Source organism: Cannabis sativa, chromosome 2, assembly GCF_029168945.1.
Source record: "Cannabis sativa cultivar Pink pepper isolate KNU-18-1 chromosome 2, ASM2916894v1, whole genome shotgun sequence".
NCBI lineage: Eukaryota > Viridiplantae > Streptophyta > Magnoliopsida > Rosales > Cannabaceae > Cannabis > Cannabis sativa.
In genome coordinates this window covers 32,869,842-32,941,930 of record NC_083602.1, presented here as the reverse complement: position 1 = coordinate 32,941,930, position 72,089 = coordinate 32,869,842, and the positions used below count along the sequence as shown (strand labels likewise).

Below are 72,089 nucleotides of genomic sequence, written 5' to 3'. Positions count from 1 at the left end.
TATGTTTACAATATAAATTTTTCATCATTGTTTTATGTATTTAACTATAATCATGCAAAACTTACAGGGAATGGACTTCACCACGGATAAGCTGAGGTCGCTTGTGCGCAAGTGGCAAACACTAATTGAGGCTCATGTGGATGTCAAGACCACTGACAACTACACCCTCAGGATGTTCTGCATTGCTTTCACAAAGAGACGTGCCAACCAGGTCAAGAGGACCTGCTATGCCCAGTCCAGCCAAATCCGTCAGGTTTGATTCAATTGATTGAACCTTTAAAAGCTCCATTCTTTCATCTAGTAGGCTATGATGACATTTAGAAATGGGTATGAACAATCTTTGTTTGCTGTTTGAAATTCCTCTTTGTCAGATTAGGAGAAAGATGAGGGAAATTATGATCAACCAGGCCACATCCTGTGATCTTAAGGATTTGGTCAACAAGTTTATTCCTGAAATGATTGGTAGAGAGATTGAGAAGGCAACATCTAGCATCTACCCACTCCAGAATGTTTTCATTCGCAAAGTGAAGATCCTTAAAGCTCCCAAATTCGATCTTGGCAAGCTGATGGAGGTATACATTGGATTCCATTCTTAACCCCTTCTAATTTAATCCTCATTGCTACCATACAGGACATGCTCATTTTTTGGGGGGTTTAGATTTTGATTTGTTAAATTTCTGGTGTAGGTTCATGGTGATTACTCAGAGGATGTTGGAGTGAAGGTTGACAGACCAGCTGATGAAGCAGTGGTCGAGGGTGAGGTCACCGAGGTCGTTGGAGCATAATGAAATTCAAAATTTCTCTTTTCGATTAAATTAGGAACATTTAAGCCAGTTTGTTCAATTTTGCGGGATTGTGTTTGACAAGTAGTAGAATTTGTATTGATGGAAATTTTGCTCTTGTAAGACTTAACAGGCATGGTCGTGTATTATCTTTTGCTTTTTCTTTTCATATTTATAGATTCCTTTACATGTTTTATGCCTGAGTATTTTGTGTTGAGAAAGTTATGCTTATGATTTATTTAATAATTAAGTAATTAATTGCATTAATTAGGGAAATTATCCCATATACTATTTTTTTAATTTTTTTTTTTTCAAATTTATGGTTTGAGTTTTTAAAGTGGTTCCAGCCCTAGTTGCAATAGGGGTTTCTGTACGATTTTTTGTTGCAATTTAAGTTACAGCGCTAGTTGCAATAGAGGTTTCTATACAGAATTTCGTAAAAATACGAAAGAAACTGTTTTGAAGTGTAAAAATAAAAAAAATCCCTTTCTTTTATTTTCCTTCGATATATTAAAGTTGCTGGGTCATATTTGAAAATGGAACGAAAAGTGGTCTTCACGTATTGGTTTTCAAACCAAACCAGTATAACAGTACCAACTAAATTATCAAATTAAATATCAAAACAAATTAAATTAATTCATGGATTAATTTGGTTCAAAATTATGGTTTGTATGTTGTACTTTTAATTTTTTTTTACAATAATTATTTATTCTTTAATAATTTTATTTACTTTTAACGAGTTTGTTGTACATAAAAAATTATTATCATAACAATATTAAGTCAATATTAATATTTTACTTAAAATTATTACTAAATATTAATATTTCGTTCACAAAAATTTTAAAATTGTGATCGAGTATTTTAAACAAGTTGCAATAAGGATTTCTATGTAGAATTTCGTAAAAATACAAAAGAAACTGTTTGAAGATTAAAAATAAAAAAAATCTCTTTCTTTTATTATCCTTCGATATATTAAAGTTGCTGGGTCATATTTGAAAATAGAACAAAAAGTAGTGTTCACTTATTGGTTTTCAAACCAAACCAGTATAACAGTACTAACTAAATTATCAAATTAAATATCAAAACAAACTAAATTAATTCATGGATTAATTTGGTTCAAAATTATGGTTTGTATGTTGTACTTTTAATTTTTTTTTTACAATAATTGTTTATTTTTTAATAATTTTATTTACTTTTAACAAGTTTGTTGTACATAAAAAATTATTATCATAACAATATTAAGTCAATATTAATATTTTACTTAAAATTGTTACTAAATATTAATATTTAGTTCACAAAAATTTTAAAATTGTGATCGAATATTTTAAACAGTTTGGATTAACCAAATCATTGAGGTCGAATTCATTTAGTCTGATTCGGTTCAAATTGATTGGAATTTGAAACTATACATTACAAATTATATGAACATCCTAATAAAAAATTGATAATTACTAATTTATATATTATATAATTTTTACTCAAACTTCTTAAAGATATTGTCTTATGGTTAAATGTGTCATTACATAAGTGGTGATTACACAATTAGGTGTAATTGAAGGTTTTTACAATTTTGTCTGTTTGTAAATTAGTTGTGTAATTATAAGTAACTAAGAAGTTAAGTCAATATAATTACTAAGTTTTTTTAATTTTAAATATTAAGTAATAAAATTTATTATTTTTTTTATTATAATTAATTACTAATTATTTTATCAATTCTCATAGGACTATAAGAATTAAAAAGCGTAATTAGAGCCCTCAATTACCTCTAATTATATAATTACTATGTAGCGGTTTTGAAGAGGCTGTACTATGAGGCCCCATCATCGATCATGGATCATGCTACAAGCATGTTTGCTAATTGCACTTTCATAAACAGTGGGTTGTTGTGAGGGTAATGGACTTGTGTAGAATCAACATCACTGAATGATACAACCGTGTCGTCCAGACATGGCTGGTAAGCCTCTTCGCACTCATTAGTTAATTCAATTTTTTTTCTTCCACGAAGGATGTTAAAAATCGAAATGCATTTGTCAGTTTCTTTGGACACAAACTTGCTAAGTGCTGCAATTATTTCGGTTAAAATTTGGACGTCGTTATGTTTTCTTAGGGAAGGCATGTCTAGAAGATTATCTATCTTCTCCGGATATGCTTAAATTCCGTGGAAATTGACGATGAAACCTAAGAATTTCCCTAAAAACTCAAAAGGTATATTTCTTCAAGTTTAGTTTCATTTCGTATTTCCCAATTATCAAGAAGCCCTCCTCTAAATCACTTCCATGCTCCCCCAAAAGTCTTTTACTTCACCAGTATATCGTCGACATACAATTCCATGTTTTTTTCCCAAGGCATCCTTAAACATCTTCCTCACTAAGCGTTGATAGGTCACTCTACCATTCTTGAGCCCGAAGGGCATCACAAGGTAGCAGTATATTACTTTTTCTGTTTGAAAACTAGTGTGCTCTTGGTCTGCTACATACATTTTGATCTGATTATAGCCAAAGTATGCATACATGAAGCATAGAAGTTTGTATTTGGGCATCGCATCCACCATCTGGTCTATCTAGGGGAGCGAGAAACAATCTTTTGGATAGACTTTGAATAGGTCCGCAAAGTCAATACACATCCTCCAGGTTCCATTTAGCTTTCAGACAAAAAAATGAGTTAGCAAGCCACACCAGGTATAGAGCTTCACTGAGGAACTCTATGGATGTCAACTTCTCTACCTCCACCTTCACGGCTTTTGAACATACCGGATCTAACGATCTCCGCTTCTATTGGATTGGATCTGCGTTCGAATCTATGTTTAGGTTATGGAAAATTACATGGGGACTGATCCTCGTCGTATATGCATGGCTCCACACTAGGAAACCAAGTTGGCTTTGATTTTTGTCACTATTTTTCTTTGACTACTAGAGGCAGGTTCCGTCCCACATTGATGACTTTGGTGGGATCCGTCTCGCTGATGAAAATTCTTCCACATCCTCTAGTGGTTCAATCATTCTTTCCACTCCCACTGAGAGATCTAACTCATCTTTTTCCCATACTACCCCCAGTATTAGATGGACATGTATCTCAAGATTTTTTTCTCCAGTTTCTTCTCTCATCATGAAAACGTTTTTGGCGGAGACACTATACCACTTGAATGTACTCTTTTGGTCACCCCTCACCGTTCCAGCACTTCTGTTGTCACACAGAAACTTCATAAACAGATGCTAGATGGAAGTCATCGCTTTGATTTCAACTAGGATAGGTCGTCCTAAAATAGTGTTGTAGGCGGTAGGGCAGTCCACTACATCGAATGTGATGCCCTAACCCGTAAGGCGTCACGTGTGTGCTTTATAAATTAGTTTATAATAATAAACTAATGTTTTAAGAAAGAGTTGATTAATTAGAACTTTGGAAAATTAATTAAAGTATAACATAGATTCCTTGTTAAATATATTACTAGATTGGGGGATTCCCTTAGTTATAAAATTTTACTAAAATACCACCATAATAGTTTATTACAAAAAATTATTATATACTCAAAACATTACAAAAGACGGATCCTGTCAACTAAGTCACAAAGCACCCGTGAGTCACAAAGACTCAAAAAGAAAAGTAGGTAACACAAACATCATGTATAACATAAAGTACTAAATAACAATGAACATGCATTGAAACATATAATTTAAGAAACTATTCACATTGTAATCAACTATTTGTCTAATAAGACAAGCTAATCCTAATACTTTATAAAGCATACTTAACCCTCATTACCAATGAGTTTCTAATGTCACTATCGTGGCCTAATGAAGCAACCGATAAGTAAGAAACTTAATAGCGGTTCAAATGAGAGGAATAACTCTTTCTAAATAACGGTAATTACCGTATCTTACTTTTGACATGCTATGCGGTACAATCGACTTTTCTTACCTTAGTCCAAAGTCAGGTGTGCGGGCTGACCTGAGTGGAATGGTGCTCGACGATCTCGGGCCCTATGTCATGACAATGGCAACTTGATAAATAACTTAATCAAACCCGTAATAGGTCCTAAACTTAAAACGAGATAAACCCCTATCAATAATATCTTGGAAAAATAACTTAAATATCAATAAAATACGAAAACCTAGGTACTGCAAGAACACCACAAACAACTCATCGTTTTCAGAAAATGGGGTTTCCCACTAGGTCAAAAGGTTAACCGTTTTCATAGTACCTGTAGAAACAGTTAACCGTTTCCCACTGCAGAAACAAACAAACCCTGATTTTTGTGTTAAAACTAACACAAAACTCTTCCAAACCTAATCAAATTTTCTAGATTAATATAATATCATATATACAACATATCTCAATACTAAAAACCAACATTTAACTTAAAATTACAAAAACACCATGGTTGAGTGAGTTTTTCAGTTCTTGAACTCAACTCACCCAACCAAAGCATAACAACCCCTTATCTCATGTAATTAAAGCTTTAAACAACCTTGAATTAAGCCTAAGAACATGCTCTGAACTCAACACAATCTATTGACCCAAAATCATGCAAAATTCTTAAAATTCTCAACCCTAAACCCTAGAAATCATTAATAACAAGTGAAGAAATTTACCTCAAGCTTTTGGACAGCTCCTAGTGTTGATTTTCAGCAAGAAATGGACTAAAATTAGGGATGAAAAGCTGGGTTTTCCTCTGGTTTTTCTTGAACCAAAGGAGAGAGAGTGAGAAAAAGGTGAGTATTTTGTGTGTGATACAATTTGATCCTATCTCTTAATTAACTAATCCAATAAATTAAATCAAATAAAATAAATCTTATTCAGCTAGGACTAACTAGAATTTCAAGTAAAACAAAAGGTAAAACCTAGAAAATTATTATTTTACCTTTATTTCAACACTCAACTGATGACTTAGGGGTATTTTGTTCAAAGCCAAACCATCAAGTTTTTACGCTCATCGAACTCGAAAATATTTTATTTTCAAATGATATATATAATACCCACATGTTATAATAAAATCTATGTAATTAATAAATTACGCTCATTTAATCATTTTCTCAAAAGTCACTAATTATCTCATAATTGGCTTTAGTAAGATTATAATCTTACCCTAATATTCTCATAGCTACATATTTAATAAAATATGTCCAATTAAATATAATCACACTTTTTGGGATATTACAACAAATGTCTAGTATTTTAATGCGTATGAAGTGTTACTTCTAGCTATACCCCCATTCAATGTAACTGGGAGTTGCATCTTCCCCATAGGCAACAGTGAGTCTTCATTAAAGCCCTAAATTTGGATTGGGCAAGGTGTAAGGTTTTTTTAAGTAACCCGATCCCCTGGAATGCGACTTTAAATAGGATATTGATTGAACTCCTATTGTCCACCAAAATTTGAGACATTCTCTTATTGGCAATCTGAGTCTTAATCACCAACGAGTTGTTATGGGGAAAATGTACATGTCTAGCATCCTCTTTCGTGAAAGTAATGGGTAGGCTCATCATACGCAACCTTTGTGTAGGCATTTGTACTAAGGTGCACATCTCCCCTTCTTGTTCACGTTCATTGAGATACCTCTTATGGGCATTCCTTGTACTACCAATAATAAGAGGTCCTCCAGAAATGGTTGCTACATGTCCGTCAACAGGTGGTAGAGCTATACCCGGAGGGTATGGGTTTCCACTTTTGGGAGCTTGCATGTTTCTAGGTGCCTAGACATTTGGGGCCCCCTGAAAGGCCTTTATTCTTGAAGCTTATTGGTAAACTATCCCTCGAGGAGGATTTTTCGCTCCATGTTGTCTAAGAATTATCACCTATCCTTGGCCTACCTTTTGTCCCAAAAAGATAATAAGGATTAACACACACTCATGGAGATATCTATTTTTTTATCAGGTTATCCATCTCGTCCCTCAAGTAATCACATTCTTTGGTGGTGTGCCCCACATCACCATGATATTGACATTTCTTGTTCAGATTTTCTCTTGTGCTTACCTCCCTTGTACAGTGGAGGTGGCTTCTGGTAGTGAACAGTGTTACAAATTTCCCGATACGTGTTCTCATGGGAATCTATCAAATTGATATCTTTTGGGTACTGGGCTTCATATCCCATCCTTCCTTTTTTAGAGGCTCGCTCAAGCTTTGAGTTTTTTCTTTAGTTTTGGGACTGCTTATTCCCGATTTTGAAGCATCCGTTTGTTGACTTGCTTGTGCCTGTCTGGGAGCAACACTGCATCCGGTCTATGCTGCTTTGAACCCAAGAAAAGTAGCCTATGTAGGTGCATACCTTGAGGCAGCGAGTCTGTAGATTGTACGGTCGGTAAATTGGATTCCAGAAGGTGTAATTAATAGAGTCGAGAACTGTCCAGTGTATCTTGATACACTTGCTGCTTTCGACAGTGCTGGAGCTACTCCAAAGGCTTGGGTGTAAGCCACCTCTATATTAAAAAATCCTTGGGCTTTCTGTTAGGTTATATTTAGCCTATGTTTTGGGTCTAAAAAGTAAGCATTTTCTCGTCTATTGGTGTCTTTTGGAGCGATTTTACGCTTGATTTTCATTGTTTCAGGTTCCCGGGGTGTCAAAGTTCAAATTCAGTCAAATGGTGAAAAGACGGGACAAACTGGCAAAAAAATGGAAAAATCTGCTCGAGAGGCATCAGTAGTCACGACCACCAATGAGCCAGGTCACGACCCTTTTCTGTGGTCGCGACTCTGGTTGCGACTTCGACATTTTGGCAGAACCTTGGATTTTTGAGGTTTTCCTATAGTCGCGACCAGCTTAAAGTCTAGTCGCGACTAGGTACGGACATCGTGGTTTTGACCTAATTTTGATTTTTCTCTCAATTGGAGGCACACCTTTCATCCCTATATAAGGAATATGACTCAGAAGGTCAAACTAAGCAGAAATAGACCTAAATAGTGGATGAAGGTGGAGAGGAAGCTATCTTGAAGACCCGGAGCGATATCACCTTCTAGTTTCTTTCTTTTACCCTTATTTCTTTCTTTTATGTTTAGTTTTGTTCAGATTTAATCATGGATGTTATTATTATTTTTATGAGCTAAATTTCCCATTAAGGGAGGATGATGAATGCTGTTTAAGTTTATGCCTAGTTAATAAATAATTGACATTCCTTCATCTTCATTGTGAATACTATCTATATTTGTGTTTAATTCCATGTGCAAGATTGATCACCTTTTACATGTTTAATGATCTCAATTTGAAATCTGAAAAGTGAGAATTAAGAATGCTAAAATTGGATAGTCTAGGTTTTGATGTGAAACGAAAGTATTTACATAGCCTTAGTGACAATAAGATTATTGCTTAATGCTGATTTCATGTTGATTTAATTAAGAAGTTAATTAGAGAACATGAGATTTAGAACCTTAAAGATCTGAAAAGAGTTAGGTTAATTCATAATCTGTCATTCACATTGAGAAAAGGATAGCAATTAGGTATTAACATTGGTAACTTAACAACAGGATTCACCTCCCTAATCTCTCATCTTAATTAATCTTCATTTATTCTTTTTAATTTTCTGAATTGTTTTATTTTATTCACAAAAAGTATTATTTTACCAGATAGAATCATAAGTATAATTTAGTAGTACTTAGTCCAATTCCCTGTGGTTCGACCTCACTTGCGTGAGATACTACTTGATTGCGTATACTTGCGTATTAACCATAATTTTCGTAACAAGTTTTTGGCGCCGTTGCCGAGGAATTGTTTAAAGATTAATATTACACAAAATTGTACTAACTTCTACTTTGGTATATTTTCTCTTGCTGAATTTCTAACCTTTCTCTTGCAAAACTGTTCTTATCTATTTCAGGTATTTTGAGTGCATGCGCCACAAAGGGCAAGCAGTTATATTGCCCGTTGATTCTGAAATTTAGAAAACTTGTAGGAGAAACCGAAGGAACAAGAGGCAATTAAGAGTTTCAGCAACTGCTGAAACATCAGAAATCATGGCTGCTAATGTGAATGCTAATGCTGCAAATAACGGTAATAATGGTGGTGCCGTCGAAGATCAAGCTAATGGCCGTAGCTTGAGAGATTACATTCTTTCTACTCTTACGGGAGTGCAGCCATGTATCAAGCCACCGACAGTGGATGCTAATAACTTTGAGATCAAACCTGCCATACTTCAAATGGTGCAGTCCTCAGTTCAGTTTGGTGACCTCCCTTCTGAAGATCCTAATCTGCATCTCTCAAACTTCATGGAACTTTGTGAGACTTCTAAAGTTAATGGAGTTAGTGATGATGCCATTCGTCTGAGGCTGTTCCCATTCTCGCTCAGAGAACGAGCCAAGAGCTGGTTGAATTCCCTGCCACCCAACTCTATTGCCACCTGGAATGATTTGGCAACGAAATTTTTGTCAAAGTTCTTTCCTCCAGCAAAGTCTGCCAAGTTGCGAGGAGAAATCAACAACTTCTGTCAACAAGATAATGAATCTCTCCATGAGTCTTGGGAGAGGTTTAAGGATCTAATCAGAAAGTGCCCTCATCATGGTATAGAGAAGTGGATGTTGGTTCACAACTTTTACAATGGGTTGGTTGGTAACACTAGAACTCTTATAGATGCAGCAGCTGGTGGAGCTTTTATGAGAAAGAGTGCAAATGAGGCTTATGATCTGTTGGAGGAGATGGCTCTAAACAATCAGCAGTGGCCAACTGAAAGGAGTCAAACTAAGAAGGTAGCTGGTGTGCTAGAGGTGGATGCCATTACAAAGCTGACAGCTCAGGTTGAGGCCCTAACAAAGCTGATCGCAGGGCAAGCCAAACAAGCTCAAGTGGTTTGTGAGATATGTGGAGGTCCCCATCACTTTTCTGAGAGTCAAGCAGATGTGGGTGATTTGCCAATGGATGAAGCAAAAGACATTGGGAATTATTCTCAGAACAACAACAACTATGGGTTCAACCAAGGAGGTAACCGAAGAAACAGTGGGTTCTATCAGCAACGAAATCAGAACCAGACACAGAACCAACAGTATACTCAGCAACAAGCCTCTGGTGGAAATTCTAGTTTGCAAACAGATTTATTGCTACAATTCATGACTGAAACTAGATCTTCCATTAAAGACTTGCAGACTCAAATGGGCCAACTAGCAACTCAGGTAGCAACCCGTCCTCAAGGAAATTTGCCTAGCACAACTAAAGTCAATCCCAAAGAAAACTGCAAGACAATTACCCTGAGGAGCGGTAAGAAATATGATGGGCCTGAATTGACACAACTAGTAGATGAGGAGATTAAAGTTCAACCAGTGCCAACCCCAACATCAACAGTAGAGAAGGCTACTGATAGCCCAGCACCACCACAAACGTCTCCACCAATCAGTATTGATCATCATGTGAAAATACCCTATCCTCAGAGACTCCGAAAGACCAATCTAGACAAGCAGTTCACCAAATATCTAGAGGTTTTCAAAAGACTACACATTAACATTCTCTTTGCTGAAGCTTTAGAACAAATGCTGAGTTATGTGAAGTTCATGAAGGAGATTCTGTCAAAGAAGAGAAAAATGGAGGACTATGAGACAGTGGCTCTAACTGAAGAGTGCAGCGCCATTCTGCAGAAGAAACTCCCTCCCAAACTTAGAGATCCAGGGAGTTTCACTATTCCTTGTACCATTAGGAGAATTGAAGGAATAAGTGCACTATGTGACTTGGGAGCCAGCATTAATTTGATGTTGGAAATTATTTTACCAGGATCTTAGATTTACTCACAAGTATGTTGATTAACACCCTAAATATGAACTTTCTAAAACGATGAAATAAACACGTATAAAGTTTAAGAAACCTTACATTGGGTGCAGCGGAATTAAATGACTCCTTCCGTTCAGATCTCTAACCCTTGTATCCTTTCTGTCGCAGAGTATTATCAAGATCTGAACCTGGATCTCTTTCTCTAAATCTTTGATGCTGAAACTCCTTTGCTGATGATCTTTCTTCACGATCTTCCTCACTATGATTGAGGTATTGCTTGCTATGTGTGGGCACTACTCTAATCACTAAGGGGTTTCGAAATTATCAAGGAAGAAGAGAGAGAGAGGGTGGCGGCCAAGGTAGAGAGAGAAGCTCAGGTTTTCTGAATCAGAAGTGTAATTTTCCTGAAGCCTTCACTACCTATTTATAGCATTCCACTAGGGTTAGGTTTGAATTATTTGGCATTAATAAAATGAAAATATCAGAGGTAAAATTCCTATAAAAGCCATGGCTTATTGGGTTTGGGCCTCACTTTTTGCAATTTTGCAGTTTTAACACTTTTGTATCTGATTTTCTCAAAAATGCCAATTTTCTAATATAACCATTTAAATGCCAATTCTAACTATTTAATAACTATAAATAATTATTAAATAATATTTTCATTTATCATATTTATTAATTGAACCATACAAAGTATCATAATTAACAAATATGCCCCTAACAACTCTTTCTTTACAATTTCGCCCTTACTTAGTGAAAATTTCACAAATAGACATAGTCTAATTTGAGAATTATAATTGATTAATCAAAACCAATTACATAGTCTTACAAACAATATTATCTCAACTAGTGCGGGGACCATGGGTCTATATAACCGAGCTTCCAATAAGTAGATCAAGAATTTATTACTAAAATTCACTAACTTATTAATTCTTCGTTGAATCCACGCATAGAACTTAGAATTGCACTCTCAGTATATAGAATGCTCTATATGTTCCACCATATAGACACATCATTAGTTATCCATTGTTATAATCCTAATGTGATCAATGATCCTCTATATGAATGATCTACACTGTAAAGGGATTAGATTACCGTAACACCCCACTATGTATTTTATCCTTAAAACACTTGACCCCGTATAAATGATATTTCAGCTTATGTGAAATGAGTACTCCACCATTTATGTTCGTTTGGTCAAGCTCGAAGGAGATCATCCTTTACTTACTATTCGCCAGATAGAAGCTATAGATTCCATGTTTATGTTAGCGCTCCCACTCAATTGCACTACCGTGTTCCCAAAATGTACGTATCACCCTGACCTAAAAGTAGGCTTAACTAACAAATTAAAGAACACGAATAGCCTTTCATGATTGAGCCTAATCATAACAGGATTAAGAACATTTGATCTAGGATCAACTTGGCGATATTGACTTGAATAAATTTTACGGTAAGTTTAATTAAATCTAAGTCAAAGTTCAATATCGGTCCCTTCCGATGCATACTCCATGCATCCAACCTGAGCTTTACTTTAACCAATGTTCTGGAAAGAACATATCATTTCTCCAAATGCAAGTAAACTCTTGTTGTAGATTATCATATCAGTAAAACCCTGTGTCTGATAAATCTAGGAAACTTTATTCACATAGTCATGTTTACTTTCCAATGTGATGACAACACAATAAACAGGATCAAGTATGTGAAAAGGGTTTATGATGAATTTATAAATCAAATAGACAAGCAATTGATAAAGTGAACCAAAACATACACAAATGAATGAAAAATACTTCTGTTTCTTTATTGATGTTGAATAAAATAGATTACATTGAAATGGAGTTTTATTTAGGGCATAAAACCCAACACTTGATGCCTCTGTCAGTGTTTAAAAGATTGCAGTTGGGAGAAGCAAAGCCAACCACGGTAACTCTACAATTGGCGGATCGATCACTAGCTCATCCTAGAGGAGTCATTGAGGATGTGTTAGTCAAGGTTGACAAGTTCATCTTCCCAGCTGACTTTATTGTTCTGGATATGGAAGAAGATAGCAATGTCCCAATCATTCTTGGGAGACCATTCTTGGCAACTGGCCAAGCCTTGATCGATGTCCAGAAGGGTGAATTAAAGCTGAGAGTCCAAGGAGAAGAAGTGGTCTTTAATGTGTTAAAGGCAATGACATACCCAAAGGCAAGTGATAACTGTCTCTTCATTGATTTGATTGATACAATTGTGAGTGAGAAAAAGCTGCTAGATGATCCTCTCGAACTGAGCCTAACTAAAGATGAATTGATGGAGCAAGAGGGAAAAGATGTAATGGGTTATGTGAAATGGCTTGATTCCTATGGGCCATTGAACAGAAGGTATTATGAGGAGTTGGGAGTAGTTCCAAAAGAGCTGAAGCCATCTACTGAAAAGCCTCCAGAGCTTGAGTTGAAGGTGCTTCCTAGTCACTTGCAATATGAGTTTCTGGGTGAAGACAAAAAGCTGCCAGTTATTGTGTCGGCTTCTCTTTCTGATGTGGAAACTGATAGATTGTTGTGGGTACTCTGAGCTCACAACAAGGCCATTGCTTGGACACTGGGTGATGTCAAAGGAATTAGTCCTTCAACTGTGATGCATCGAATCCTGATGGAAGAGAATGCCAGACCAACGATCGACGCACAACGTAGACTCAATCCACCTATGAAGGAAGTTGTGAGAAAAGAAGTAGTCAAGTGGTTAGATGCTGGAGTGACCTATCCCATCTCAGATAGTAAGTGGGTTAGCCCGATGCAAGTAGTTCCAAAGAAAGGTGGAATGACCGTGATCAAGAATGAAAAGAATGAGTTGATTCCCACAAGAATAGTCACTGGTTGGAGAATTTGTATCAACTAAAGGAAACTCAACAAAGCAACCCGAAAAGATCACTTTCTCTTGCCCTTCATTGATCAAATGCTAGACAGATTGGCGGGGCAAGAATATTACTGTTTTCGTGATGGCTACTATGGATACCACCAAATAGCCATAGCACCTGAAGATCAGGAAAAGACTACTTTCACATGTCCCTACGATACCTTTGCTTTCAGAAGAATGCCATTCGGATTGTGCAACGCCCCTGCTACTTTTCAAAGGTGTATGTGTTGGGAATTATTTTACCAGGATCTTAGATCTACTCACAAGTATGTTGTTTAAACATCCTAAATATGAACTTTCTAAAACGATAAATTAAACACATATAAAGTTAAGAAAACCTTACATTGATGCAGCGGAATTAATGTCTCCTTCCACTCAGATCTCTAACCCTTGATTCCTTTCTGTAGCAGAGTATAATCAAGATCTGAGCCCGAATGTCCTTCTTCTTCAAGTTTTGATCCTTCACAGTCTTCCAATCTATGATTGAGTTACTGCTTGCTGTGTGTGGGCACTTACTCTTTCACTAGGGTCACGAAAAAGATGAAGGGAAAAGAGAGAGAGGTATTTCGGCCAAGGATAGAAAGTGGGAAGGCTCAATTTTCTGAAGAGAGAAATTTCTGTCAGAAAGGCTTGTTGAAAACTTGTGATTTGACTGAGCCATCACTTTCTATTTATAAGCAACTACTAGGTCTAGGTTAGGATTTATTTGGCATTAAAATAATGAAAATATTAATTTGAAAAAGCCTTTTAAGTGGCCGGCCATATGGTGTTAATGGGCCTCACTTAATTTTGCAATTTTATCAAATTTTATCTCTATTTTCTCAAAAACGCCAATTTTCCAATTCTAACCTTTTAAATGCCAAAACTAATTATTTAATAACTAAAATAGATTATTAAATAATATTGTCATTTAATTTAATTATTAATTAGACATATAAAGTCCATTAATAAATAAATAAACCTAGAAAACTCTTTTCCTTACAATTTCACCCCTGCTTAGAGAAAATTCATAAAATTAGACATAGTCTAACTTTAGAATTATAATTGATCAATCACGAATCAATTAATGAGTCTTACAAGCAGAATGTTCTCAACTAGAATGGGGACCATGGATCTATATGCTGAGCTTCCAATAAGTGAACCAAATTTACCAAGTAAATTCCTACTTATTAATTCTTCGTTGAATCCACTCTTAGAACTTAGAATTGCACTCTCAGACTTATATAGAGCATATTGTATGTTTCACGATACCAATATACTATCTCATTTAACCATCGTTATAATCTTATTGTGATTTAAAGATCCTCTATATAGATGATTTACATCGAGATGAGATTTCTTTACCGTTCTCACCCCTCAATGTATTTTGCCCCTTAAAACACTTAGCTACCTGTAAATGGTGTTTAGTGATCTAATAATTAGTCAGTTAAACAAGAGCTCATCCATTTACTTCTATTTGCTAAGCTCGAAGGGAATCATCACTTAACTTCTATACACCAGTAGAAGCTATAGATTCCATATTTATGTTCAGCACTCCCACTCAATCATACTATCATGTTCCCAAAATATACGTATCACCCTGACCCAAAAGTAGGCTTAACTAATAAATCAAAGAACATGAATAGCACTCCTGAGTTGAGCCCAAGCATATCAGGATTTAGATTCTTTTAATCTTAAGATCAACTACTGATATTGACTTGGAAAGATATGTATAACGGTAAGTTTGTAATATCTTAACTTAGTTGCAATATCGGTCCAGTCCAATGTATACTCCATACATTCGAAACTAGTATACTTTACTAATGTCCTGGAAAGAACATAACACTTGCTCCAAGTGTAAGTACACATCATCGCTGATTATCACATTAGTGTAAAACCAATAACACTGATGAAATAGGGACCAAAACTTTTGATTCATATGATCACAATCACATTCCACTGTGTTGACGATACTGTAATTGTGAATAAACATATGATCTGGATTTAACTGATTTTGTGTGTATGAATGTAATAAACATATTTAACATATTAAACCATTAGCATGTAAAATTCATGCAAACATCAATCACTTCAAATTTCTTATATTGATAACTAATCAGATTGTAAAGAGTTTTATTTAGGGCATAAAACCCAACAGTATGATGGCTATCTTTTCAGACTTAATTGAATCCTGTATTGAGATCTTTATGGATGATTTCTCGGTCTTTGGCTCCTCCTTCGATCATTGCTTAGAAAATTTAGAAAAGGTGCTAATTAGATGCGAGAAGTCTAACTTGGTGCTAAACTGGGAGAAGTGCCACTTTATGGTAACAGAAGGAATTGTTCCGGGACACAAAATTTCAAAAGCAGGAATTGAGGTGGACAAGGCTAAAGTTTCAACAATAGAGAATTTGCCACCTCCAGTTTTTGTGAAAGGAGTAAGGAGTTTCTTAGGACATGATGGTTTCTACCGACAATTTATTAAGGACTTCTCAAAGATCTCCAAACCATTGTCCAGTTTACTTGTTAATGGCGTTCCATTTGAGTTTGGAGAAGATTGCTTAAAGGCATTCCAGGTTCTAAAGGAAAAATTGATTTCAGCACCAATAGTCACTTCACCAAATTGGGAGTTTCCTTTCGAGTTGATGTGCGATGCAAGTGATTATGCAATCGGAGCGGTCTTGGGTCAAAGAGTTGACAGGGTGTTTCACACAATCTACTATGCTAGCAGAACCCTGAATGATGCTCAATTAAATTATGCCACTACAGAGAAAGAGATGTCGGCAATTGTGTTTGCTTGTGATAAGTTCTGACCCTACCTAATTGGGAATAAGGTTATTGTCTATACAGATCACTCAGTGATCAAATACCTTATGACCAAGAAGGATGCAAAGCCAAGATTGATTCGGTGGGTACTTCTACTTCAAGAGTTTGACTTAGAGGTAAAAGAAAAAAAAGGCACTGAAAATCTGGTAGCAGATCACCTGTCAAGACTAGAGCTGGAAGAGAGTCAGAATACGAAAGAGGTACAGATAAATGAGCAATTTCCTGATGAACAACTCTTTAGGGTGAGGGAAAACCTGATGGTATCGTGGTATGCTGATTATGTCCACTTCTTGGCTGCAAAAATAACTCCTCCTGAGCTTTCACGTCAACAATTGAAGAAGTTCTTTCTGAGGTGAAACATTATTATTGGGAAGAGCCAATCCTCTACAAGCACTGCGCTGATCAGATAATTAGAAGATGTGTGCCTGAAGACGAGATGTATTCTATCCTAAATCATTGTCATGCTTTACCATGTGGAGGACATTTCAATGGGACCATAACTGCTGCTAAGGTGTTGCAGAGTGGATTATTTTGGCCAACACTATTTAAAGATGCTAGTACCTTTGTGAAGGCATGTGATCATTGTCAACGAACAAGTAATATCTTAATGAGGAACGAAATGCCTTTAACATGAATCTTGGAAGTGGAATTGTTTGATATGTGGGGGATAGACTTCATGGGTCCTTTTCCTTCATCTTTTAGCAATCAATACATCTTATTGGCTGTGGACTATGTGTCTAATTGGGTTGAAGCTACAGCTACACCACAGAATGATGGTAAAATAGTTCTCCGCTTTTTGAAAAAGAACATCTTCACTCGGTTCGGTACTCCTCGAGCAATCATAAGCGATGAAGGGAGTCACTTCTGCAACAAACAGTTTGAAGCACTCCTTTCAAGATATCGTGTCCGAAATCGAACTGCTTTACCATACCATCCCCATAGTAATGGCCAAGCTGAAATTTCTAATCGGGAGATAAAGATGATTCTAGAGAAAACAGTGCAGAGAACAAGGAAATATTGGTCAAGAAAGTTAGACGACGCATTGTGGGCATATAGAACAGCTTTTAAAACACCGATTGGCATGTCTCCATATCGGTTGGTGTTTGGAAAGGCTTGTCATCTGTCGTTGGAGTTAGAACATAAAGCTTTCTGGGCCATGAAGACTCTCAACATGGAATTGAAAGCTGCAGGAGAAAAAAGGCTACTGCAATTGAATGAACTTGAGGAGTTTCGTAATGAGGCCTATGAGAACGCAAAGATCTACAAGGAGAGAACCAAGAAGTGGCATGACCAGGGCTTAGTTAGGAAAGAGTTTCAACCTGGGCAGTAAGTGTTACTATTCAATTCAAGGTTAAAGTTGCTTCCTGGTAAGCTGAAGTCAAGATGGTCAGGACCATTTATCGTGGTCAAGGTATTTCCCTATGGAGCTGTGGAGTTAAAAGGTGAAGGTCCATCAACTTTCAAAGTTAATGGACAGCGTTTAAAGCTCTACTTGGGAGGTCAATTTGACCAAGCCAAGTCCGCCATTATTCTGGCGCCTCTCTAGACAACAGCTCATCGTCCGGCTATATGACGATAAAGACAGCGCTCTTGGGAGGCAACCCAAGTGTTTTCTTTAATTTTTCAGACTTTCTGGTTATGTTTTTAGTTTATATTTTAGTAATTTTAGTATTTTAAATTTTTAGTTGAGTACCAGACATTAAATTTTTTTAGTTGAATCGTGAAAAACGTGAAAAAAAAATTATTTTTCGGGACTGGGATCCCAGTGGTCGCGACCACCAGGTTCTTGGGTCGCGACCCTGGTCGCGACTTAGGGGTTTAACAGAACCCATGAAATTTCTATGTTCCAGTAGTCGCGACTTGCCTAAAATTCGACTTTAAGCTAGTCGTGACTAGCTTTAGGGCAAGTCGCGACTAGCTAACAAGTTTTCTATAAATATCCTATTTTCCCCCTCATTCAACCCTAAACCAAATTCAAACTTTTTCAAATTCTCCTCAGCCACCCAAGCCATTCTCTCTTCCAAAAATTCAAATTATCATAACCAATCTTCAATTTTCTCATCTTTTCTTCAATTTCTCAAACCCAATCCATTCAAAAACCCAATTTCACTCATCAATCTACACATACCATCAAAAACCATCCCAAAAATCACTCATATTATCCCAAATCTGAAAATACCATTGTCTTCATCTTCAACCTCAAGCTTTCAAGGACATTCAACAATGGAGGTGGAGTAAAAGCTTCTTTGGGTTTGTAAGTATCACTTCCTACAATTTTAAGGAATTTGATTTACTTTTTATAGATTTTTTTTGGGTAATAATAGTGCGTGTTGTGAAAAAAATTATTGTTATTGGGTTTGTTGGTATTGTGTTGTGGTGTTGAGTTATTGGAGATATTATTTGTATAGGTTTTAAGTGATTGTAAATTTTTAGGAAGTAGAAAATTAAGGGGAGGTGCTGCCCAATTTTTCTTAGCATTATTTTGAAAAAACAAATCAGAAAAAAAAGAAGAAAAAAAAATCCGAAAAAAAAGAAAGAAAAAAAAATATTTTATTATTGCTAGGAAGAAAGAAAAAAAAATGACACCTAAGAGAACTAGGCATGTTGAGGAGGGTTCGTCATCAAACCCACCAACTACGGGTTTCAATAGAACCCGGTTTGTCAATAAGGAGGCGCAAAATCGTTTTATGAGGCTAAAAATTAGGCCTTACATTAAAGACCGGGGTATTGAATTCCCTGAAAATCCTTTGAGACGTCAACCAAGGTTTGAGACAATTCGAGCCCAAATTGAGAGGATGAAGTGGGGGAGCTTTGTGGATGCTCGGGCCGGGCTAATGTGACTATGGCCTGTGAATTTCTTGCCAATTGGCCCGAGCGCCGGAATGGAGAGGTAAAGGTGCGAGGAAAGAAGGTTCCCGCCACTGCTGATGCTTTCAATGTTATGTTTTCTGTCCCGGATTATTCTAGGGAAGAGCAACGCCTCCGAATTATTGAGGAGGAAGAGCAGTTTGATTTGGTGGATGTGGCTGAGACGGTGGGATTCCCGGGGTTGAGGTTCCACGACAATGATGGCCAAGAGGGGTTGCCAAACATCCTATATCGGTGTGAATTAAACCCGGTGGCAAAGACATGGCTGTACTTCGTGAGTGCTCGGTTAGTGCCAAATAAACACTTCTCCGATGTCCAAATGGATCGCCTGAAATATGTGTACGCCATTATGAAGGGGTACAACATAAATATTGGACAAGTCATCCGACATAGCATTGACCAGATTGTACAAGGAGCCACGGGAGGTGGTTTTGGTTTGGCGGGTGTCATAACAGAATTCTGCGGGGCATATGATGTTCCACAATTAGAATATGACAACACGGTGGTGCCACTTCGCAAGATGGATATCACATTTGTCAACAGGCTAAAAGAGCCACATCCTTATGGCCAGCCTCCACCTGATGCACTGCAAGGCCGAAGGCGGCAAAGAGAGCCTAGTGTTGAAGAAGAGGAGGAGCGACCCCCACAGTTGCTTGGGCCTATCGATCCAACGATGCAATATACTCATGCACATCTGAGTTATATAATTCAGCAGAACAAACACATGCAAAACTATATGGTGCAGAGGAGTATCCATGATGAGGGACAAGTTCAACAACTTAACTCTCTCATCAACAGAGTGAACATCGGGATTGATGACCCGAATTACTTGGCACAACCTCCTCGGTTCTATCCATATGATCAGCCGCCGCCACCTAACCCTTTCTGAAAGGGTCTCAGGTAAGTCTTTTCTCTCTGCATTTCATTGTATACATTGGGGACAATGTCATATTTAGTTTGGGGGGAGAGATTTAAAAATTTTTATTTTCTGCACTTTAATTTTCTGTTTTAGTTTTTTTTTGTTTTAGTTAAGGAATGGCATTAAGCTAGAGGATAGTTGTATACTGCTGATTAGTGTAATGTGATCTGAAATTGTAAAATAACTGTGTGCTTGATTCTGTTAACTCTTTGGATTAGTTTGGATGCTTAGAAACCTGTGTATAATTGCAATTACTCAATCTGTGAAAATTGTTATAATTGTTTTACTATGGTTTGTGGTAAGATTGACATGATAGCTTAGAACTTGCATGTTTATTCTTTTGAGACGAAATCCTTGATAGTGTTCGATTGGAATATGACTTAGGCATTTTTTGGATAGTTTGAGCCTTTCAAGCCTACCATAATAATGTTTATCCCTAGTTAACCTTATTGAGCCTAAACTCGTTATGTTTTTCACCCATTGACCCGAAAAAAAAATTGTAACCATACTATTAATTTTTCTTCACCATTTTATCCATGATATCATAAGCTAAATAATTAGTTTGGGGGAGAAGAAATATTTAGTGTGAGAAAATAGTTAGAGGAGAAGAACTTGTAAGATTGAGAAAGAAAAAAATATGTAATTCAATGTCACTGAAAAAGAAAAAAAAAACACAATAAAAAGTAAGAATGTGTTTGAAAAGAAAAAAAAACTTCAGTGATGTTGGGGAAAAATAATAGAGTTATCTTCTCTCTATCTTGGTAAATGCGGGAACACTATGGGGTTTTGAAAAAGAAAAGTAAGAAGCTTGTGGGTTCTGTTTGTGTGCTTATGATATCTTGAGCCAAAACTGTCTTTTGTCGATTTCTAAATATCTGAGCCATAATGCCTAAACCTCGAAAAGACCTAATAATTCCAAAAGATATTGTCAACATTAATGGAGAAAGGTAAGCATGCAAGCTTATGAGTCATCGGGCTGTGGCACAGTTGGAAAGAGTAAAACTTTTATAACAATGTTTCACGTGTGAATAAATTTTGTGGTTATATGTAGCGTTATGAATTGAGCATCTGAATTAATTGTTAGAGTTAGTAGGATCTAAATTTTAGTTTATGCAAGGAAGAAAGCAGAGCATGAGTCAGCAGTGTAGTGATTATCTGATAGTGTAGTTAGTTTTTTTTATCTTACTCGAGGGCGAGAAAGAATCTAGTTTGGGGGAATTTTGTTAGGTTATATTTAGCCTATGTTTTGGGTCTGAAAAGTAAGCATTTTATCGTCTATTGGTGTTTTTTGGAGCGGTTTTACGCTTGATTTTCATTGTTTTTAAGGTTCCCGGGGTGTCAAAGTTCAAATTCAGTCAAATGGTGAAAAGACGGGACAAACTGGCAAAAAAATTGGAAAAATCTGCTCGAGAGGCATCAATAGTCGCGACCACCAATGAGCCAGGTCGTGACCCTTTTCTGTGGTCGCGACTCTAGTCGCGACTTCGACATTTTGGCAGAACCTTGGATTTTTGAGGTTTGCCTATAGTCGCGACCAGCTTAAAGGCTTGTCGCGACTAGGTACGGACATCGTGGTTTTGACCTAATTTTGATTTTTCTCTCAATTGGAGGCACACCTTTCATCCCTATATAAGGAATACGACTCAGAAGGTCAAACTAAGCAGAAATAGACCTAAATAGTGGATGAAGGTGGAGAAGAATCTATCTTGAAGACCCGGAGCGATATCACCTTCTAGTTTCTTTCTTTTACCCTTATTTCTTTCTTTTATGTTTAGTTTTGTTCAAATTTAATCATGGATGTTATTATTATTTTTATGAGCTAAATTTCCCATTAAGGGAGGATGATGAATGTTGTTTAAGTTTATGCCTAGTTAATAGATAATTGCCATTCCTTCATCTTGATTGTGAATACTATCTATATTTGTGTTTAATTCCATGTGCAAGATTGATCACCTTTTACATGTTTAATGATCTCAATTCGAAATTTGAAAAGTGAGAATTGAGAATGCTAAAATTGAATAGTCTAGGTTTTGATGTGAAACGAAAGTATTTACATAGCCTTAGTGACAATAAGATTATTGCTTAATGCTGATTTCATGTTGATTTAATTAAGAAGTTAATTAGAGAACATGAGATTTAGAACCTAAAAGATCTGAAAAGAGTTAGGTTAATTCATAATCTGTCATTCACATTGAGAAAAGGATAGCAATTAGGTATTAACATTGGTAACTTAACAACAGGATTCACCTCTCTAATCTCTCATCTTGATTAATATTCATTTGTTCTTTTTAATTTTCTGAATTGTTTTATTATATTCACAAAAAGTATTGTTTTACCAGATAGAATCATAAGTATAATTTAGTAGTACTTAGTCCAATTCCCTGTTGTTCGACCTCACTTGCGTGAGATACTACTTGATTGCGTATATGTAACGCCCTGAACCTCAGGAACGCCACGTGTGTGCTTTTATAATCTTATTATCAATAATCTATTAGTTTAGGAAAAGTGTGGTTTAATTCAAAAAAAAAATATTATCTTTAATTAAATTTAAAATAGAAACTTTAGTTCAAAATACTCTCGTAATATGGGGATCCCCTGCTAATAAAATTCTTTTATAACCAATTATAAAACCATTAATACAAGAGTAGGTTATACATCCAATCATAGAAAAAGGGGTGATCCTGCTTCCTGGAAGCCAAGACAACACGGTTGATATGTACATTGCTGGGAGACCTCTGACTCGTGGCCAAAAAGAACCGCTAATCTTCTTACCTGCATCATGAAGCACCCGTGAGTCATAATGACTCAGCAAGAAAGCTATTAGACAAAAGAAAATTATGGAAAGTGATAGTAGATTTCTTTTCAACAGATTACTCATACCAGTAGATTGCACTCTTTTAACGTATATTTACAATTCAACGTCTATACGAGTAACTCATTACAAAATTAAGAGTATTTATAGCTATACATAATCAACAATCTCAGCATTTCATAAAACACCTTAATCATGCATTATCATAAATATTCATTTTCAATGCTTCATAAAGCACCCTAGCTCACACATTAGCATATCCACACAATTTCAGTGCTTCATAAAGCACTCCAATCATACATCATTACAACCTGTTTTCTTACATCCCTAAGCCACTGAGACTGTAAGAAAAATGACCAATTTCATAAGCAATTTAACATTTATTCAATCTTACCTTAACAAAAATGTATTCAATTACAACTCATCACATAATAACACTCTTGATCGTTCCACAACTTCATAACCACATAATTTAGGTACTTCATAAAGTACCCCTACCACTCGTTAACCACGAGCTGTATATGTCACTATCGTTGTCCGATACAACAAACGATAAGTAAGAAACCTATTCGATGTTTCAAGAGTAATTACTCATAACGGTAATAACCGTTTCTTTTACTCGATCATAATCGAGCCACAACGATAATAATCGTTTCATAATACTTCCCTCGATCATAATCGAGTCAAACGATAATAATCGTTTCATAATATTTCCCTCGATCATAATCGAGACTATCACAATTATAATCGTTAACTACAAACGGTATATAGTACTTTTCTTACCTCAAGTCCAAAGTCAAGTATGTGGGCCGACCTGAGTGGAACGATGCCCGACACTTTCGAGTCCTATGTCACGATAAAGGTAAATCAATAAGGGTCCATTCCAAAACACTGTCTAAAACCCGCATAAAATAACTTAGGATTTTCTACCAAATCTTATGATAAAAACACCCTAAAATGAAATACATCTTTTGGCTCTAATCTATGTCTCATACTGTAGAGCTCTTCATAAGCTTCGAAACGGTATATAGAATGTCTAAAACGGACACCCGAGTGAAAAGTTATGGCTAAAATACGAAAATCGGCGATTCCTGAAAATTGACCATCCGGAATTCCGGTTGGTGCAGCCATGTTCCATCCATAATTCCGGTTCACAACAGCAGAAACTCGAAAATTTCAGCTCTTCAAAGTCCCAAAACTTGCTCCAAACCTAACCAATTGATCCCAAACTTTACAGAGCAGTATAATAACCATAAGACAACATATTCCAAGCTTCAAAACACAACAATTCAATCTCTAACTCAAAATCACATGTTCAAGTGAAGAAAACTTAATTTTTAGCTTCATCCAATGCAACTCAAGTCAACCAGCCATGGAAACCACCCAAATCAATTTTCAGCATACTCAAAAATCTAAACTAAACATAACCCTAACTTACTTTAACTCCTACAGCTACTGAAACACAAAACCTTACTCCAAAACCAATTAAATTCTTAGAACAAAGCATAGAACTTACCTTGATTGCTTCTAGGTTGTGCTTAGGTTCTACAAGCTACTTCAATTCAAGAGAAATGGTGAAGTTTTGATCCTTTGCTGGCTGGTTTTTGGTTCACACGAAGGGAAGAAGAAGGAGAAGAAGAAAAAGTTTTGTTTCTTGCCTTGGAAGCTTTTCCCTTAAATGGGGTTTCTTATTATTTTCTTTCTTTTTTTTTATTTTTTAATAATAGTGGGCAGCCCACAAAGTCTAGAAAGTCAAAATACCTATTATACAAAATGGCTAATTTACCCCCCAAAGAAATTAAACTTTAAAATAACCTAGGGGCATTTTGGTAATTTTCTAACTTTCCCGATTTAACCTAGTTCTCAACATCTTAACCTAGTCCGGTATAATTTCCAATATAACACAATTTCAACCATCGTGACATTTCTGACCATTCTGTCGAGTTCCACAATTGCCAGGCCCGAAAATATTTTATTCGAATTATGGTATCTACGATACCCACATATTTCAATACAATCTCCGTAATTAATAAATTACGCTTTATTATTCATTTACTCATATTTTCCTAATCAACTCGTAATTAGTTTAAGTAGGATTATAATCCTACTCTAATTCCCACTTAATCACATATTTAATAAAATATGTCCAATTAAAATATCAATATATTTTTCGGGATATTACAGTATACTTGCGTATTAACCATAATTTTTGTAACACTCTCAACACGAAGTTGAACAAGGCATCAGACCTCTTCCTTTGCATTTCATTCCAAAGTAAAGATCCAGGTGCTATCCTTGACTGTAGAGCCACTAATTGTTGGGTTTTGTACCCTAAAAACCCATTTCAATATAATCAAATTTACTGATTAATAAAGATCAGAATTCATTTTATGTTGCATGGTTCACATGATTTATTTCATTTTTATATTTAATGTGTAAATTCTATTAAGTCCAGAACATATGTATTTGTTCATGATTATAGTGTTGTCAGCAAAGTGGAATATAATCATGATTATATGTTCAAAAGTTTAATTCCCTGATTTGTCAGTTTATTGGATTTAGACTGGCATGATAATCAGCGATAAGTATACTTACACCTTGGATAAGTGTTATGTCCTTTCCAGGACATTGGCAAAGTTTACCAGTATCAGATGTATGGAGTATACATTGGAAGTGACCGATATTGAACTTGGATTAGATATGATAAATTTACCGTGATATCTATTCAATTCAATATCACCTAGTTGATCCTAGATCAAATGATCTTAATCCTGACATGATTAGGTTCGATCTCAAGAGTGTTATTTTTGTTATTTGATTTGTTAGTTAAGCTTACTTTTTGGTCAGGCTGATACGTACATTTTGGGAACACAATAGTACAATTGAGTGGGAGCGCTAATCATAGATATGGAATCTATAGCTTCTATTCAGACATATAAGTGAAAAGATGATTTTCTTCGAGCTAGGCTAAATAGAAATAAATGATAGAGCGCTTATTTTAGTGATTATATTAGTTCACTAAAATATCATTTATAGGTGGCCAAGTGTTTTAAGGATAAAATACATTGAAAGGGTGTAACGGTAATTTTGTCCCTATGCAATGTAGATCATTTATAGAGGATCATTGATTATTGGCATTATAACAATGGATAAGTAATAGCATATCTATATCGTGGAACATATAAAGCGTTCTATGTAACTGAGAGTGCAATGCCAAGTTCTATGGTGGATGCAATGAGGAATTAATAAGTTAGTGGATTTACTTTGTAAATTCTAGATCTGCTTATTGGAAGCTCGGTTATATAGGCCCATGGTCCCCATATTAGTTGAGACAAACTGCTTGTAAGACTCAGTTAATTGATTTTAATTAATCAATTATAATTCTAAAATTAGACTATGTCTAGTTTATGAATTTTCACCAAGCTAGGGCTTAATTGTGAAGAAAAGATATTCTAGGGTTTATTTGTTAATTAAGAGACTTTATTAAGTCTAATTAGTAAATATGTTAAATGGCAATTTGATTTGATAATTAATTTTAATTATTAGATAATTATTTTTGGCATTTAAGTGGTTGAATTGGAAAAATAGAAATTTTGAGAAAATAATATAAATAGTTGAAAAAAATGGCAAAATTGCAAAGTGGGCCCATATCCATGGCCGACCACTTAATGGACAATTTACCATTTATTTTTTTCATTATTTTAATGCCAAATAATTCTAACCTAACCCTAGGTGGATTCCTATAAATAGGTAGTGATGGCCTCAAAGGAAAAGATAAAAAAAAAAAAATACTTTCCTTCAGTCAAAAACTTGAGCCATCTTCTCTACCAATTTTGAATCCTTCTATCTCTCTTTCTCTCTTCAATTTCGAATCCTCTAGTGATTGAGTGCATGTCCAGACATATCAAGTGGTCCTCAATCATAGTGTGTAAGACTGTGAAAAATCCAAATTCAAGAGAAGGAGAATCGGGCTCAGATCTTGATGATACTCTGCTACAGAAAGGATACAAGGGTTAGAGATCTGAGCGAAAGGAGTCATTTAATTCTGCTGCACCCACTATAAGGTTTCTCAAACTTTATATGTGTTTATTTACATTGTTTTAGAAATTCATATTTCGGATGTTAAACAACATACATGGTAGTAAATCTACATCCTGGTAAAACATATTATATTGACTTTGGGTCAGTTAGGTGAGGCCTAATTTGAGAGACAATGGGAATCTGTATGGAAGGGTCCACTTGATAGTGACAAGTTGCAAGTGTCGTCGATCGTGAACAATATTCGTTAGAGAAGAAGGTGTTGGAAAAAGGCATGCCCCTTTTGATGGTGCGCGCACTCCCTAAGTCTGACACAAGGAACAAACCCCTAATTTGGTGGGATTCTGTGTTAGAAAGGTGCCACGTAGGACTACTTATGAAGGTCTTTTCAATTTCCCTTCCCTAATTACCCCATGAGGGTGTCCAGATATATTAAGTTGGGTTTATATTCTTCTAGGTGACCTCCCTTACAAGACAAATTAGGTCCAGTTTTATCATAACTGTAAGTTGGATTTGTAGCTGAATTTGGAGCCGTGGTCTGACTCCATGGCGGATTGACCCACTAGTCTGATTGGGTCTATGCATGGGTATGTCTTGGCTAATTTTAGGCCTTGGAAGTCCACATGTCAATTATCTGGAAACACGAATACCAATAGCCTATATCTTTACACCACCATTATACCTTACCTTCATTAAGTCTCACTCTAAAAACAATCCTAAATATTCCACATCTCAATTTCACAATTTAGAACTATTTCAGATACCTAAGGCTTATCTCTCAATCTCACAACACCTAAGTTGATCTACCTGATGTCTGATTATTTAAAAGTTCCCCTCTCAAGTAATAAATCTCACAATCTAGATAATAGCCTTAATTATAACCACATAAAGTAAAACCATACATAAATCATAATCATGACAACAATTAAATAAGTTAGAATCACATGAAGTATATTGGGCTAAAACTAAATTTTGCATTAAATTAAAAAAATTAAAGTTGTAATATCTCAATAAACCTAATGATAAATAATTATGGTTTATATTTATATTTATGGGTTAATCGAGTAATAAGTGGGATTATGATCCTACTAATCTATTTCAGCATAAAATTTAAATTTACTATAAGTGAGTAAATAAGCACTATTTGTTAATTACAGAGATTTAAATAGCATGTGTGAATATAATATGAGCTATATGAAGAATAAAAATATTTTGAGGTTTGGCGACCCTGAAGACTCGATAAGTGGATAAATAAGCGTAATTTATTAATTACGGAGATTATTTGAAATACGTGGATATAATATGAGTTATTTATGAAATAAAAATATTTTTATGTTCGGTGACCCTGGAGACCCGATTGGAGGCCAAAAATGTCACAACGACATTAGTTAGAAATATTGATGAGATTATTGAGGTAAGTTGATTTTAAAAATACCAAGATATTTTGGGGTACTCGCAGTTAGCTAAATAACCTAGAAATGGAGGTTTCTTAGTGGAAAAGAAATGATAGGATAACTATTAATAAAAAAACGACAATAGGATAATAATATTATTATTATAATATTATTATTTTTATTAAAACTTATCATAATGATAAGTTTATTATATATATTATAAGTTTATAAACAGTATAGAAGGAACCCTCATCCTCCTTCGACGAAAATCTCTTCTCTCTATATCTTTCTTCTTTGATTGTCAACTCGAAACCTAGCGATCTAAGCTCTCGTAATAGTGGGATAACAAATCTTTGAAGAGGGAAAGCTTTAGGTATAATTTAATTTTGTTTTAAGTTAAAAACGATTGGTTTTATATAGCAGCTTTGTAATTTAGAGTGATTATGGAGAATCTAGCTTTGTAGAATTGTTCTTTGGTAGCTATGAGACTAGTTTCGATGTTTACTTGTTGAATTTGAGGTGATTTTGAGTTAGAAATTGAGTTTGAAACTTTTTAAAGCTTAGTCCAAACAATACTGTCATTTTTCATTTAGGGCTCAATTTTAATTATGTTACGTAAGGATGGTAGTATTTATGATATATATGTACTCTGTGAAGTTTAGAGTGATTTAGATAGGTTTCGGTGAGCGCAAAAATTAGAATTTTTGTGTTCTACCGTTTTGGAAATTCATATGAGATCAAAAATTGTATTTTTGTCATAACTTTTCACTTAGGTGTCCGTTTTAGACGTTCTATATACTATTTTGAAACTTCCAACGAGCTATATAATATGTTGTATATTTTAGAGCCAAAATATAAGGTTTGTTTTAGTGTATTTATACCGTGGGGTTTGGTAGAAAATCCTATATTGTCTTACGCAACTGTTAAGTAGTATTTTAAAATAAATACTTACTGGTTTACTGTTGTTGTGATATAGGGTCGAGATCATCAGGGATATTTTTCCACTTGGTTTGGCCGACATGCATGAATCTAGATAGGTAAGAAAGGCATAATGTACCACATGGCATGACTGGTTTTGTAATCATTGACTGTCTGATTAGATAGTAATAATGCAAATGTGACATACGACTTCACCTGATTAGGTGATATGATATATGGATTTCAGATTGTGAAATGGATTTGCCTGATTAGGCAATATGATATATAAGTATACCTGATTAGGTGATATGGTGCCAAGTTATGGCATAGGCTTAGCTAGCTTGATAAGGCAATTCGGTATACGGATGTTAGATTATGACATGAGCTCACCTGGTTAGGCAATGCAATACATGTTGGAAATTATTTTACCAGGATCTTAGATCTACTCACGAGTATGTTTATTAACATCCTAAATAAGAACTTTCTAAAACGATGAAATAAACACATATAAAGTTTAGGAAACTTTACATTGGGTGCAGCGGAACATAATGACTCCTTCCGTTCAGATATCTAGCCCTTGATTCCTTTCTGTAGCAGAGCATTATCAATATCTGAACCTGGATCTCTTTCTCTGAATCTTTGATGTTGAAACTCCTTTGTGTTGGGTTTTATGCCCTAAATAAAACTCATTTCAATATAATCAGATTTACTTATTAATATAGATCAGAAATAACATTTAATGTTGCATGGTTCACATGATTTATTTCATGATTATATGTACATAATGTATAGATTCATCTGAAACCCTTTTCACATACTTGATCCTGTTTATTGTGCCGTCAAGACATTGGAAAGTAAACATGACTATGTGAATAAAGTTTCCTAGATTTATCAGACATAGGGTTTTACTGATATGATAATCTACAACAAGAGTTTACTTGTATTTGGAGAAATACTATGTTCTTTCCAGAACATTGGTTAAAGTAAAGCTCAGGTTGGATGCATGGAGTATGCATCGGAAGGGACCGATATTGAACTTTGACTTAGATTTAATTAAACTTACCGTAAAATCTATTCAAGTCAATATCGCCAAGTTGATCCTAGATCAAATGATCTTAATCCTGTTATGATTAGGCTCAATCTTGAAAGGCTATTCGTGTTCTTTGATTTGTTAGTTAAGCCTACTTTTAGGTCAGGGTGATACGTACATTTTGGGAACACGTTAGTGCAATTGAGTGGGAGCGCTAGCATAAACATGGAATCTATAGCTTCTATCTGGCGAATAGTAAGCAAAGGATGATCTCCTTCAAGCTTGACCAAACGAAAATAAATAGTGGAGATCTCATTTCACATAAGCTAAAATATCATTTATACGGGGTCAAGTGTTTTAAGGATAAAATACATAGTAGGGTGTTACGGTAATCTAATCCCTTTACTGTGTAGATCATTCATATAGAGGATCATTGATCACATTAGGATTATAACAATGGATAACTAATGATGTGTCTATATGGTGGAACATATAGAGCATTCTATATACTGAGAGTGCAATTCTAAGTTCTATGCGTGGATTCAACGAAGAATTAATAAGTTAGTGAATTTTAGTGCTAAATTCTTGATCTACTTATTGGAAGCTCGGTTATATAGACCCATGGTCCCCCCACTAGTTGAGATAATATTGCTTGTAAGACTCATGTAATTGATTTTGATTAATCAATTATAATTCACAAATTAGACTATGTCTATTTGTGAAATTTTCACTAAGTAAGGGCGAAATTGTAAAGAAAGAGTTTATAGGGGCATATTTGTTAATTATGATACTTTGTATGGTTCAATTAATAAATATGATAAATGACAATATTATTTAATAATTATTTATAGTTATTAAATAGTTAGAATTGGCATTTAAATGGTTGAATTAGGAAATTGGCATTTTTGAGAAAATCAGATACAAAAGGTGTTAAAATTGCAAAATTGCAAAAAGCAAGGCCCAATCCACTAAGTGCATGGCCGACCACCTTAGTAAGTATTTTAAGTTGATTTTTTCATTATTTTAATGCCATATAATTCAAATCTAACCCTAGTGGAATGCTATAAATAGATAGTGAAGGCTTCAGGAAAAACACTTCTTCTGATTCAGAAAACCTGAGCCTTCTCTCTCCCTATCTTTGGCTGACCCTTCTCTTTCTACTTCCCTCTTCAATTTTGAAAATCTTAGTGTGAGAGTAGTGCCCACACACATCAAACAATACCTCAATCATAGTGAGGAAGATCGTGAAGAAAGACATTCAGCAAAAGGAGTTTCAGCATCAAAGATTCAGAGAAAGAGATCCAGGTTCAGATATTGATAATGCTCTGCTACAGAAAGGAATCAAGGGCTAGATATCTGAACGGAAGGAGTCATTATATTTCGCTGCACCCAATGTAAGGTTTCTTAAACTTTATATGTGTTTAATTTATCGTTTTAGAAAGTTCTTATTTAGGATGTTAATAAACATACTTGTGAGTAGATCTAAGATCCTGGTAAAATAATTTCCAACACTTTGCTGATGATCTTTCTTCACGATCTTCCTCACTATGATTGAGGTATTGCTTGATGTGTGTGGGCACTACTCTAATCACTAAGGATTTCGAAATATTGAAGAAGAAGAGAGGGAGTGGTCAACCAGATAGGGAGAGAGAAGGCTCAGGTTTTCTGATTCAGAAAGTGTCAGAAGAAAAAGTCGTTTTTCCTGAAGCCTTCACTATCTATTTATAGCATTCCACTAGGGTTAGATTTGAATTATATGGCATTAAAATAATGAAAAAATCAACTTAAAATACACACAATAGGTGGCCGGCCATGCCTTAGTGGATTGGGCCTTGGGTTTTGCAATTTTGCAATTTTAACACCTTTTGTATCTGATTTTCTCAAAAATGCCAATTTCCTAATTCAACCATTTAAATGCCAATTCTAACTATTTAATAACTATAAATAATTATTAAATAATATTGTCATTTATCATATTTATTAATTGAACCATACAAAGTATCATAATTAACAAATATGCCCCTATAAACTCTTTCTTTACAATTTCGCCCTTACTTAGTGAAAATTTCACAAATAGACATAGTCTAACTTGTAAATTATAATTGATTAATCAAAACCAATTACATGAGTCTTACAAGCAATATTATCTCAACTAGTGGGGGGACCATGGGTCTATATAACCGAGCTTCCAATAAGTAGATCAAGAATTTAGCACTAAAATTCACTAACTTATTAATTCTTCGTTGAATCCACGCATAGAACTTAGAATTGCACTCTCAGTATATAGAATGCTCTATATGTTCCACCATATAGACACATCATTAGTTATCCATTGTTATAATCCTAATTTGATCAATTATCCTCTATATGAATGATCTACACGGTAAAGGGATTAAATTACCGTAACACCCTACTATGTATTTTATCCTTAAAACACTTGACCCCGTATAAATGATATTTCAGCTTATGTGAAATGAGATCTCCACCATTTATTTTCGTTTGGTCAAGCTCGAAGGAGATCATCCTTTGCTTACTATTTGCCAGATAGAAGCTATAGATTCCATGTTTATGCTAGCGCTCCCACTCAATTGCACTACCGTGTTCCCAAAAAGTACGTATCGCCCTGACCTAAAAGTAGGCTTAACTAACAATTCAAGGAACACGAATAGCCTTTCAAGATTGAGCCTAATCATAACAGGATTAAGATCATTTGATCTAGGATCAACTAGGCGATATTGACTTGAATAGATTTTACGGTAAGTTTAATTAAATCTAAGTCAAAGTTCAATATCGGTCCCTTCCGATGCATACTCCATGCATCCAACCTGAGTTTTACTTTAACCAATGCTCTGGAAAGAACATAGCACTTCTCCAAATGCAAGTAAACTCTGTTGTAGATTATCATATCAGTAAAACCCTGTGTCTGATAAATCTAGGAAACTTTATTCACATAGTCATGTTTACTTTCCAATGTGTTGACGGCAAAATAAACAGGATCAAGTATGTGAAAAGGATTTCAGATGAATCTATACATTATGTACATATAATCATGAAATAAATCATGTGAACCATGCAACATTAAATGTTATTTCTGATCTATATTAATAAGTAAATCTGATTATATTGAAATGAGTTTTATTTAGGGCATAAAACCCAACAATACACGTATATATATGATGAATGCTAGGCCATTGCATAACCTTACTTGAGTAGGTAATATGATATATGGATACTAACATCCAAGCTATACCTATGAGGCAACCGTTATAAAGTAAGGACTATGAATCGAAACTGCTATTTGCTAGGTCCTAACATTATCAATTTTCTAATTAGGTAATGATAATGTGATGACACTATGGACATAATGTATGGGCTCACCTAATTAGGTGATGCGATATTCCTGGCAACGTATCGGGCGTAGGTATGGGCATCAGTGATAGAATGAAACCATTGTAGAGTTTCTTCCTGGCGACGTATTTGGCGTATGTACGTGCGTCAGTGATAGAATGAGACCGTGTAGGGTTTCCCTATTGCCAGGTTATGGCACATAATGAAACTGTTGTAAGGTTTCTTCCTAGAGACATATCAGGCATAGGTACGGGCGTCAGTGACAGAATAGAACCATGTGCGGTTTCCTTATTGCCGGGTTATGGCACAGATCGAAACCCTTGTTGGGTTTTTTCCTAGCGACGTATCGGGCATAGGTACGGGCGTCAATGACATATGATAAGTACTGGTCGTAGGTACAGGCTAATCTAATTAGACGATGCAATATATTAGTGCCAAGTTGTGGCACGGGTTCACCTGATTAGGTGGTGCAATGATATTATATATGATATATATTGCATTATGAGACGAACTTGCCTGATTAGAAAATGCAAGCATATGAGCATATCTATTTCTATGTATATGGATGGTTATATTACCTACTGTTGAATGTTATGGTATAATTATTTTATGATAATGAAATGTATAATTAGTTATTTAATATATCCATTCTTATTACTTTTCTTACTGAGTCTATGTAACTCACGGGTGCTATGTGTTGCAGGTAAGGGCAAGAAAAAGTTAGAAGAGCCATGAGATGACGGTCTTCCTCAGTAATGTACATATTGACCTCACCGACCTGTGTGCTGAGTTTCTAGGAGTTGTTTTGGACTGTGTATATCTGCTGTATTTTGAATTGTATATAGTCTTTTGAGTAAATCTTTTATAACAGGGATCCCCGAAATACCTTTTTACTACCGTTATGATATCTTTTTTTAGTGTTTTATTTTTGTCAAGTTTTTAATATTATCAAAGTACTTAATAATTAATTAATCTATTAGTATTAAACTAGTTTATAACATTACACACGTGGCTCTTGGATTTTGTGCTCAAAATAAAACTCATTTCAATATAATCAAATTTACTAATTAATATAAGATCAGAAATCACTTTTATGTTGCATGGTTCACATGATTTATTTCATGATTATGTTTAATGTATAAATTCTATTAAGTCCACAACATATATAAATATATATTTGTTCATGATTTTAGTGTTGTCAGCACAGTGGAATATAATCATCATTATATGCTCAAAAGTTTAATTCTCATGATCTGTCAGTTCAATGGATTTAGACTGCCATGATAATCGACGATAAGGTATACTTACCCCTTGGATAAGTATTATCTCCTTTCTAGGGCATTAGCATAGTTTATTAGTATCGGATTTATGGAGTATACATTAGAAGAGACCGGTATTGATCTTGGATAAGATATCATAAACTTATCGCTATATATTTCTAAGTTAATATCAATGGTTGATCTTAGGTCTATGGATCTAAATCTTAATATGGTTAATTCAGCTTAGTTGTATTATTTATATTCTTCAAGTTGTTTGTGGATGCTAACCAATGGTTCTGGCAGATATTTACATCTTGGGAACATGGTAGTTCAATTGAGTTAAAGCGCTGATCATAGATATGGAATCTATATCTTCTATAAGTATTTAGAAGTGAAACGATGATTTCTTTCGAGCTTGGCTGAATAAAGATAAAGAATGAGATCTCATTTCAGTAGTTATATTAGTTTACTGAAATATCATTTATAGGTAGCTAAATATTTTAAGGATAAAATACATTGAAGGGTAGAACGATTCATTTATCCCTATTCAGTGTAGATCATCTATAGAGGATCTTTGACAATTAGGATTGTAACAATGGATAATCATAACGTATCTATATCGTGGTACATATAGATCGTTCTATATAATTGAGAGTGCTATTCAATTCCAAATGTATAATGGTGTAAGGAGAAATTAATAAGTTAGAGAATTTACTTGGTAAATTCTAGATCTACTAATTGAAAACTCGGTTATATAGGCTCATGATCCCCTCACTAGTTGAGATAATACTGCTTGCAGACTCAGTTAATTGATTTTGATTAATCAATTATAATTTTAATATTAGACTATGTCTTATTTATGAATTTTCACTAAGCAAGAGCTTAATTGTGAAGAAAAGAGGTTTTGGGGTCAATTTATTAATTAAGAGACTTTGTATGGTCTAATTAATAAATTATATAAATGATAATTTTATTTGATGATTAATTATAATTATTAACTAAATAGTTTTGGCATTTATAAGATTGAATTGGCAAATATGGTATTATTGAAAGAAGAATAAGTAGTTGAAATAAAGTGGCAAAATTATAACTAGAGAATGATCTTATTAAGTGTACAACCATGAAGTGTAATTTTGCCCAATATTTTATTCTTTTTTAATCCATATAATCCAGCCTCAAGCCCTAGTTGAAACACTATAAAAGGAACATGATGCTCTCACTCATCCACTTTTAACAATTTAACTATCGCCTTCAACCTAGATGAGAGAGTTCCTTCTATTGTGATTTCACCTCCTTCATTGTTCTTCACCTATTCGAAACCTTGAGTGAAAGAGTGCCATGCCCACACATAGCAAGTCAAGTACTCAATCATAGTGAGTAAGTCGGTGGTAACCAAACCCGAAGGAGAGAAAGAGATCCAGGTTCAGATCTTGATAATGCTCTGCAACAGAAAGGAATCAAGGGCTAGAGATCATGAATGGAAGGAGTCATTATATTTTGTTGTAACCAATGTAAGGTTTTCTAAAACGCTAATGTGTTAAATTTCATTGTTTTTGAGATATTCTTACTTAGGATGTTAATTCAATATACCTATTAGTAAATCTAGATCCTGGTAAAATATTCCCAACAGTGGTGTCCCTATAGATTAGGGCTTTACAAAAGTAATGATTAGAGATCCATCTAACCCTAATGACTAAGAAAACTAGCCACACTTGAGAAATAAAGAAGAAAGAAGAAGAACATGTGAAAACTCTTGAATGCAGCTTCAAATTGCTATTTTGATCTCTCAGAAGTGTTTTTCTCTTCTAAAATTGTATTTCCCCCTATGTAATCGTCTAGAGTTTAAATATATAAATCTATTTATAGCCCAAGAAAGATAGAAAAGATAACGTGCTTAGAATTTGGTTTAATTTGAATTCTGTATGGCCGATGCTTTGGCGCCTAAGACATGGGGCAAGGGCGCCATACGAGATTTCTTAAGGTTTTGAATTTACAAGAAAATAATGTTTTTTTTGTTTTTTTTTCAGTTTTGGCACTATAGCTCTATAATTACGGCGCTACAGCACCAAAAGCACTTTTTTTGTTATTTTTCTTAACTGCTTCAACCTTGTTCTATAAAACATGCATAACTCTCGTGTTTGGATTCCAAATGAAATGACATTACATATTTTGGAAAGCTAAGAAAGAACTCCTTCATTTTGTATTTCACAAACTCTTCCAAAAAATGATGGGAACATAGTCATAAATTAGCTCAAAGATCTCAAACCATCACAAACTCATCTCTTAAGCACAAACCTACAAATTTAGAGAAAACACATCAAATTGAACCAATAACTCATGGAAAAAAAAAAAAAAAACTAAAAATAAGAATAAATAAGAGTAAATGAATGCATAAAATACACATTCTTCACACCCCAAACTTGAATGATTGCTTTTCCTCAAGCAAAGGCAAAACGTTAAAATTAAAAATAATTCAATTATTAGTATGACAAAAAAATTTTAGACCTATGGAAATTTATCTGAAATACTAAACTCTCTTTCAATCATTCAACTTGCATTCAAACCAAGGATTAGAATTTTAACCCACCAAACTAAACTTCAAATGTTACCTAATTATTAAAGTGTGTATAGGTCAATTCTACAAACCCTATATACATATGACTCATATGCATAAAGACTCATCATACCATAAAACAGTCAAGATAACTATAAGCTTGCATAATTAATTCATCTCCTTTAATGTAAACTAAAGTCATGTAGATCAAAATGACTTTATAGGTATGTAACGTTAGACTTAGATAAATAGTGAATGAGAATGTCATTTAGGCTAATTTTACACCATAGACTTACAAAAAAAAAAAAAACTAAAAAAATTCAAGACCTTCATTGTAAATCCCTTTCTCTCTTTAGTATTTTTCACTTAATGCTTTCTTTTTTGCACAATTAAAATTTATAATCCTCTAAAATTAATCTCTTTTTATTAATATTTTTTTTTCTTTTTTCAACATGAATTCTTTCTCTTATTATTTTTCTTCTTTTTTCTTTGAGATATTTCAATATAGACAATTAGTCATAACTCACTATACATACATCCTTCACAAAAATAATTCTCATAAAAATTTCTCATCCCACTTACATCATATATTTCATTTAGTACACAACAACCTTTTATGGTATGATTTAGAGCAAGGATAATTTGCTTAAAATTTTTGGCTCAAACGATTCAACAAAAATTGCCTTATCATCTCTATATAACCAAGATTTAAGATTTTGCTTCAAAAAATTGATCACACAAGTTTTATTTTTCTCAATATTAACCAAATCAAATAAGTCTACGTATATATAATCACAAATTATATAAAATAAGTAGAACAACATATAATTCATATAACAATATCAAAAGTAAGCATAACATCTTAAGCACACAATCCGTAAGTACTCACACATACTAAATAACATCAAGGAGTTTAGTGTCAGTTCATCATCAAATCACATAGGTCATAAGTCAACTTTAGTAGTACAATCACTTAATAATATAAATAAAAACTTTAAAACTATCCATACAACTCAATATAATAATAAAAACATGAAAATTGCCTTCCTCCAATTTTTTTGATTCGTTCAGGGGCCGTACCGACACTTCAAGTCTGTTAGGGACCATGGCTGGTTCCTGGTCTCGTCCTAAGACCCCTGGCTGGTACTTAGTTCCTTTCCAGGAACTCTATCCAGCCATTCTAAGGCTAATTCTTCCCTGGCCAGTTCTTGGTGGAATTTTTAGAACCTAGCCGGTTCATGGTGAAAGAACCATAAGCTCGCCAGTTCATGGATTAACACTTCGTGGGCTAGCCAATTAGTACCCACACGTGTTGGCATATTATCTCATGTTTTTATCCTTGTCTTATTCGTGATCTCTTTGGTTGTTCACCTCCCTTTGTCTTTTGGTATAGATGAACATGCATGACTATTGGAGAGGTGACAATTGGATCGACGAGGACTTACTTTCTCTTCTGTACGAAGACTATCACTCAGCTGTTCTTCCTCTGAGAGCTCATCAGACAACTCTTTAAGTGACTTTGAAGCGAGCAGTGGTTCTTCGAAACTTAAAGTTCAACATCGCCACTACTTTGAGTGAATAGGTGATGAGATCTACGGGAGTATCATTTGGAAACTGAATCGGGGGTGGAGATAGTTCATGCCTAAGTCTTGGACGTACATTATCCGGTAGGGTGTGCCTGACACATTGCCTTTTGGATGGGCATCTTCCGCGTCTAGAGATCTTCCTATAGCAGCAGCTACTGTGACTATTGCCCAGTACTCTGAGAAACATTCAAACCTGACAAGAAGAAAACTCACCTCTGACCGATCCCCACATTGCCAAACTCATGGCAAGGGGGAGAGTTTGTCAGGTAGAGGAGGTTGAATAGCTTGAGGCTAGCCAAGCGAAAGAGCATATGGCCGACAAAGAGGAGGAAAAGCTAAAAGTTTATTAGGCAGAGCCTGAAACAAAGCCTAGGGCTACTTGGAGGCTCCCTAAGGAGTGAAATGTGATCCATGGCAACCCCCTGGGCTCTTATGGCGAGGCTGGAGTGCCTCTGAACAGTAGGGGTAAACCCTCGAAGATTGGGATTAACCATATTGAGGATGAGGTTGCTAAGCCATGGATTCTTTAGATGGGTGAATGAGATAGTTGGGTATCTCCTTGTTCTACATTATCACTACCAAGCTTGACGACATTATTGATAGTGGACTTGTTGGGCAGGTCTAGTGCATTAGGCCTGCCCAGGACCACTTGGCTCACCATCTGTAGCCAAATTGGATAGCGTGGTTTGGCCCACATGCAGAGCAGGGTGCGATGCTTCCTTTGCACCTGTATTTTAGGGACATAGCAAACTTCTTCAAGCTATGTCCAACTTAGATTGCACAAAAGAGTATCAAGTACCTGTTGGTAATTTTTGTGTTATACGCTGAGTTAGGATGGCCACAACCTTCACCTTTCGAGGTGAAATATTACTTAGCTGAAATCCAATCTAAGTTAGAATAGGACTAGGTACTTTTACTTTAGCTAGCATGGCTATCAGTATCTTGGCGACACTAATGACACGACCATGTCAAAGGTTGGGGGGTATGCCAGAAGTTACTTTATGGAATAGAACATAAATGGCGTCTGTTAGTTTTGTCACCTAGTTCCAACTTAAAATTGGCCATTCCCCACATTGAGACAGAGGGATAGGGCTAACCATATCTATCTCTCCCAGTAGCTTGGTGTAACATTTGCACATTGGCCTATGAGGAGAACTTCAGGAAGTATGGTTTATACCCTCCTATTGAGGATGTTGTTGCTCTAGATAACCCTCCTAAGGACCCTGACAATTCTCTTATTGGAAAGGAGAAAACCAAAGGGAAGAGACTCACTGTTGAACAGGAAAAGAGAAATTCTACTAAGGAAGCCTCTTTGGCCAAGATAGCCCAAAAAGAGAGCAGAAGGGACCACACTCTTTGGCTGCATTTTATTTTTGGGGGCACTGTTGGTGATGCTCTAGTTTTGATCAAACCTGAGCGGTAGTGGCCTACAAGGCCTGCCTAGCCTGCGCCGACAGACAAAGGCAAGGGGAAGGCCGTCATGACTAAAGATAGCTCTAGTGAGTCCTGTTTTGAGGACGAGGGACCTTTAGGTGGCACTCCTTCGGTAGATCATCCTGAGGACACTGACGATAGTAACCCTTTTACCTTTTCTTGCATTTTATATTAATTACTTGTATGTTGACCTTGTTATTTTTCTTTTTATAGACATGATCTCTAGAATAAAAGATTTGATGAGGTGACCATTGAACAACCCTTATGGAGGGCGTCTCCAGTCCAAGGTTGCTCTGACGGGGACTGCATCAGATGTGACCCAAGTTCCTTTACCGCCACCTCCTTCTGGCCCACCACCATCCAATCAGCCTATTATTCGAGATTCTTTGCCCAGGACAACTCTTCCTCCTCCTCCCAAGACACTTGGCAAGGGCAGCCAGAAACATAGTCAGGCAGCCATAAACATAGTCGGGAAGCCTGCTCCAGCAAGAGTGAGAAGGCCATAGAGGTTGTCCAAAACTACCTTGGCAAGTGCCTACCAAGTGTTGATGAACAACTTCAGGGGTTGGATGATGATTCCCCAGACTACCTGACAGCCAGCTTCTTGAGAGATGGGGCATTTGTAAGTTATCTTATTATTTGCTCAACTATTTACTTCATGCATTGTACAACTCTATTGATCTTATTTCTTCTTTTTTGATTTCAGCTTCTCTTGAAGCTTGGCCATGCTCATGCTAGGGCAAGGGCTCTGGAACAACCTTCAAGAAGAAATTAGAATGCAAGGATGCTAAACTTGCAACAAAAGATGTGCATCTTGCTGAGCTTGACAAGGTGAAGGTCGATCTAGAGTTGGCAGAGAAAGAGCTAAGAGAGTTGAAGGACCAGTACAACGGCATGGGCCAGCTTCTTGGTACTCCTACCAAAGAGGTGACTGAACTGACCTCAAAGAATGTCAAGTTGAAGAGGGAGTTGGAGGCTACCAGGAAAACCTGCCATGATAGGCAGGTTAGTCTTTATGTAGCTTTGTGGGGTCAGGACGACCTCATAGCTGAGTTTTGTGACTTGGCCATGGAGACTTTTTATGAGTGTTACCTCCATAATCCCGGGGGTAATTTTTTTTATGTTGAGTATTCTGATTGCGAGGGCATGATTTCCTAGGGCAGGGAGTTGTATGAGGGTAGAACAACCAAAGAGAGTACTCCAAGAGTGTCTTCTAGCCAGCCTCGCTAAGCTTCTAATGGTGTATAGGCCAGCCAGGTTGGGGAGGCTGGCCAACATTCTATGGAGACACATGTTAGCCAATATTTGGCGGAGATACATGACAGCCAGGTTTTTGTCAGGTAGGCCATTAAGGGGGCTGCCCAGGCCACTGATTCTACCCACGAGGCTCCTGTTGCTGAGGCTGCCACCCAGGAATCACCTGCGCATGACTCACCTACACTTAACAACATTGAAAAGCTTTAGTTTTATCTTTTTGTGCTTGGTTTTTTTTTTCTTCACTTTTTCTTTGTTTCTACCTGGCCCTGGCCTTATGCATTTAAAACAATGATAGTTCTTGTATTGCCTTAAGGCCTTTTACTTTCGAACTAGTGCCCGACCAGGCAGTTTTTAATCTTGGATTTATCTTCTTTTGGTTTTTTAAACATGTAGCTAACTGGGAAGCCTTTAATCCCAAGTTTATACATTTTATGTTCACCTTGAAGCATGCCGTTTACACATACTTAGCTATTAATTTTTGGCTTTGATGAAGCTTTAAATTTTTTTGCCTATGTATATTTGTGCTTGTTCGATGCTGTGTGTGGGTGCCCCCAAGTGATCAAGCAAACTTTTGGTCTCTTGGTCACTTGCAATTCACCAAGTATATAGATCCTTTGCTTGTGCATCTTCTTAGGAGGATTGTTTTATACATATGTTGAACTAAAAATAAGAATTATCTTTAAAAAGCTAATTCGTTAGCAAGTTGTTTGACACAATTTGAACTGGAGAAACATCTTTATTCATTAATTGGTCTTACATAAGTGTTGTTACTATGCAACATACATTTTTTAAGTACGAAAAGCTTACAAATACAATATGTTTTTAAAACCATGTTTTGGCTACTCCTGCGCGACATACTGTGCAAAGGCCACCACTAAAGAGTGGTGGTCATATAGCTCTTTTTTGAATTCTTGCACAGTGAGACATTATAGGAACTGCTACTGAAGAGTAGTGTTTTGTACAAGTGGGCTACTGGTAGTACTTTCTGAGATGTTCTCTATTCCAATATCTTAGTAGGAGAACCAATTCCATTTTCTCATTGTACCGGTCAAGTTTGTACGCACCTTTACTTGTAATTTTCGTCACTTGGTACGGTCCTTCCCAGTTAGGTCCAAACACTCCTACTGCAGATTCTTTTGCATTCAGGAATGCTCTTTGTAGCACTAAGTCTCCTACAAAGAATTTCCTCTCCTTGACTTGGGTATTGAAGTACCTGGCAACATTTTGCAGGTAGGCATGTAGTTTTAAGTTAGCATCGTCTCTTCTTTCTTCAATTTCATCAAGGAATTCTGGCAACAAGGTGTGGTTTGTTCCTTGGTCATTGGATAATGCAAAGGGTGTCTATCTAGTGGTCGTCTTCTCGGTGTTCCTGTGTGACCAAAGTACCTCTGGGAGGAGGTTGGGCCAGCTACCTTTTTCCTCTTCTAGACGCTCTTTTATAGTGTCCTTGAGGGTCTTGTTTACAACCTCTACCTGCCCATTTGCTTAAGGGTGTGCAACTGCGGAGAATGGAAAGCATCTTTGATACTATGCTCCTTGCAGATGCACGCGTACCAGAAGATGATCTCATAATGAGCATTCTTAATGTCCTTCCAGCTGAATATGAGTCATCAACATCATTCTAAGTCAAGGAAACTTGAATGTTCAAGAAGTTCAATCACTTATGTTGAGTCAAGAGAATCGACTCCATTACTGGCACACTCCTGGTGTGATCAAAGTTCCTCCCTTTGCCAATCATGCTCAAATCAGTCATCGAGGTCGTGACTCCAATTCAAATCAAAGTCGTGGAGGCCATCGTGGTCGTGGACGTGCTCATAGATCTTTGAAAGGCATTAGATCTAAGATCGTGTGCCAGATATGCACTAAACATGGCCATAGTGCCATCAATTGTTGTTATCGTCATGAAGAGGATTCTCCACCTTATTCTCAGACATCGAATGGAGATAACACCAACACTAAGAATTCCTTTCTTGCTACACCAAAAACCGTTGTTGATCCCGCTTGGTATGCTGTGCGATAGATCACATTACCTCTGACCTCAACAATCTTAATCTGCAAAATGAGTATCACAGTCGTGAGAAACTCATGGTAGAAAATGGTGAACTTCTTCCTATTTCGCACACTGGTACTGCCTTTTCATATTCACCTTCTCATAACACACCAATTACTTTACATGATGTTTTGTGTGTTTCTAATATCAAGAAAAGCTTAATTAGCATTTCTAGACTCACTGCAGATAATAACATCTTTGTTGAATTTCATTCTAATGTATGTTATATCAAGGACGAGGTGACATGTCAATCTTTGGTGGAAGGACAGCTTAAGAATGGGCTCTACTCTCTCTATCCTAGTCTAGAAAAGTCTCCATGTACTAAACCTTGTGTGACTCAATTGTTCAATTATGTTTCAGCTAGTGATCAGTGTAAAAACTCTAGTTCTTCTAAATGTTTTAGTACTGTTCATACCAACTTCTGTAAGTGGCACAAAAGATTGGGTCACCCTACAATAAGGCTGTTACTCAATTAGTCAATGTACTTCCTAGTTATAATACAAAGTCTCAATCAAATAAAGCTAAATTTTGTTCTTCATGTGCCTATGGTAAAAGTCATGTTCAACCATTTAAACTTGCAAAAAATAAAACCACTCACCCCCTACATCTCATTCATTCTGATCTGTGGGGTCCTTCCCCTATTCTATCCAAATCTGGCTATATATATTATGTGACATTTATTGATGACTATACCATGTATACTTGGATTTTTCCTTTACAAACCAAATTTGAAACCTTATCTGTGTTTCAAAACTTTCAAAAGTAAGTTGAAAAGTATTTTAGTCAGTCCATCAACTTGTTTCAAAGTGATTGAGGTGGTGAATATAGACCATTCTCTAATCTTATTACCTCACAAGGCATATTGCACCGCAAACCATGCCTTCATATACATCAATAGAATGATAGAATTGAACGTAAACATAGACACATTGTCGAGAGTGGTCTTACACTTCTCGCTCAAGCAATGATGCCCCTTCATTTCTGGTGGGAATCATTTCTCACAGCTACATATCTTGTTAATAGGATGCCCACACATGTGTTAAAAGGGAAAAGTCCCTTTCAATGTTTATTCAACTCTACTCCTGATTACACTTTCCAAGAGTCTTTGGATGTGCTTGTTATCCTCACCTAAGGCCCTATAACTCACAAAACTCCAATTTCATTCCACAAAATGCTTGTTCATTGGATACAGTCCTGAACACAAAGGCTACTATTGCCTTCATCCATCTGTCCACACTTATGTTACTCGCAATTGTCTCTTTGATGAGGAAGAGTTTTCCTATTCTACACTTTTTCCTGAGTCCCCTAACTCTACCTTAGATTATTTTGAGTATAGCACAGATCTTGGTTTTGCTCCTTGTTTTCCTATGAATGCTCTAAGACTACCCATGAGCCCACTCCAACAACTGTTCCTTCCACACAACAAGCTGCTGCAACAACTCATACACAAAATGCACCAACAATTCAGCTTCAGCAACAACAATGATGTTCAAAATGCACCAACAATTCAGCTTCAGCAACAACAATGCAACAATAATTCAACAACAATTCAACATCTATACCTGGTGCAACTCACACAACTTCTTCTTCAACACTAGCCACTACTAATAATACTATTCCTCATGTTACTGAGCCTTCACCAATATGGCCTTTTCATCTGCTACTGCTACTATTTCCAATGATCTTACTGTCTCAACACAGCTGCAGCCAGCTCCCGTTAATGCCTTTGTCCCTGCTCTTGTTGCTGCTTCTGGTGTTCTTCTAGTCCCAATCAACTCAGTAGCTCCCTCACACTATCAGTCAGTAGCTGGTTCCACACATGGTATGCAAACTCGTGTCAAGTCTGGTGTTATCAAACCTCAAGTTCTAGCAGCTACAAAACATCCTTTTATTGTTAACAAAGGAAAATGTGAGCCTACTACTATTACTCAAGCTTTACTTGATCCTAAATGGAATTCAGCTATGAACAAGGAATTTAGGGCCCTAGTTCAAAATCATACTTGGGACTTGGTACCTCCTGATCCTCTTTACAATGTAGTTGGCAATAAATGGGTGTTCAAAGAGAAATTTAATGCTGATGGGACTGTTCAAAGACAAAAAGCACGCTTAGTGGCTAAATGATTTTACCAAACTCCAAGCCTTGATTTCTATGAGACATATAGCCTTGTCATCAAACAAGCTACTGTTCGTATCTTTCTTGCAATGGTCGTTCACTTTGGCTGGGAGATTCAACAACTCAATGTGGACAATGCCTTCCTCCATGGTGTGCTAAAAGAGACAATGTATATGGTTCAACCTGAAGGGTTTGTCGATCCTCAATATCCTCATTATATTTGTCATTTAAGAAAGGCAATTTATGGACTTAAACAGGCTCCTCGGGCCTGGTTCGAGAGGCTCAATACATCTCTTCTACAATGGTTGTTTACTCCCTCTAAAGCTGGTGTCTCTCTTTTCATTTATCACAAAAACTCTCAACTCATTCTTCTCCTTGTCTATGTCGACGATATACTAGTCACAGGATCACATCTGTCTCTCATTTCCAAACTTGTGACATACCTAAATCACACCTTTGCTCTCAAAGAACTTGGCCCACTTCATTATTTTTTGGGCGTTGAAGCTTATAGAGATTCCACTGGCATCTATCTATCTCAATCTAAGTATGTGGCTGATTTACTCACTTGACTCAAAATGACAGGAGCTAAGACTTGTTCCACTCCTGCTGCACCTAGACAAACCTTGTCTTGCAATGAGGAAGACCAATGGATGATCCTAGTATCTATCGTAGTACCATCGGGGCTCTTCAATACTTGGCACTCACTAGACCAAATATTGCTTACATTGTGTCGAAGCTAAGTCAATTTCTTCACTACCCCACTACAGCACATTGGCAAGGTTGCAAACGTGTTCTTAAATATCTTAAGGGCACTGCAACACATGGAGTTAACTTCAAAAAAGGATCATCTCGAACACTGGCGCTGCAAGATTTCTCGAATGCCGATTGGGCCAGCTGCCTAGATGACAAATGGTCCACGGGTGCCTATTGTGTGCATCTTAGCTCGAGCTTGGTCTCTTGGAGTTCTAAAAAGCAAACAGTGGTAGCTAGGTCCAGTACTAAATCAAAATACACCCTTGCTCATGTCACAGCTGAAATAATGTGGCTCAAAACTCTTATTCAAGAGATGCATATACCAATTCAAAACACACCAATCATCTGGTGTGATAAATTTGGTGTTGCATCTTTAGCTGCCAACCCAGTTCATCACGCATGAACTAATCACATTGAAATAGATGTTCACTTCGTTCGTGACATGGTACTTCAAAAGCTTATAGACATTTGCTATGTTCCGAGCAAATAGCTGATGCTCTAACCAAGGGACTCTCAGTTGCTAGGTTTCTCAAATTTAAAGACAAGCTATAAGTGGTTGATTCCCCTTTTCGCTTGAGTGGAAATGTTGAGAAATCCTTAGAAGCCAACTCAGCAAAAGATAGTTGCAGCAAAATTAGTTAGACTGTTAGCAATTAGTTACAACTTATTACATTCTGTTATTTTATCTTTGCTGATAGTTCTTTGTATTTACTGTGCTATAAATACTGTCTTCTATAACTCTAATCAATGAATAAGAGAGCTTCTTTCATAATCAACATCTCTTTGTAAGCTCACTTTACGTAATAATTAACTTTTAAAAAATATCAATAATTAAATAATAAATAATCATGGAACAGCGTAACTAATTAAATGTGAATAACAAATTGAACAAGATAAATGGGATCTTCCCACAAAGAATAGTACTCCTACTAAATAGTATGTATCAACTCAAAACTCTAAAATAATTAATTTAGTAAAAAATAAAATCTTAAGCAAATAATAAAATTGAATTTTCTACTCAGCCCTACTATCCTAAAATTTAAAGAATTATTTATACAACTATCATGAGCTATATATTATATTTATATATATGTGCAGAGTTGAGATTCTGATCCCCTATGTGTTGCAACAAAATGGCTAGAAAGATATATTTCCCATTCCTTTTGTCAAATAACAATGTCTACCCGTGTTTTGATGGGTTTGAGTTTAATCCCCAAACTCTCTGGAGAAAGAAGTTCTGGTGCAATGCACGACCGGTTTGATGGGCTGGCCGGGTTTGAACCATTACTTGATGAAGAAGCAAAATGTTTTTGCCTATAGAAACCGAATCCCATCAGGAATAACTCAATCGGAACCACCATTGCGTATGGATGCTCTTCTGTTACCAATGAGCCACATGCTTGAACCTGAAAAAGACACAGAGCAACCCCATTTAAGATCTTGTGAAAAAAAAAATGGAGTCAAAAATTTCGAGAAGTAACTTTACCTCAACAAGCGCACAGCCTTTCCTGTCCATTTTGGTACTCATATACAAGGACTCGGCATGAAATGGACTACAATCACCAACAAAAATAAGTGTTTTACATTGCAATTTTTTGAAGCCTTCTGTAAGGTCATGCCTCCTGTCAAATAAATTCATCAGATACATTACGAGATGTTATATTTGATAAGGTGTTTAATAAAAGATGAAAAATCTGTAAGACTAATCTTTAAGAGAAGAGAAGGGTAGTACTCATTGATTGCATGAAGGAAACGCATGACATTCAAACTCTGTCTTTCATCCAATAACTGCAAACATGTCATGAAAAAAAGCAAGAAATATTGAAGTCATGTATAATTACCATCCTTAAACTTATAGTTCTCTGTGTAAAGCAGTGCATGGCATAATCAATTACGAGACCGATGTTCCTTACCCTTCGGCAAGCTTGAATTATGTCTGACTCTGCACCATGCATACCACATCTAAGCTCCTAATAAAGTTAAGGATATGAAAAATTGAAAATTAAAAACAAAGTCCGAATGATAAAATAAATGTCCCTATGAAAAAAGGTCAAAATTGGCACCTTGCTGAAGTAGCGCTGGAGGAGGCATTCCTTCAATACGCCACACATACCATAGAAGTACAACAAGTTCATCAATACCTGCAAAGCAGAGTTAAAGGAAATATTAAGCAATGAAGAGATTCTAATGGTTATTCATTGAATTACAATGGTTTTAAAATACTTAATCTAAATTACACAACAAAGGTAAGCCACTGGCAAAAGGTCAAAAAATTGTCTTGCCCAATTTCCTACTTAAGTTCATGTTGTGTTGTAGCATAATGACCTTTTTGTTTGTGCTTGTAAGCCCTTCATTCATAACTGGAAGACAGGTCAGTACTATCAATAATTTAATTGCATGCAAGTTCCCCATTATCGATCGATAGGTAATATAAAGTGAACCCAAGAACGCAAAATACCCACCATTAACGCTTTATGCACTCAAAAACTCTCAACACTTGCTAAGGCACTTCAAAATATTCACCTCTCTCGAGTATATACAACAAATAAGAATTTGTGCATTTAAAGACCTATGAACAGTTAGTATTGTTGGTACAACTGAATTTGATTTTAAAATTTATAATTCAAATCATGGGAAAAAACTAGTTTCAAATACGAATAAATTAAACAAATTTAATATTTTTAAATTTTTGTTAGCCTTTGTCTCTCCTTCATACAAACACAACCTTAATATTTGAATTTTTTTAAAAAACAGTGTTCATTTTCTTTGACATACTAATAGGTGATATTGACTTGGTAAAAGATTAAAATAAGAGATAACCTTGTTGTAAAGCCATTCAGTCCATGAAGGTGCTTTGCATATAGGGGATACAAGAATTAATCCAAGCACGCGTTCTCGGTACTTCATCTGCCAAAGAAATTAAGCAACTATATTATGAAATAAGAACAACACGAAAAATCATGAAAGGTTATCTGAAAATTGGTGACTCACTGCAAAGAGAGTAAGGATGTAAGCACCAGCAGTTACACCAAAGCACATAACCTCTCTCAACCTGGTTTAATCATAAATATATACATAGTCAAAAGGTGTACAATTGAGAACCATAGTAAACACTTTAACGTAAGTTCTTAACAAAAAACTAGGATAATTCTTCAAAATATTTGAAACAATATTTTATTCTAGTAAAATCTTTTGTATAATGATTGACAGTTACAAACATTCAATTTCATATCATAAACAAGGTAATGATTACAATGTGCACTCAATAGAACCAAATGCGTATTAAATAACACAAAATCAGTTAAAGCCAACTAAAAAGTGAGTAAATCTAGAACCCCGAATGGATAACAGTGAGATAAATTAACATTAAACATATAAAAGTGGTGGGGGTGATAGTCTGGAAATATCAAATATATAGGATTTTCTGCCAGCATAACAATTTGATAAATAAAGATACTTTCATGCCAAACATCAATCATACTAAACCTTCCCATGTCATTAAATTTAGCAAAGGCATGACTATCTTCTGGGCTTAAAATACTACATATAATTAAGCTGTTTATAATAACACAGCCAAAATAAAATGACATAAAATACACAGAAAAACGGTACAAGCATTAAAAGATGACCAATAGGATTACCCAAAGAAGTCAAGCACTTCAACAACCTGGTCAGCTAAGTCATCCACGCTAAGAAGTGGATCATCTGAAGAAATCACATTAGCTCCTAACTGCAAGGACTCTTAAACAAATGGGGAAAAGAGAACTCCATTAAATTTGGCCAAAAAAACTTAATGAATAAATAAAAACACAGTGCTTCTACATTAGAAATTGGATACTTTGACACTGACCTCATGGCCAGGGGCATCAATATGGTAAATACAAAAGTTATGAAGTAGCAAAGAAGCTGCATCCTGGCAGAACAAGAGACCTTGGAAACAAGACATGTCTGTAGAAAAGAGAACAGCCAAGTAGTAAGAAAAACATAAACACAATATGCAGTTCAAAGCTTGTAAAGGATTCTCACAGGAATATAAGTAAACCCAACATTTTGGAGAAAATAATATTCTTTTGAGTGATGTTCAAATAAAAACATATTAACCATTTGAACCGTCTCAAGGTACTAACTATCACTCAGAAGCAAGAACAAATTAAACCCACTTGCAGAAACAATAGCTAACACTAAAAACTCAACTCAGAACAAAAAAAAAAGGAAAGCATACAGTTGAGAGCAACATCTGAGTACGTGATTAAAGCAGGTTTTTCTTGATCCCCACAAACAAAAACAGAGATTGAACCTTTGCTTGTTTTCACCACAAATTCCTGAAAATGTCAAAATGAGAGAATGAGAAAAATAAGATAAAAATAACAAACCCCATTAACGAAAATATTGATAATAAAACAAAGAAATGGGCAATAATAATATATAGCTTGTATTAGACAATAATATAGTAGTAATGTAGTAAATGAAAGAAAAGATTAAACCGTTTTTGGTGGGTGTTATTATTGATTTTTACATTACCTTCCCTCCCAAAGGAATCACATCAATGTCAATGGAAACTGAGTCGCTTGACTCGCCCATGACTCAGTCAGTCACCCACATAAAAAAAGTAACTGGAGATTTTTTTTTTTATTTTCTTCAACTGTCAAAAAACACAAAACCTTTCTCACTTTCTAAACACAAAGCTGCACTCTTCTTCTCCTTGTTCTTTTCTTCTCTTTAGTTTCCTTCTTTATTTCCGAAATTACCGAAAACCCCTCGAAACAGTAACGAAATTGCAAAGCTAAACCTTACTCAATATAGTTGCTCTGACGATTTTGACCCCAGGTCAAAGCTTGGACTCCTTGTCCTTTTGCTGATTCCAGGTCAATTAAGTGACCGTTGGAGTGGGTATAACGGTCAATCGGCGGAACATTACTCTCCGCCTTGTATATTAAAAGGGCAATCCCCGAGATGCAGGCAACCGACAACTAAAAACGACGTCGTCATGGGAAAGACTTGTATGTATTAAGTAGAATAGTTGAGGGTTATTTAGGTAATTTCCTAGTAAGCATATTACAGCTGTACGCCACCTGGAAGCCGCAAAAAAAGTAGGCTCCAGGAGAGTTATTCTATCATTGTGGACCAGCTCATCTGTCCCCTGCTTACTGGAGTAATTCCTTATTATTAATTTTACACTATTTATTTCCAGTTTAAATATAAAAAATTCTCTCATAATAGTATGAGAAAATTAGGAAAAAAAATGTGTTGATCCCATTTACAAATTTAAATTAATTAGAAAAATAATGTATCCTCCAAATGAACTAGTGTATGTCCAATTAGTTTGTACAAAACTATAATATACATACATAGTAACATTTTCCTTATTGTTGGTGAAATTTATTAATTAAAGATAAAAGCTGATATAGAGCAATTGATATAAATAAGTTTTTGCTAAAAAGATATATATAGTTTTATACTCTTACGTAAGAACGTAAATATGGTGAATTGGTAATGTTATTGTATGTTGTGAATTGTGATGCATGGTATTTGGAGTTCCGAAATTGAAGAGTACGTTAAGTGAGAATTAATATAAATATGGATATGATTAATCATGATCACGTTGCGATGATGTGATTAAAAAGTCTCAGCTTAATTTGCTGAAATCTTGGAACATGACATGATTGGTCTATATTGCACATATCTTACACAACAAACAAAACGCGTTTTAAAAGACGTTGATCACGGCCATTATATATTCCAATCAACCCTCCCTTACTACTATACACCTCAAAACTTGAACCTCCATGAATTGTCTTTATAGTTAATATTGTGATTGGTGTAATATTTTAATTAAGAGAGTTAATCACAACTTTTTATTATAACTTTTTAATTAATTTTTATGTTTAAAATTAAAATTACATGTCAGAATATTTTTTTTTAAAATTCTTTTTTATAGCAGTATTCGTTATAGTTACCGTATCAATTTTTAAAAAATTCTGAATAGTTTACAATGCCGAAAATAGAATTCTTAATGTTCCAATTTACTACGTGCGTTCAAAAAACTTCTAATGTATTTTCAGTACTGTAAACTATTTGAAAATTTTCAAAAATTTACAGGAATGATGTTGCAAGCATAACAAAGCCGCTATAAAAAAAAATTGAAAAAAAATATTCTGACATATGTTTTCGAGCACGTATGTTGACTAAGAAATTATAATAGGAGATTAACAGTTGTACTCTTCCATTTCAATATCGGGTCTCATATATTTTATTTTAATAAATATTATAGAGAATCGCTAACCAATTATAGAATATTACCTTATAGTGGTGCTAATCACATTAATGTCTCATAACAATTTTTTTATCAAAAAAATAGAGTTTAATACCATTATGTTTGATTATATTTTTCGTGGACAAAGAAAAAAAATAATTAAAAAAATCGATCTAATCGGATGCTATTAATTGAAACAATGACAATCAATCACACAATATTAAGCTGAATGTAAATCAGAGAAGATCAAGATTTACAAGTTTTTCCTGCATCGAAAATACATTTCGACCAGGTAGTCACTACAACAAAAATGACTATTAGCGACGAATGTATTAGCAGAGGAGATAATTCGTCGCTAATGTTAGGGTCTTAGCGACGAACTAGTGTTTAAAGAAACAAAAAAAAATCTTCTTTACTATTAGATGCGGGGTCCGCTACTATTGCTTGTCGCTAATAGTTTACCTGAGAAAATTCCTAGTCTTTTTATTTCAATTTTTACTAGCGTCGGAGCATAGTAGCGGGCCCCTCCGGCAATAATATTATTTTATTAAAAAATTACTTTGTAATTAAAATATCTATATATATTATTAGCAGCAGAGCAATAGCGACGGGCTCCGCACTAATAATTTTTATATATTTAAAAAAAACTAATCTGAATTCATTTTCTCTCAATTCTCAAACTCGCTCATTTCTCTTTCTCTTCTCCCTTGACGGCAACCCACCCCTTCTCTTCTCTATTCACAGTTGCTCGCCCTTCCTTGGCCATCCATCCCTCCCTCATTTTTCTGGTCATTTTGTCTCCGTCTCTGCCCCATTCTCATTTACGTTCTTATTCTCGTCCACTGAAGCACTCACCGGCCTCGTCGTTCTAGCCACACTCCCAATCTCGCGCCAACTCCGTTTTGTGGTGTCATCCCCGTCTCATGGTGGCTGTCCACATGTTTGTCTAGTGGTAAGTAGTTTTTTTTACTTATATACAATATATATAATATGTACAAATAAATATATATTTATGAAAATATAATGTTCAATATATATTTTATTAAAATCTTCTTTTATTTATTTAGGGTTTTATTTTTGTCCGGCTACCACGATTTACCGTAAATTGTCGGAGTACACTTTAGGCCACTCTCTACTTAAGGTATTTTGCTTTCTATTATTGTATTTATATATATTATAATTAAAATTTTGATGGTTTATTAATTTATAATATTTTGCAGATTGTTAAAAGTAATTGATTATCAATTCTCAGCTTAATTTTTGAATTAACAACTTGAAAAAGTAGATTCACATTTGCGAAAAGTAATTTTTTTTCTAGATTTGTGGCTTATTTTGTTTATTTTGAAAATATATGTTATCTATGTTTTATGATTATTTCTAAAATTTAAATGTATGTTGATTTGTTCGGTCTCATTCTTCTAATTTATCGGACCGCCACCTCAACTTGACTTCAATATTAGTATGATATTGTCCGCTTTAGGCTTAAGTCTTCATGGTTTTTTTTGGACACCTTTCCAAAATACCTCATACTAATAGAATAGTAATCGTCCTTATATACCCATAATCTTTTTCATTTCTAGCAAATGTGGGACATTGGTTGCACACTCAACAATCATCTCCTCAAACCAAGGACCACATACTCGTGGTCTCCCCTCCAACGAAACCACCCTTGATGTTGTTATCAACTTATTACCAACAGAACTTGCCACCTGACCATAAACATTGCCAGCTGGAAGACTTTCGACACAAGGCACCAAACACAGATCTCCATCTTATATTATCTTGTACGCCACCTGACCATCATAATATCAGGTAGACTTTCGATACAAAGGCACCATACAAATCTTCGATCGCGAGGTCATCACATTGAGTGTTTCTCCCACACATCACAAATGCAACTCACTATCCCAGTGCTCGTAAACCTTTGGCTCTGATATCGCTTGTTGGGCATCGTTCTTCCACCTTGTTGGGCCTCCACTTCACCTTAACTCGCACATTAGTATAATATTTTTCACTTTGGGCCTAGTCAGGTTGCGTATCCTATTGGTGATAGCGGCAGGACAAGCTGGTTTTGCTAGTGGGGAAGTAATGAGTACGTGGTCCTTGATTTGAGGGAAGGTGGCATAAGGTGGTTTCTATTAGAGATTTTATTACAATGGAAGAAAATCAAGACATTACAACTCTATTACAATATAATACAAGGACCAACAAAGAGACTAAATAAATGTTACAACAACACTTATATACACTATATATATAAAGGAAAGGTGTAAGAAGATTATTACAACACATGTAATATAATACATATATATAGCAATAGAAGAATATATATGTATAATACACTCTTTCACAACCTTGAGTGTAGATTAGTTGGGATCACCATGACTTGAACAAGGTATTACACCTTTGTTCAAAAGTTTATTTTCCCCTATCTCTAAGCACTAAGGAAACTCTCTAGGAAATAACTTTGAGAATTATCAAGCCTTTTAGGATTTCTAGCAAAGTGCTTTGTTGATAGAACCTTCTCATCCAAATGAGCACATTAGACTCCTTTATATAGTGTTTAGGTGATCACACTTAGAATTCAAACACATCATCTCATTTCTCTCATATAAATGAGTATTAATATAATTTGTAACAACTATATTTCATAACTTTTGAATCCTATCATCAATTTTGTGTAACATCTCTTTTATTACACAAAAATATGATCAACCAAAAGAAATTATAAAAGTAATTGATCTTGTAACTCCTCTCATGTTACAAAGTGTAAGTTACAATTTTAGGTTAAATAAATCATATGTTACACGATTTATTTATAAAACACTTAATATATATTATTCACATAATAATATATTTTACCACATATTATTATTATTTATATCGTGAATAAATAGAATTTAGAATTTATTTTCTAATAGTGATTTTGAAAAAAAAATAAAGTGTGTCTTTTGAGAAGCTACATCCTTTAGAAATAAAAGTGATAATTTCATCTCATTTTTAATTCTGTTGATGCGGTTTTTCGTCAACTGATCTGAGAAGATCGTAAAATTAAAGAGGACCACGGTGAATTAATCTGACTAATAAAAACTGCAATAAATTCAATGGACACTAGGAATTTATAATAGTTCACCCCCCATGTCGTGATGGTAATGGGGCTACATCTACTTGTAGTTTTATTGATTGGATTCGACACACCAGAGTAATATTCTCAAGAGTGTGTGGATAAAAGTACAGCAAAGGATTTCTAGGTAAATTTTAATCGAGATTTATGAATATAAGGCTCATGGGAGACTTGAAATTCATGAATCTGATCTAAATTAAAGGTTGTAAAGTTCTTGGGAACAATAAACCAATAATTTGTGGGAAAATGTGTGTATTAAATGGTATTTTGAGGTCTAGTGTCGCCTGAGTATGGTAGACTCAATGAAGAAGGTGACGGAAATAATATAGTGTTCTTGGAAGTTGTCAAATGAACTTCAAGGGGAAGGTCACGATGAGGAAGATCCAAAAAAGAGAGAAAGGTCTCAAAAGGAAGAAGCCAAAAAGAAGCCTGATAGAAGAAGATCCCCTTCTCAGCCTCCTACTTGGTGTATATATAGGCTAGAGGGTTTGTTAGTGATCCCTCACACATCGGGATATTTCACTAACAAATCCCGTATACCACTCTTTTTTATTAATAAAATATTATAAGTAAATAAATATCAATAACAATCTCCTTATATCTAGGCAAATATCCCACAAATATTAGACAATTGGTTATCTTCGATTGAGGATGCACCAATTTGAAATGGAGTGCTGAACACACGCGTTTTGGACTGTCGATGCTCATGCACAACGCCACATAGGCTGTGACGGTGTGCTCCACCAACCCTCGCTTAGCCGCATTTCCTAATTCTCGAGTAAAATGCACCAACTTTCCTTGTAACCTAATTTAGGACCCGATAACTTCAGAATTGAGTCATGGTTGTGAGACATACTTTGATCCGTCTCAAATTATCTTTCCAACGCAAGTTGAACCAGATCATTTGAATAAAAATTGAGAGAGTTATGCTTATTTTAATGAATTCATTTTATGTTATCTTGTACCTAGTTGCGAGCACTGCCATGGCCAAATGGCAGAGGTCGGAAATGCATGTTCTCGGACCCCTCGGGGTGTGTTTTGACTAATTTTTTGATGGAAAATCATATTTTGGAGGTCTCGTGACCCAAAAACCTCATTTCGACGTTCGAGACCCTAAAAGGTGACCACTACCACCAGTTGGGGCCGGATAATGGCACAGGTCACCCATGGCTTGTGAGAATCCATGGGTGATGTATCTCACTTGTATTTAGTACATGGATGTTGAAAATATAACTTGGTCAATAAATTCATCTTCCTGGTGTGGTAACCGACTTGTGCCATTTCACTATGGCACTGGTCTCCAATTTGGAGAGCACTGCCATTCTCTTATGGCACAAGTCACCCAAGGCAACTCCTAGGTCGAAAACGACTTTCCTCACTTGTTTCTTACTCCTTGATATCGTAGGAACCCACTCAGAAAATTTCCTCCCTTAGTTTGTGAGGAATGACCTATGCCATTCTACCATGGCAGAGGTCTCCAAAATTGGAGAGCACTGCCATTTCCTTATGGCACAGGTCACCTAAAGCGACTCGTAGGTCGGAAATGGCTTTTCTCACTTGCCTCGTGCTCTTTGATGCTGGGGGAATTCGTTCGAACACATTTCCCTCCATGGTTCGCGAGGAGTGACCTGTGCCATTCTACCATGGCAGAGGTCTCCAAAACTGGAGAGCATTGCCATTCTCTCATGGCACAAGTCACCTAAGGTGACTTAGGTTGGAAATGACTTTCCTCACTTGTACCATGCTCCTTAATGTCGAGGGAACCCGTTCGAACACATTTCCTTCCATGGTTTCTGAGGAGTGACTTGTGCCATTTTCCTATGGCACAAGTCTCTAAAATTGGAGAGCACTGCCATTTCCTTATGGCAATGGTCACTTGTTGCTATTTTCTTGTGATTTTAGTGCTATTTTGACTTTATACATAAACACAAGTCATGTTCATGCCTAAACAAGTCAAGTCCTTATTGGTCTCCTTGGCGGATTGAGGTCTCAAGGGTGAAACGCTCTCGCAGGCCCATGAATCCTCGTTTGGGCACACTTGGGTGTGTGAGTCTCGGCGCCAAATGGTTGGTTGACATTTTCAAGCTCTCTAGAAGTGCCTTGGGGCCCCCAACAAGGATGTCTTGATTTATTTTATATTTATGAGTCTTGGTCAAAGTCACAAGGTTGACTTTTTTTTTATTTTTTGAAAATCGGGTATAACATTTTCCCCCCAAAAGTGTTTGTCGAGAACTTCGGGAAAGACTTTTGTTATTGTACCCTTCTTAACTTGAAAATAATAAGCATGTTGTCTTTTGCTTATTTTGTTTTCTCTTGGAGTACTGATTTAAGTTGTCGTCGTTGCGAGTCGAGTGTGTCTTCTTGATGATTTCTCTGAAACTTGGGGATTTTAAACTTTATTAGGTGAAAAGAAATTTAATTTGTCTAAGGATGACAAATTTTTATTTTTTCACATAATTAAAGGGTTAAATCACAAATTTTACCAACACATGACAAGTGTCGGAATTTGTTACATGCAAACCCTATGGCCAATTAAGTAGGGTCAGAAATTGTTGCATGTAAACCCTATGGCCAACATCTCCTTAATAACTTAGTTGAACATCATTCAAGGTTCTACTTGCATAGTAAATAGTATGAAATACCTTATCAACCCCTTGTCCCAATACTGCTCCAATAGCATAGTCACTGACACCACACATGATCTCAAAAGGTAACTCCCAATCTGGTGTAGTGACAAATAGGTGTTGAAACTAACTTCTCTTTAAGAATTTGAAAGGTTTCAAGACACTCCTTCCCAAACTCAAAAGGCACTCCATTAGCAAGTAAGTTAGATAAGGGTTTGGCAATCTTGCAGAAGTCTTTGATAAATCTTCTATAGAATCCGACATGCCCCAAGAAACTTTGAACTCCCTTAACTGACACTGGAGGGGATAAGTTTTCAATTGTTGACATCTTGGCTTTGTCAACCTTAATGCCTCTTTTTGAAATTTTGTGCCCTAGTACTATCCCCTTTTTCACCATGAAGTGACACTTCGCTCAGTTCAACACCAAATTGGAGTCTTCACATCTCATCAATAACAATTCTAGATTACTCAGACATTGATCAAAAGATGAACCAAATACTGAAAAGTTATCCATGAACACTTCGATGCACTTCTCAATTAGATTAGAAAAGTATACACCTTTGGAATGTTGCTAGAGCATTACACAATCCAAATGGCATTCTTCAGAAAGCAAAAGTATCATATGGACATGTGAATGTCATATTCTCTTGGTCTTTTGGTGCAATGGCTATTTGATGGTAACCTGAGTAACCATCAATAAAACAGTAGTACTCTTGTCCTACCAACCTGTCAAGCATCTAGTCAACGAATGGGAGAGGGAAGTGGTCTTTGCTTGTAGCTTTGTTGAGTTTCTGATAATTTACTCAAATCCTCCACCCGCATAGCTTACGGTTAGAATCAACTCATTCTTTTTATTCTTGACTATCGTCATTCCTCCTTTCTTGGGCACCACTTGGACATGACTCACCCACTTACTATATGAAATAGGGTACGCCACTCCAGCATCTAACCACTTCAACACTTCATTTCTCACAACCTCTTTTATTGGTGGATTCAATTTTCATTGCGCATCAATGGTTGCCTTTACCCATTCCACCATCAGGATTCTATGCATCACAGTTGAGCGGCTAATCCTCTTGATATTGGAAAATGTCCACCCAATGGCTCTCATGTGTTTTCTCAAAACCCTCAACATCTTTTCTGTCTCCACTGTAGTTTGGGAAGCTGACACAATAACAAGAAGTGTCTTATTATCTCCTGAGAATTCATACCTCAAGTGATTTGGCAAGACTTCCAGTTCAAGTTATTGTGGCTTCTCAATAAATGGAACTGACTTCGTTGGAATCGCTCTAAGCTCTTCATAGTATTTTCTGTTTAGTGGCCCATAAGAATCAAACCACAAAGCATACTTCATCACTTCTTTTCCATCATTATCAACCACATCCTCTTGTACCAAAGTCAGATTAAAAGGGTCTTCAATTTGTTCCTTTGACTCTACCAACTTTTCCACCACATCAACTAAAAAGAAATTGTCACTAGCTTCAGGATAAGTCATCGCCTTGAGTACATTGAATACTACCTCATCTCCTTAGACTTTAAGCTTTAGCTCTCCCTTTTGAACATCAATTAGTGCTTTGCATGTTGCCAAAAAAGGTCTCCCAAGAATGATGGCAATATTTTTATCTTCTTCCATGTCAAGCACTATTAAATTAGCAGGAAATATAAATTTGTCCACCTTGACAAGGACATTTTTGATTGCTCCTCTTGGATGGGCTAAGGAGAAATTAACTAGCTGTAGTGCTACAGTTGTTGGTTTGTCCTCTCCAAGCTGCAGCCTCTTAAACACTGACAAGGGCATAAGGTTGATACTAGCCCCTAAATCACACAAATCATTAATATTCTCGAGCCTCCCAATAGTGCATGGTATGGTAAAGCTCCTTAGGTCTTTCAGTTTAGGAGGGAGCTTCTTCTGTAAAATTGCATTGCACTCCTCTGTCAAAGCTACTGTCTCAAAATCTTCTATCTTCCTCTTTTTGGATAGAATCTTCTTCATAAATTTGACCTAGCTTGGCATTTGTTCTAAGGCCTCCGCAAATGGAATGTTGATATGTAGCTTTTCAAATACTTCAAGGAACTTGCTAAACTTCTTATCCATGCTGTTCTTGTGAAGCCTTTGAGGATAAGAGATTTTCACATGATGATCAATATTGATTGAAGGTGAAGTTTCTTTTTATTACAGACCTTTAGTAGTCTTCTTCTCTTGTGGCGGTGCTGATGCTGGTGCCTATTGATCCTGATCTTCATCCTCTAACTTGTCTTGGCTCGGCTTGATATAGTTCTTTCCACTTCTCAAAGTAATTACCTTACAATTTTATTTTGGATTGAATTTTTTAGTGCTAGGCAAGTTTATCTTTATTCTTGTTAGCCATTTGAGTATCCAACTACCCCACTTGGTTCTCTAGAGTTTTAACAGAGGATCTAGTCTCCATCATGAATTGGAGCAATAGATCTACTTGAATATTAGACCCTCCATTATTTCTTGGCTGTTGAGTAGGTTTTTGAGGATTCCTTTGAAAAGGTAGCCTATTTCTCATTGAACTAACCCTTGCTAAAGTTGAGGTTGGCCAATTGGCTGCACTTCAATGTACTGAAGGACTCAATCAATAGAAGAATAGTCACCAATTCCAAGAATTCTAATGGCTTGGGCTTGCTCTACTAGTAGATTGTTAACATTTACTTGACAAGTATCATAGGGGTGAGGCCCCCCACACAGTTCACATACTACCTGAGCTTGCTTGACTTGAGCTGTCATCATCTTTGTCAGTGCTTCTACCTGAGTTGTAAGCTTTATGATGACATCTACTTCATGCATATCGGCTACCTTCTTGGATTGGATTCTCTCACTCGACCACTGTTGGTTTTTCATGGCCATTTCATCAAGTAGCTCATAGGCTTTAATAGAACTCTTCTTTATAAAAGCTCTACCAGAAGCTGCATCAATTAGTGTGCAGTTTGTGCTAGTTAACCCATTGTAGAAGTTATAAACTTGCATCCACTTCTTTAACCCATGGTGAGGGCACTTTCTAATTAAGTCCTTGAATCTCTTCTAGGCTTCATAGAGAGACTCACTGTCTTGTTGGATGAAGTTGTTAATTTCAGATCTCAGTCTGGCAACCTTGGTAGGAGGAAAAAACTTGAAAAGGAATTTCAGGGCCAATCCCTCCCAAGTGTTGATAGAATTTGGTGGTAAAGATACCAACCAACTCTTGGCTCGATCTCTTAATAAGAATGGGAACAACCTCAGTCTGATGGCATCATCCCCTAACTCCATTCATCTTAAATGTCTGACACAACTCTTCAAAGTTATCAAGATACATGTTTGGGTCTTCTAATGGCAGTCCCCCAAACTGGATTGTGGATTGAACCATTTGCAGTATGACCAGCTTGATCTTAAAATTGTTGGCTTCGATGGCAGGTGGCCTTATACAGGATCTAGTCCCTGTCATATTTGGTAGCACATAATCTCTCAGGCTTACGACCTTTAACCTAGTCTTCTATGACACCCAGATTTTTACCATTGTTGCCGACATTGGCATTGTCAGCCATGACTACTTCATGTTCAACCCCCACTACACTCCTTTCTAGACTCTTATTTCTTATGTTTTTCTACATGTCTTCTCTATTTCAGGATCAACGGACACTATTACACTTTGTCCTTAACGTCGCATAAACTACCAATACCTGAAATATAGTAAGAAAAATTGAAAAGAAATCGGTTAGCTAAAAGCAAAAAGAATTACCAAAGTATAATTTAATCTAATTATTGTAATATCAATATTTATTCAATTCTCCAGTAATGGAGCCAAAAAAACTTGTTGCTTATTTTTATAGTCTACGCAAGTGTACGTAATCTATTGCAGTTAAATACTCACGCAGGTGAGGTCAATCTATAGGGAATTGATATTGAGTACCACTAAATTGGATTTGTGTTTCTATTTGGTATAATCAAAAATAGAGTTGAGCAATTAATTATTGAAAATTAAAAGACTAAAAATAAACAATAAAAGGTGTAGTTGACTATGGATGAATGATTAAGAATATGAATCCTGTTATTTCAGTTACCCAATTGTTAATGTAAATTATTAATTTTCTCCCTTTAAGTGATGACAAATTATGAAAATAACCCTAGCTCTTCTCAGATTATTAAGGTCATAAATCATATATTATCTACTTTCATCCCTGAAGTAAATTAATATATAATTTTGCATTAATTACAGAATCTAAATATCACATAAGTTATGTAAATACTCTCATTTTACATTAACCTTATAATTGTTCTATTAGAGCTTTCCTAATATTCACTTCTCAGATTTCATATTAGGATCATAGATCACATTCAAGATGGCTAGTCTAAAACATTTAGTTAAAGTAAATAAGAACTAATCACACAATCCAAGAAAGAAAAACTAACAATCACATTAACTAAATCGGGAAAACATTAACGAACATTCATCATATCACTAAATTAGGAATTTAGTTCATGATATCCGTGTTCATGCCCATAATAAAACTAAAAATAGAAATTAACATAAAAGAAATAAAAGGAGAAGAAAGAAATTGATTGTGGAATGGATTCGGGTTGCCACTCTCGCTCTAGCTGTCATCCTTTACTGCTTCTAAGGTTAATTTTTTGAGTCCCCACTTTCTAACTCAAAGTTTCTTTAAATAGAATCAGTTTAAACTCAAAATATTGCAAAAATACGAAATTGGCCTCGAGTTATATGCACTCTCTTGTCGCGGCCACCAATAGCCTCACAACGGCGAGATCACCGTCATGAAATCATGCCTTCTCTACAAAAGTGTTTCTGCGGCCATGTCATCTCATCGCGACGGTGAAGAATTAGTCGTGGCCACAGTAAGCCTCACCGCAGCCACTAGATCAGGCCACAAATCGTTCATTGTGCCAAAATTTATTGGCAACCATAAGCATCTCGTTGCAGCCATGAATGGCTAAAAATCAATTTTTCACTTTGATTCATCTCGCCTCAGTTCTTTATTAGATTTTGATGCTCTAGACTTATACAAACTACATAAAACTTGAAAATACTATAAACAAATATAGTTCTGTCCTAAAAACATTAAAAGCGGCTAAAAATAACTCTAAATATTACACAAAACCTAGAATAAAAATAGCCTAACGACACACCCAATCCTTTGATAGTTAAAGCTTGGGTTGGCCACGGATTTGGTTTGTCCAAGAGTATTTGATGACAAACCACTTTATTGTAAAAAGCATAACAATGGTCAAAAGTTTTATTGCCTATCAGCACAGAATGGTCATTAGATGAAACTAAGAATTGGGTTTTAGGAAAACTTATATCAAAGTTAGCATCACACAACGGGCTGATACTCAAGTGGTTTGCTTTGAGACCTTATACATGTTGGGAATTTATTTTACCAGGATCTTAGATCTACTCACAAGTATGTTGTTTAACACCCTAAATATGAACTTTCTAAAACGATAAAATAAACACATATAAAGTTAAGAAAACCTTAAATTGATGCAGCAGAATTAATGTCTCCTTCCACTCAGATCTCTAACCCTTGTATCCTTTCTGTCGCAGAGTATAATCAAGATCTGAGCCAGAATGTCCTTCTTCTTTGAGTTTGATCCTTCACATTCTTCCAATCTATGATTGAGTTACTACTGTTGGGTTTTATGCCCTAAATAAAACTCATTACAATCTGATTAGTTATCAATTTAGAAGTGAAGTATGTTTACATGTATGTTACATGTTTATGGTTTCATACATATACTTGATATATGCACAAAATCAGTTAAATCCAGAACATATAGTTATTCACAATTACAGTATCGTCAATACAGTGGAATGTGATTGTGATTATATGATTCAAAAGATTTGGCCCCTGTTCATCAGTGTTTTGGATTTACACTGATGTGATAATCAGCGATGAAGTATACTTACACTTGGAGTAAGTGTTATGTTCTTTCCAGAACATTGGCAAAGTATACTGGTTTCGAATGCATGGAGTATGCATTGGATTGGACCGATATTGAACTTGGTTAAAGATATTGTAAACTTACCGTTGTATCTTTCCAAGTCAATGTCAGAAGTTGATCTTAGATTAAGAGAATCTAAATCCTGATATGCTTAGGCTCAATCTCAGGAGTGCTATTCTTGTTCTTTGATTTATTAGTTAAAGCCTGCTTTGAGTCAGGATAATACATATATTTTGGGAACATGATAGCATAACTGAATAGGGAGTGCTAAACATAAATATGGAAATCTATAGCTTCTACTGGTGTATAGAAGTAAAGTGATGATTCCTTTTGAGCTTAGTTAAATAGAAGTAAATGGATGAGCTCTTGTTTCAGTGACTATATATTAGATCACTAAAACATCATTTACAGGTAACTAAGTGTTCAAATGGGCAAAATACATTGAGGGGTGTAAACGGTAAATTAGTCCCGTCTCGATGTAAATCATCTATATAGAGGATCTCTAAATCACATTAAGATTATAACAATGGTTAAATGAGATAGCATATTGATATCGTGAAACATATGATATGCTCTATATAAGTCTGAGAGTGCAATTCCAAGTTCTAAGAGTGGATTCAACGAGGAATTAATAAGTTAGGGATTTACTTGGTAAATCGGTTCAACTTATTGGAAGCTCAGAATATAGATCCACGGTCCCCATTCTAGTTGAGACTATACTGTTTGTAGGACTCTATAATTGATTTATGATTAATCAATTATAATTCTAAAAGTTAGACTATGTCTAATATGTGAATTCTCACAGTTTAGGGATGAAATTGTAAATAAGAGGGTTTCTAGGTTTAATTATTAATTATGAGACTTTGCATGTCTGAATTAATAATTAATTTTAAATGGCAATATTATTTAATAATCTATTTTAGTTATTAAATAATTGGTTTTGGCATTTAAATGATTAGAATTGGAAAAATGACATTTTTGGAGAAATAGAAATAAAATTGAGGAAACTGTAAAATCCATGTGAGGCCCATTCACACCATGGCCGGCCACATCATTGCTTTTTCCCAATTATTATTTTCAATTTAATTTGTCATTTAATTGCTAATCAAAGCCTAGCCTAAATAGGAAAGTGGTGAATCACACTAAATAAGGCAGTTATTCAATTACACAGTAAAAGAGGAAACTGTTTATTTGGAAAGTTGTGATCTTCCCTTTTCCTATTTATAGCAGCCCCTCTCCTCTCTTTGTATGGATGTGTTTGCTTGAGAAAACTTTGCTTTGCAAAGTGTGTCACACGAAATCAAGAGAGAAAAACAAGAGAGAGATTTCGAAATCCCTAGTGAGAGAGAAGTGCCCACTCACATCATTCAGTATCTCATCATAGTTTGGAAGACTGTGAAGGATCACATCCAACTGAAGAACTTTCGGGCTCAGATCTTGATTATACTCTGCTACAGACAGGAATCAAGGGTTAGAGATCTGAGTGGAAGGAGACATTAATTCCGCTGCAATCACTGTAAGTTATTCTTAACTTTTATGTGTTTAGTTCATCGTTTTAGAAGTTCAATATTAGGTTGTTAAATCAACATACTTGCAAATAGATCTAAGATCCTGGATAAATATAATTCCAACAACTTGCACCAGAGCCATGGTAATTGATTTGCTTGCAAGAAATTTGGACTTAAAACGATTTGCTTGTGATTTGGATGGTTTCATGTTGTGTCATATTGATGTTTGTGAATTCTGGGAAAAATAATTGATTGTCTGTATCTGGAATTATTTTTATTGGATAGTTTGGAAAATTCTAAGCAATTTACTTTTTTACAGAACTCGATTTCGATTTAATTTGAATTAGTTATGAATTTTTGAAAATCGGAAAAAACCTAGGTGGTGAGCACCTTCCCTACGCGCGCGGAAATCATGCGCAGGGGTGCTTGCGCCCAGATTTCTGGGCTGTCCGTACCACCTGCTTTTTCCTTCGTTTTCTTCGATTTTTCATGCTATTTCATGGAATTAAATTCCGATTTTTTGTGTAGTTTTGTATGTTGATTTTTGTTTTTCAAATTTCAAATCTAATTATCAGAAATAAATTAATTTTATTTTTTAAAATTAATTTTAGATATTAGTGTAATTTGATTTTGAAAATAGGAAAAAATCAAGTTTTGCTTACATTTTTCTTATTTCCTTTAAAATTTGATTATTTTATTTTTTTTAAGGTCAGATATTAATTTTTTTTTTGGTAACTTGACCTTAATTAAAATAAGATCATAATAATCATGATAATTTTAAAAGAGGAAATAAGGTATTTTTGTTAACTTTTAAATTTTGTTATTTTTCAATTAAATTAAATTGTAAAATAAGAAAAGGGTATGTATTTACCATTTTCTATTTTATTATTTAATTTATTAAATAACATGAAATTTAAAAGGAAAGTTAGCAATTTAATTTTGAAATGCATTTAGGTTACCCAAAACCTAATTTTTCAAAATGGTAGGTTTAATTTTAATATTATTTTTCGAAATATAGATTTAAAATTAAATAAATCCTACATCCAACTATCCAGATCTAACCTTGTTGCAGGAGTATGTGTTTTAGATTGTTTGTAAGTTTTTCTAAAACCTATTATTACTTGATCTAAATTGCCAGGGTTAACTTGTTGACAGATCAAATGATCTGATTTTAACCCATGGTTCAATTGATGATAGATCAAGTAGATAATTTGTAACAGGTAATTTTTTCCAAACTTCTTTCATCTGTGTATGACCTAGTAACATGATAGGATCCATCCAAATCTGTGTGCCTGTGTGAGCCTATATGTGTAATTTCTATTATAGATACATATAGGTTGTTGTTGCTAAATAAAATGTCATAACCTGATAAATTTTATTTAGGCTCATTTAGTTAATGGGCCTATTCAATTAATAACAGTTGTTCATTTTAAGGTTAAATTCCTCTCTTTTGGGCCTTGTGTGAGAGTTGGGAGCCTTAGAAGTGGGTGCGACATACTGGACCCAGCCCCCCCTCACATGAACAACCCCAATTGTGAAGGCCCATTTGCCTGATTTGGATAACTGTGCTAGGTTAATTATATTAGTTTAACCTAATAAAATTGAATAGCAACATAGTTAATTTCTTTGAAATTAATTTAAGAAAAAACATAGTTTAATGAATTTCATTTCTAGATAAACTATTTGTATTTTTCTTGTATTTAATTAAATAAAGAATTTTAACTAACTAGATTCTTTCTGAAACTTACTTTTATTATTTCATTAAATATTCTCATTTAAGTTATGAATTAGTAATTACTAATTTTATAATAACTTAAATTTGAATATATTTTGATAATAATATTAAGCTGAGGAATTCTAGGAATTAGTTATTGAAGATTCTTAGAAGATATTATTTTAAGTTGGTTTTAAACTTAAAAAGGGAATATCTTTAAATTAGGTAGTTACCACCTAATTTTGATATTTAATTAAATGATGTTTGGAAAATTTTAAGTTTGTAAATTATAGATTCTTTCTATAATAACTTAAATCAGATATTTTCCAGATCTTGAAAAGATACTTAGTAGAATTGAGATATTTTCTAGATAGTTATTTCCATACTAATTATTATTTTTAATCTAGGAAAATATCATTGATTGTGAAATTAATTGGTTAATAATTAATTTTGGTACAATTCAATTAAGGATATTTTTCCTTGTATTAAATTGGAAATTAATGATTAAGCCTTCTCTATACTTAATTATTTGTTTCCTGAATTTAATACATTTAATTAAATTGAAAATTAAATGTCTAAGTTGATTTTCATAATGATACTTAGATATTGTTATTTTCATGATATTTAATTAAATAAGAAAATTATTTTAAGTTGGGTATTTCCATAACAACTTAAATTTGAATAATTTTCATAATATATTTTATTTATTTTATTAATCATTTTTCAAAATAGCATTTAATTATGCAAGATGATTTTGAATTTATCTTGAAAGATAGATTGAAGTTGTAAATTAATTATTTTAATTAATTTTGAATCAACTTAAATCAATGATCTTTTCATTTAATGATTAATTTAAAATAAAGGAACTGAAATATATTATTAGAAATTGGATTAATTAGTCAAGAAAATCTAGATGGATAATATTTTTGCTTGAGGTATTTTTTCTAAGTAAAGTTTGATTTATTTTAAATGTATTTCAAAAATTGTGTATTTTTGGAAATACTACATATATATATTTGTAGAAAATTTTAATTTGAGTTGCAAATTAATTTAAATTAATACAACTTAAATTAAGAAATTTTCTTAATATTTGTTGAAAAAATTAACACTAAGATGGAAATAATTCACTTTATTTTCTTAACCATCTAAGTTTAATTTTACAAATATTAAATTAAATTTTATTTAGATTCTATTCTAAATTTAAAATTTAATAAATATATATATAGATTTAAAATAAATAAATAATAGAAGAAAATACAATTTAAATAATGAGCTTTATTATTTTTGAGATATTCGATCTCCATTGTTGGTTTTACATAGCTATTGTTTTAGTGAGTAATCCTCCCTAATGGAGGAACGTTCATTAGCAAGTTAGCGCCGTTTAATCTCGAAAGATAAGTATGTTTGTAAGTGTTTTATATTGGTATTAACCACCCTAATGGTGGGTACTGTATAAGACTTACAAACATATGAAACAATGGTAGAAGCTCATGAAATAAGAATGACCTTGACTCTCGCCTAAACGGGACAACGTCGGATTCTCTTTTCGATCGAATAAAAGGTTGCTAGAATGTTTGCTATTCTAGATGAGCTGACAACTCTATTCAATGAATGATAGCTTTGACTCTCGCCTAAACGGGACACTGATATCAGTTTGTTGAAAACCTTGGAAATTATTTAGGTTTGAATTTTTTTTGTATTTTCTCTAGTCATTCCTACTTGCTGTATGCTGATAATTTCTAAATGAGATTTTGTGATAAACCATAACTGATATCTATGTATTATCTTGTAGTATCCTGAATTGAAATGTCAAATCCCATGTTGTCACTCTTAACTGAAAATAAGCTAAATGGATCTAACTTCCCAAAGTGGAGAGAGAACATTCATATTGCTCTCATAGGTGAAAGTGCCTCGTTTGTGTTGACTGAGCCGTCCCCTGAGCAGCCAAGTGACAATGCAACCAAAGCTGTAAAAGAGAAGTTCGAGCGTTGGCATAATGCTAACAATAAAGCTCGTTACTTCATGCTTTCCAGCATGGTTGACACCTTGAAAACAAGGTTTGCAAACACTGTCACGGCTGCAGAAATCATGACGCAGTTAACTGAGCTATTCGGTATGGCATCTATTCAGTCTCGTTTCGACGCGACTAAGAAATTCATCAACGCACGGATGGAACCCCATCAGAATGTGTGTGATCACCTTCTCCAGATGGCTAGTTATTTCCAGGAAGCCCAGAATCATGGTGTTGAAATGGATCAGACTACTCAAGTGAGTCTCATCTTGAATAGCCTGACTCCAGATTTTCTGCCCTACACATCAAATTATGTCATGAATAAGAAGGAACAAGACTTTCATACTTTAGTCAATGACCTTCAGACATATGAAAATTTGATTGGAGGTCCCAAGAAAAGAGGGAATAAACCTCAGAATTCTGGAAATGGTAATAAGACAAGTAATCCTGAAGCACTTGTTGCTTCTACTTCCAAATCCCATCATAAGAAGAAGTGGAAAAATGCCAAGAAGCGAGCTCAAGCTGCGAATGCAGCTAGGAACAAAAATGCTGGAGCTTCTGGCAATACACAAAAAGGAAAATGTTTCTACTGCAATGAGAAAGGCCATTGGAAATCCCAATGTCCTAAGTATCTCGCAAAGAAATAAGGTATTTTCTTTATAAACTGATGTGTTTTTAGTGAATTATTATCCTTTTGGATTAATAATTCTGGACTACTAACCTTGTTTATTATTCTTCTTATAGCTAAAGCTTCTTAAACTCGGATGCTGTCTTAGCGAGTTGGATTAGAAAGCTGGATCGTGGATGAAGATTGTCTACAATAAAGAAGAAGCTCTTTCATTTGAATTAATTGTTTAGTTTTTCAAACAATTTGGATTTCAAGTTTGGGATCTTAATTTCCTGTTTGGTTCTCATAAACATTGCAAACAATTTTTTGGTTTATAATAAAATATTTTTTTCAATTATATTGCAATTTATGAGTTGAGCTTCAGTTTTTTATTTTATCTATTACCGATTATTATATTTATTATGTTTGAATGTGTATGTGTTTTTATTATTGATGCAAATTCAAAAAGTATTTAAACTCTTTACAGAGTTATTACTACATAAACACTAGAAGTTTTTTTTTTTCTATGTTTATGAATAATTGTTAGTTCCAAAAACAATTATTTAAGAATTTGTTTAATAAAAAGATCTTTTGATCTGATAGGGGTGGAGAAAAGTTAAGAATAATATGCAGTTCAAACGATTTTTTATATCTAATGAACTCTGGATTATATTCAACTCCACAGACTCTCTATCACACTTAGAGATTTACAACCTTTAGGGGTGGACCATAATCTCTATAAACTTAGGGGTGGACTTTATTCTACAGTACCCTTTGTGACACATAATTTTAAACATGGAAATAATATAATAAATTAGCTATTATCAGAATAAATTCTTGATCTTGATTATATGTTCCAGTTTAGATTTACTGTTGTAATAGTTATTGATACCATTAAAGTTCTTTGATAATGTTTCACATTTCCTTGGTTGAGTGGGAGAATATTAAAATTCTTTACCCATCTTCGTTTGGTTGATAATTGTGATAGGAACTTAAGAACACCTCTGATAAAAACAAGTCTAACCATTCACATGGATAGAAATAACTTATCAGAATTATGAGAGTAAGATAGAAGAATTCTTGCATAGTCTATTTGAAAGACTGATTCAAGATGTCTATTTCTCATAACATTTTATGGTATCTTGATTTGATTCCTTAAATCTCTAGCAAGTATTTTTCACTTCAAATACTAGACTGCTATGTTGTTGAACTAATCTTAAAGAAACTTACAGTTTCAGCTTAAGATAATAAGTCACAATGAGATGTTCCCAGAAACAATAGTAAAAGGTTAAAAGTTTCTAACCAGACATCTGCTATTGAGTGGGAGCCATCTGAGATGTAATCAAATGGGGAACATTAAGGGACAATCAAGAAAGATTTACAAAAGTGACGTATATGTTATTAAGGAACTATGTATTAGTGATCCTAATATGCACACCGACTCATTGTGAGATGGTGGTTACTCTGGGGGTGGAGGAATCATTATAGAAGAGTGTTAAAACCCATCTATAATAATTCAAGCTTCATCAGAGAAGATATAACTTTGTAAATTCAAAATTACCAGAAAGTTATTTTACTGAAGAAAATTCTACACTGCTTTATCTCAATTCCAAATTTTAAAATTTGAGAGATATGTCTTCTGGTAGTTCAGATGTACTTAATGGGCAGTAAGGATTTTAGTATCCCTTGATGAGTAAAGCATAAGTTAGGGAGGTTTCATGTGTCTCATGAACCTGGTTCCAGATATATGGGTGGATTCAAAGATACTACACTTGATCAGAGGATCAAGACAAAAGA

General features: G+C 35.0%; 3 protein-coding genes and 2 non-coding genes across 5 annotated transcripts in view; 2 read left to right on the top strand and 3 right to left on the bottom strand.

Moving 5' to 3' along the window:
• LOC115719398 (small ribosomal subunit protein eS1) overlaps positions 1–985 on the top strand; it is a 2,280-nt gene extending 1,295 nt beyond the window's left edge. Inside the window, exons 5-7 of the mRNA XM_030648433.1 lie at positions 68–253; positions 372–572; positions 687–985. Of these exons, the coding sequence (XP_030504293.1) occupies positions 68–253; positions 372–572; positions 687–785 (486 nt within the window). The 3' untranslated portion in view covers positions 786–985. The remainder of the gene's footprint in view (positions 1–67; positions 254–371; positions 573–686) is intronic.
• An 8,180-nt stretch (positions 986–9,165) lies between these two features.
• On the bottom strand, positions 9,166–9,272 carry LOC133035294 (small nucleolar RNA R71). The gene has a single exon (XR_009686569.1). It is a non-coding gene; the product is annotated as a small nucleolar RNA R71 (small nucleolar RNA).
• Positions 9,273–47,373: 38,101 nt separating this feature from the next.
• Positions 47,374–51,457, bottom strand: LOC115720895 (protein NDL1). Its single transcript, XM_030650099.2, has 11 exons — positions 51,011–51,457; positions 50,712–50,811; positions 50,340–50,437; positions 50,131–50,219; positions 49,481–49,541; positions 49,310–49,396; positions 48,553–48,630; positions 48,403–48,459; positions 48,222–48,277; positions 47,976–48,111; positions 47,374–47,895 (listed from the first exon to the last, which is right to left on the bottom strand). The coding sequence occupies exons 1-11, from the start codon at positions 51,068–51,070 to the stop codon at positions 47,656–47,658; spliced, it is 1,062 nt and encodes a 353-aa protein (XP_030505959.1). The 5' UTR covers positions 51,071–51,457; the 3' UTR covers positions 47,374–47,655.
• Positions 51,458–60,018: 8,561 nt separating this feature from the next.
• LOC133034269 (uncharacterized) lies at positions 60,019–60,483 on the bottom strand. Its single transcript, XM_061109322.1, has one exon. It carries the CDS (start codon positions 60,481–60,483, stop codon positions 60,019–60,021), a length of 465 nt encoding a protein of 154 aa, XP_060965305.1.
• Positions 60,484–61,492: 1,009 nt separating this feature from the next.
• On the top strand, positions 61,493–61,599 carry LOC115721461 (small nucleolar RNA R71). The gene has a single exon (XR_004012483.1). It is a non-coding gene; the product is annotated as a small nucleolar RNA R71 (small nucleolar RNA).
• The last annotated feature ends 10,490 nt before the right edge of the window (positions 61,600–72,089 follow it).

What these genes read in the sequence shown, in the direction of transcription:
- LOC115720895 (XM_030650099.2), bottom strand. Translation starts at nt 51,070, where the DNA reads ATGGGCGAGTCAAGCGACTCAGTTTCCATTGACATTGATGTGATTCCT. An exon ending in CTGAATGGCTTTACAACAAG is followed by an intron (nt 48,631 to 49,309) that starts GTTATCTCTTAT and finishes TCTGCTTTGCAG; the next exon opens with GTATTGATGAACTTGTTGTA. An exon ending in AAGGCTGTGCGCTTGTTGAG is followed by an intron (nt 47,896 to 47,975) that starts GTAAAGTTACTT and finishes TGTCTTTTTCAG; the next exon opens with GTTCAAGCATGTGGCTCATT.
- LOC133034269 (XM_061109322.1), bottom strand. Translation starts at nt 60,483, where the DNA reads ATGAAGAAGATTCTATCCAAAAAGAGGAAGATAGAAGATTTTGAGACA.